The sequence below is a fragment of the Nelumbo lutea genome, chromosome 8 (genome assembly GCF_056320005.1).
Source record: "Nelumbo lutea isolate HS-2025 chromosome 8, American lotus-T2T, whole genome shotgun sequence".
Classification (NCBI taxonomy): Eukaryota; Viridiplantae; Streptophyta; class Magnoliopsida; order Proteales; family Nelumbonaceae; genus Nelumbo; species Nelumbo lutea.
The window spans coordinates 9,938,101-10,007,500 of NC_142691.1; the positions used below are offsets into that span (position 1 = coordinate 9,938,101).

General features: G+C 36.6%; 3 protein-coding genes and 1 pseudogene across 5 annotated transcripts in view; 3 read left to right on the forward strand and 1 right to left on the reverse strand.

The window, feature by feature from the left end:
- Positions 1-291: 291 nt before the first annotated feature.
- LOC148842626 (RNA-binding protein-like protein) lies at positions 292-5,798 on the forward strand. Its single transcript, XM_088958169.1, has 3 exons — positions 292-1,081; positions 4,137-4,440; positions 4,970-5,798. Exons 1-3 carry the CDS (start codon positions 892-894, stop codon positions 5,583-5,585), a joined length of 1,110 nt encoding a protein of 369 aa, XP_088814295.1. The 5' UTR covers positions 292-891; the 3' UTR covers positions 5,586-5,798.
- A 10,784-nt stretch (positions 5,799-16,582) lies between these two features.
- Positions 16,583-28,008, forward strand: LOC148842627 (protein tesmin/TSO1-like CXC 5). The gene is made up of 8 exons (XM_088956738.1): positions 16,583-17,338; positions 21,557-21,664; positions 22,616-22,793; positions 24,781-25,140; positions 25,424-25,524; positions 25,620-25,714; positions 26,931-27,353; positions 27,482-28,008. The coding sequence occupies exons 1-8, from the start codon at positions 16,998-17,000 to the stop codon at positions 27,802-27,804; spliced, it is 1,929 nt and encodes a 642-aa protein (XP_088812864.1). The 5' UTR covers positions 16,583-16,997; the 3' UTR covers positions 27,805-28,008.
- A 3,668-nt stretch (positions 28,009-31,676) lies between these two features.
- Positions 31,677-47,766, reverse strand: LOC148842628 (peroxisomal fatty acid beta-oxidation multifunctional protein AIM1-like; annotated as a pseudogene). The gene is made up of 22 exons (XR_016102875.1): positions 47,591-47,766; positions 47,251-47,385; positions 46,942-47,013; positions 46,061-46,123; positions 45,907-45,963; positions 45,681-45,748; positions 45,515-45,596; positions 45,374-45,430; positions 44,878-45,180; positions 44,540-44,626; positions 43,031-43,205; positions 42,730-42,850; positions 41,767-41,930; position 40,956; positions 36,873-37,126; positions 34,921-35,042; positions 34,635-34,834; positions 34,321-34,469; positions 33,151-33,296; positions 32,754-32,841; positions 32,600-32,638; positions 31,677-31,790 (listed from the first exon to the last, which is right to left on the reverse strand). The product of XR_016102875.1 is annotated as a peroxisomal fatty acid beta-oxidation multifunctional protein AIM1-like (transcript).
- An 18,841-nt stretch (positions 47,767-66,607) lies between these two features.
- LOC148842629 (alpha/beta-Hydrolases superfamily protein) overlaps positions 66,608-69,400 on the forward strand; it is a 6,746-nt gene continuing 3,953 nt past the window's right edge. The window contains exons 1-4 of one of the 2 annotated variants that reach the window (XM_088958968.1): positions 66,608-66,985; positions 67,071-67,311; positions 68,365-68,438; positions 68,582-68,662. In XM_088958968.1, the coding sequence (XP_088815094.1) occupies positions 67,071-67,311; positions 68,365-68,438; positions 68,582-68,662 (396 nt within the window). In that variant the 5' untranslated portion in view covers positions 66,608-66,985. Of the gene's footprint in view, positions 66,986-67,060; positions 67,312-68,364; positions 68,439-68,581; positions 68,663-69,400 lie in introns of both variants that reach the window. The other variant, XM_088958969.1, reaches the window with a different exon arrangement.

Genomic DNA, 69,400 nt, shown 5'->3' on the forward strand with positions numbered 1-69,400 from the left:
AAAAATATAAAATAATTATAAAAAAAATTATATAAATATTATTTACTATCATCATCATAAAAAATGGGAAAATTATTGATTAGTACCTTGTACTTTGGGGTTTGTGTCAAGTGAGCCCCCAAACTTCAAAACATGTCTTTGCAATACCTTGAACTTTCAAATTATGTCTAATAGGTCTCTACCGTTAGTTGATTGCTAGTCAACACCATTATTGCCATTGTAGTAGACCTATTTTCATCAAGAGACATTTTAACGAGATTCATGAAGTAGAGGAAGCCTCGAGCCTTGAGTAGTATAATTATTCTTCCGGTTCCAGTTGATCTTTGAATGGAGGAGTTTAAATAAAGAAGCAAGAGCTTCAACAATTGATCCGTGTTCTATTTTATAACCCATTCCCCTTTTCTTTTTTTTTTTTAATACTTTGACAAAATGGGTAAAATGATAAAATTATTATGGTATTAACCACACTCGACTAACATAGGACCTATTAGACACAATTTAAGGAGTTTACACAAGTATAGGGAAATTTTGTCATCAGTGTGTATAGCACACTGATGACAAAATTTCCCTATAAAAAAATTGCCTCCGCAAAGGCTCACTTTCTAATAAAACGAAACCGGTCGGTCGAGAATCGGATGCGAATCATGCGATTCATTTTCACTCTACCAGCGGGGAGTGGGGACCGGGGGAGTAACTAATGCTGGCCAAGGTGGGGATAAGAATAAGAGCCAATGTATGTTGACGCTTTGACGGTCGAGGATGGGGCGACTGCGAGTGATGGACTACGCGCCAAAATCAATCAGGCATCAAATAAATTTTCACCAGTTAGGGTTTCGCCTTGGTTTGTCCCAAAACCAAATCGAATTGAGGGGATAAGGAGGGAGAGAGGGAATGATGAGTTCACGAGAGAAGGATCAGTCGACGACAACGACGACGGGAGCGGGGACGACAACACATCAGCCTTACTTGAGTAGCCTCGTCGTCCGGCCTACCGAGAGCGGTGGAGGTAGCGATTACGAGCCTGGAGAAGTCCGCAGAGATCCTCCTTATTCTCGTTTGGATCGATTCCATGAAAGCTCAGGTCTTGTATCTGGCTGTTCTCCTTTTTTATTTCCCCTTCCGAGATTTCGTAACTTTTACTTATTTATTTTTGAATACGAAGATAGGGCTTTTCCCTGTATTGCTAGGTCTTATAAAAACCAACGGTTTTGTGTTCTTATTTCATCTCCAAGCCCTAGAAAATCATGCGGCCCAACCTTTTTATTTTTTAAATGGCTTCATGATTCTTGCATGCCGTTACATGTATAAATTCAGAGAACGCGCCGTCTTCTGGACGCGTAGATCAATCACTTCGGTCAGCTTAACAAATTCTGGCTGGGTTGAAGCACACTAAGTTTGCTGAGTTTCAGACAATGTTTTGGGTGTACTTTATTAATTGAATTAAAAATCTCATGTAATATGCTTGATGCAAATGGTGTTATACATTATCTCTATATGTTTGTTGCCATTTATTTTTATTTTTATTTTTGTGCATGTTATGACGATTGCCATTTTTCTTCTCGTTTTCCTTTGATGAGTAGCGTGAAAAATTTGTTAAGGTCAAGAAAACACAATGTTATTATTATGCACAAAAGACAAGGCCTATGACTATAAAGGACATGGTCTCGCTATAGGCCGGGAAAAAGCAATTCAAGAAGAAAAAACTACAACAGAGATGATCCACTACTCAGTAACAGCTCCCCAGAAATGTTCGCTACTCTAAATCCCTACCCTAGCCAAAACAACAGCAAGATGTTTGTCACTTGAAAGGTGGAGTTTTGACCCACCATTTTGGCTGTTAACCAAAACCTGAAATCCTTACACAGTTTAAGAAGAATGCATGTTGTTCTACGCTTCTACCTTTTTATGTTCCTTCCCATCTGTATGTTTCTTTCCACCTATGTGTATGAAAAGAACTCCCCCTAAGGCATAATATTTTGTTATGACTTCATATTTTCGTAACTTGACTGGTAATATCATCTATAGAAATGCTTGTTCTAATAAATTTATGCTGGTGTATTAGATAGTATTCGCAGGAACTGATTTATGCCTTGTACTTTATGCTGAGTATATGGGTCTAATACCTCTTATTTATGGAGGAAGAAATCAAATTGAGAATGAACTTTGCTGTTCTGTGTTACAGCTTTCAAAGTTGCTTGGTGCAAGAACTTTGGTATTGAGGAAAGAATTTTGGTTTGGGTGCGGGGCTGGGAATCTGGATTGGGAAAAATGTGTTTGATCATCGAGGAGAGACATGCTGTTGTTCATTTTCTGTGATGGCAATGTGTGTGTGATATGTTGAGCTTGTGGGATGCTGAAGTAATTTAAGTAACTGCATCTCTCCAACTTTGCTGCTCAAGCCATAGACAGGTGTTTTGATTTGATTTACTCTCGGTATTCCGACTATCTTGCAGGCTTCAAATCAAAGCTCAGTTATAATATGTACTACAAGGTGTTTATGCCATTACTTTAAGATGATAGGTGTTAATGTGTTTAGGGTTGGGAAGGCTTTGAAATCATTCATGCCATTATTAAATGGTTGTTAACAAGAGAAGGTGGTCTTTGGTAATGATTTTTGAGTTTTAAACAATAGTAGGATTAGGCGATTAGCACATCTCATGTTCACCTCAATAAGAATGGAGGTTTAGGAATGTTATAGTGTTGATGGAAATTATGAGGGAAGCTGGGTTTTGTAATTTCTGGTTGAAGCCTGTTGGTGATATTGAGAATTTGGTATCCGCTTTCTCCTTCAATTAATGGAAAGCCACATATTGATGTCATGTGCAATTTTAGGTCTTATGATCATTTTCTGAATTTGTCATGGTTTAAGTTATTCTATTTGATACTTAGTGGTCTGGTAAACATCTACATAATTTGTTCCATCTGGCTGATTAAATAAAAGTTTAAGGCAGGACAGATTTTTTTTGGAGGTGGCAGATTAGGTGGAAAAGCTTTGGTATTTGGGAACTTCTTATCCTTCTGCAGCTTCAATTACCTGATATATGGAAGGTTTAAATTGTTTGCAACACTGTGAAAGCTATCATTCTGAAATTGATTCAGAAGTTGTGGATAGAAATATGGAATTCCAAATGGAGTTTTTTTTTACTTGAAACATCCATACTGCAGGTTCTTTTTTCCCAGTCCAAAGGAATTTGTAGTCATAGACAGTCATAAGCAGCTATTATTTGGGAAATGTGATCATACCAACTATTCCTCTGCAAGTAGTTATTGGTATGCTGCTAATCTTGGACTGCTATTTACTTAAAACTCTTATTGGGTAGCTATTTTTGGGTTGCTCAGAGAACTGATAAGGTAACAAGATGGTTTCTGAAAAGAACTGGCTGCATTTAGGTGCTGGTTGTTGGCTATCACTTGTGGATACTTGCCATTTGATGGTTCGTTCTCATTTGAGTTTTCTCTGTTGCTTCCCCTGCTAGCAGGGTCCTTCTCGTGAATGAGATCTCCAAACAAATTACCATGTGGGTCTTTTTTTGGTATAGGTAGGTATTGTTTTTAGGTATATAGTATTCTTTTTATCTGCAATTGTCAGATTTGGATGAAATGCAGTTTCCCGGCTTGAGACCAAGGGATATGGTCAAAGTATTTGGTACTACAGATTCATGATATTGTTTGGTATGCAGATGCATAGGGCTTAAAACTCTATAATCATGTAATGGTTTACATGGATAGATGGATAAAGCTGTTTCACCTAGGTACACTGGATTCTTTTAAAAATGAGGATTGTGGCCTATTGTTTACTGTGGTGAGTACTGGTCATTATGGTGCGGTGTGATTATGAATTCAGTTATATTTACTCTTAATATTGGGCCAGTTGCTTCTGAAGTAGAGAACACTGGTGGGTATTTCTTGAGTTTTCTACAATCTACTGCACTAATATCTTGTTTTTGTTCTACTCGTGTCCCATATGGAGGGAGAGGCCATTAATGCAGGTTGCTGTTATTTGCAAACTTATTTGGTCATGGCTGTGTTCTGTGGGTCATGAAGCTTCAGCTCTCATAAACTCAATTGCAATCCGCCCGATCTTTTGATTGGATTGACACTTGACTTATATTGGACTTCACTGGCATCCTTTTCAGGATATGGCATGCGTGCAGGTTCCAGTTCTCCTATGCGCTATAGAAAGATCGAGCATCATTATTATTCTGATTTTGACCATTCAGGAGGCCCACAACGAGGTCGTGGATTTAGGGGTGGGAGGGGTCCTGGTAGATTTCGAGATTCTTCACCCCCTTATGGCCGAGGAAGGGGTGGTGGTAGGTCATCTGGAACAGGTTTTGATGGGCCAGGATATGGTCTTGGGCCGTTCAGAGGTGAAGGCATGAGCAGGAATAACCCAAATGTGTCTCCCAGAGAAGGAGATTGGATTTGTCCAGAGCCATCGTAAGTCCATTCATTTTAATTTTTGTAGTTTAGACATGAGCATGGTATCATCATCATCACCATCATATCATTATCATCTTATGAATCATAATAGGGGAATTGCCAACCTTTATTATCAATTGGTTCTGCTCAGAAAGGATGCTCAAGGATATTCCAACTTAGCAAGTTTCATGTATTGCACTATTTTTCTGCTTATGGATCAATTACATGGTTAATGCAAACCATCCATATTATTAATGGTACTCTGGGTTTGCTAGGGTGTGGTGTCTTTATCCTTGTCAGTCCCATAATCCAGTCTTCCAATAAAGGCAATAGTTCTTGTATTGGAGCAGTTTGGCAAAACTCACAAACTCTTTTCCTTTGGCTGCCGCAATGCTGCTTTGCAAAACTTAGTTGTGTGCTTTTTCATTTTTTAAATTTAGTGTCTTTGTTCGGATTTAGCTTCCCTTGTGGGGGCTGTGAATTGATGCATACTTCATTTTTTGTTTGTTTATTATCTTTCTTATCGCATCTTCTTTTCATGTGTCAGATGCGGGAACCTGAACTTTGCAAGGCGGGAATACTGCAACAACTGCAACAGGCTTCGTTTTGGGCCCGATGACAGTCCTCGTAGGGGCTATCCAGGTCCACCACCACCTCATGCTCCACCATCACGCTTTTCTGGCCCCCCAGTAGACCGCTCTCCGGGAAGGAGCTTGAATGGCTACAGATCTCCACCCCGTGGCTGGGGTAGAGATGGTCCTAGAATGTTTGGAGCTGGGTCACCCCACCATAGGCAGGAAGGAAGGTTCCCAGATCACCACATGCGGAGGGATAGGCTGGATTATCGTGAAGAGGAAGACTACCGGGAAAGAAACCGGTTTGATAGGCCAGTAGCTCCTGAGTGGATTGGCGATAGTCACCGTGGAAGGGACTTCATTCCAGAAAGGAGGAGGTATGACGAGAGAATTGAGCGACGCCAACTATCTCCCCCACCTCCACCACCTCCACATCGCGGGCGATGGGTACATGATTTGAGAGAGAGGAGCAGGTCCCCAATGAGGAGTCCGCCACTGCCGTCAAAGGATTATCGACGGGATGGATACATGGACAGGGGGCGGGATGATCGACGGGGGATGAGAGAACGGATGGGTGATGCTTATTAGTTCGGTGCAACAATCAAATGGATGACTTCGGCGGACGGTTAAGAACATTTAGATGAATCTGATGATAGGTGGAATCATTCTTTCTTTTCCAATTTATATCATTTATCTCAGATACCTCTGCTCTTCGTAGTTGGATTTAAAAGCGATCAAAAACCGACATTGCCTTTTTTTAACTTCTAGCTGTAAGTGGGAGACATCTGATTTTGCATTGTAGATCCAATGTTCTTGAGAGGTATATGTAGCTATTGGGGCGCTAATTATTTTCCGACCCTGGGTTCACAAGGGGAGGTCTGTTAGTGGCACCGGCACCTGCCACGGGTTGTACGTTTGGGTTTGGGAGTGTTGAAGCTTTTGTGGGTCGCTTTCGTCGAGCTGCTTTGTAGAACCTGCCAGAAAAAGCTTTATGGGGAAGTCACGTTTATTTTTTTTTGGGTCTTTTTGGCTTTGAGAATAGCTGCTTGGGGCCTTGGGTTCTTTTATTGGTCACCAAAGACCAAGGTCATCTTGTAAAGCCAAAAGCAGCTGCTTTAAAGCCATCCTACTATGTTGGTACTTTCAGAAAAAAAATTATTGTCTAGCATAAGGGGGTGTATTTTAGTGTGTGAGAAATTGGTGGGTGGGAATTGGTTTACACTAAACCTTGTGGAAAGGGATCAATTTACATCATATCACAATTCTTAATTATTTTGAATTGTGGACAGACCAAGTTTACGCTCACAACATCGTTATGTTGGTGTAGTGTGGGTTAATTCATGCCACACTTTTTGAGTCAATGTATCTCTTATATGTTTTATGAATGATCTATACAATTGATCATAAATGTTTAATTTTTACATTTTATATGATAAATATATTAAAAAGACATTAATAAATTAATATTAATAAAAAAATATTAATTTTAATAAAAATGATAGTAAAATAAATAAAAAATAAAAAAGTTAAATATTAAAAAGTATTATTTTATTGGTAAAATATTAAAAATTAATATTTAAATAAATAAAAAAGGATGGAGAAAGAGCACCATTGGGTTTGTGCTAGAACTAAAATAAAAAAAATATTTTATTGATAAAATATTAAAAAAATGATTATTTTAAAATGTAAAAATTAAAAAGAAAGAAAAGTATGTAGAAAATATGTATTGTATTAAAATAGTGTGGAAATGCTGTGAACCAACTACATCCATGAGATATATGTATGGCTTAGATTTTGGGTTGTGGACGGGGACGGTTCACGATATAGTGTGGATTGGTTCTGTCCACGACCAATCGAACGAGAAATTTATCTCATGGTGTGGACAGAAATTGTCTATTCACGAGATGAACACGTTACTAAGCTCCACCTAAGTTGTCTCAAATAGGCTCTTAACTACCAAAAGCACCATTGTGGACCATGGTAGGATTTCTTGAAATCAAAATTCTTGTAAATAGTAAAATAGCCATGATAATATTAAATGCAATAACGTAGCTATAAGAGGGCATTCTTTTTTTTTTTTATTTTGAGAGGGGGGAAAGTTGGTCAATGAGATTTTGGTTCTCATTGACCAAGAATCCCATGTTCTTTTTTTAGATTTATGTTTATTTTTTTGGATATCACTTACCCGTTCTTAGGTGGATAAATAACTTTCCCACCTAGGGGAAAAGTTGCCAATACTTGAATAAGACAAAAGTACCCTTTTTAATAATAATTTTTATGGCTAAAATGGTCATTATCCTATTTACATGAGAAATAAAAGAATATGGGTAAATGCACTTGCCCGGATAAACTTACCCAGGTAATTAACTACATTTACTTGGGTAAAACAAACGGGGCCGAATACAAACATGCTGGTAGATGTAAGTGCAAAGTTCGTTAAAGTTTTGTATTGATAAAAACAGATAAGGGCAACCTTTTGCCCTCGATGTCAATAAAAAGTAATAATTTTATAAAATAACTAAAGTAAGATAACTTTTTGGAGATAAATATCACAAAAGGGCATTCCCAGTGTTCATTGTCCTCCTCTTCCTCTGCTTGTATTCATGCCAGCAGTTTCAACAAGTAAACGATAGCCCGTGTTGGCTTCATTCCCTGCAAACCCAACACCTAGGCCGTCGTCTCCAGACGCCAGACCTGCATTTCTACCACTACCTCCTCTGTTGTCATCTCCAAACGCCAGACTGGTGTTGCTTGCGTTTCTACCATTGCCTCCTTTGTTACTATCACCCAGCTGCTACTGATTATCATCAGTATCGATCATCTTGCTTTCCTATCGATTAGACAACGTAGATAGAAAAAGGAACAAACAAACCTGCTATTTGGTCTTGTCCACCCCGGCCATGGCTGAATAGGCAATGTTTGAGACGGTATCCCTCATGACTAGCATGAATACAGGCAGAAGAAGAGGAAAACGATGAAGCCAACGCGGGCTGGCATCTGGAGAAGACAACCTAGGTGCTGGATTTGCAGGGAATGAAGCCAACGTGGCCTTCCGTTTACCCGTTGAAAGGCTGCCATGAATACAGGCAGTTCGAATGCCCTTTTTTTGATATTTTATAAAATTATTATTTTTTATTGATATTCAGGGCAAAAAGTTGTCTTCATCTGCTATTATCTTTTTTTGTAAAATAATTTTTAGTTATAATGAGTGCAAATACATTTTAGATTGGAATTTACACACGAGCAACCTGGTGGCCTTGAGCGTCCTCCCAAACAATCCGGGAGAGCTCAGCCGGGAAGAACTAGGAGGCAATTCAGCCTCATATACAATATCAAAAATTTTCAATAGGAAATCAACAACCCTATTACCCTCCCTTTAAATATGAACAAAAGATATGGAAGCAAACCCGAGAGAGATAAATCTAATTTGCTCAATCAAATCCCAGGCTTTCCAAGGAAAGGACATGCCCCAGTGAAAAAATCAACAGCTGGTTGAAAGTCATGTACTACATTTTTTTGGATGACTTTGCTCTCATTTTAAATGCAAATATGCCTTAAAATTTGTCAAAGCCCTCATTTTCGGTACATGAATGATAAATGCACTCTTACTAAACGCCCACGAAACTGATCACCAGAGTGCATATATGCATTTAACCAAGCCACTCAATGGGTGAGATAGGTAAAAGTTGAATAATCAGGATCCAGTCATTGATCCAATTAATAATTTTTGATAAATATCAGATGGGTAACATTGATCCAATTGATTGTTTTTCATAAATAGTTGGGGTTAGAGTTGACCCAAACCGAGATTGTGGCCAGATCACCGGTTTGACTAGCTGATGAAGGATGAGGTGGAAATAGTGGGATCTACCATCCTAGTTACTTGTAGATTTTAGACTGTTGGTTCACCGCTAAACAATAGATTTTAATCAAACAATTTTAAAGGTCGCAAGGTTCAAGGCCATTGTTGAATAAAAAAATTAGGATTCGGGTCATTGACATCCTTTCAAAGAACCCCAAAATACAGGTTTTCAATACAAGGTATGGTTTGGCATAGCGGTGTTCCCTTGCTTTAAAAAGCATTATCTAAGGATATTATCACCAATGGTTGAAAGTTATGTTTGGTAAGAGCCATCTATATTTATACATTAAGGCCCCGTTTGCTTTTTGGTAAATTATTTATCCAATTAAATGTATTTATTCATATTCTTTTATTTTTCCTGAGAAATATTTATCCAAATAAGTACATTTACCCATGATCTTTTATTTTTCAATTAAATAAGGTAATGACTATTTAAGCCATAAAAACCCATTATTAAAAGGGGCATTTTTGTCCCATTCAAATATTGACAACTTTCCCTTATGTGGGAAAGTTATTTATCCACCTAGGAGATGGGATGAGTATCGCTTTCCTGGGCAAGTGATACATACGAAAATAAACTTTCCCTGATCCCCACACAAGGTTGAAAAAAGAACATGGGATTATTGGTCAATGGAAACCAAAATCCCATTGACCAACTTTCCCCCCTCTCCAAATCAAAAAAAAAAAAAAAAGATCACCCCTAAAATGTAATGTATTAAGTTGGTACTTTTCTGTTTTCTGGTTATTTTTGAGAATCATTTATCTCTTTTTTGTTTTTTTTTTTCATTTTAAAATTGAACTAAATAAATCAAGTGGCTAATAACATTTAATACTTTTGTCTCCTATCATTAGCTCCCCCTCCTCTTTCTCATAAGCTCTTTTAATTATCTCTTCTTGTTAATTGTGCCATTAACTCTCTCCTTGTATAACTCCTTCCATTAATTCTCTTTCCTCTTCATTACTCCATTAAATTGAATAAATTCATTAGCTTTATCTATATTTATAACTTATATCCATTTCAATTTGATTACAATTTTATATACGTTATGTCAAATTTATCCTTCCTATTCATCAAAATTTCAAATAAAATCCAATTAATGAAAATTTTTAAGAACTACATTCCTCTTTCAATCTACTTCTCCACTAGATTTGGGGTTTTCTTCTTCCTCTGCTTCTATTATGGAATCCCAGGTTTAGCATAGAACAAACATAAAATCAGAGGGCCACCATTAATGACAAATGAGTAGCGACGACTCTATTTTTTCAAGGAGAGGAGCTTCTCCCAACCACCCCACCCCTTCCAAAAAAATTAAAAAAGAAAAAAGAAACAACCCAGAATTACGATACACTGAATTACGCCATTTTATTTCCCTCTTCTGGATCTTAAGGTGGCTGGTAATGCTAGATGCAAGGATGACCGACATCGTGACAACAATGGTTTTTACAATGGTCGGACCCTTACGATATGCTGAATTACGCCAATGGTACTCACTTCTGCTCGGAATTGTTACTCTTGCTTTTTGGAACTAATAATTTTCTTGAGTTGGGCAATGTACTTTTTGTAAATAGAACCAAAACCTCCTATTGGGTTATTGGTCATTATTATGATGGTTATTTGTAAGTGTAGGTGGTTTTGGTTGCAGGGGTCATTGCTGGCACGATGTCTATTGCGTTTGGCAATGTGCCTTTGTAAACAGAACCAAAACCCCCCTTCCCTAATTCGAGAGGATATGTTTTTGGACGAACCGTAGGAAGGGGAGTCTAATTGACAATCATCCAAATGGGGGTAGAAGTTTTTTTTGTTTTTTGTTTTTTTTTTTGAATTTTTGGAAAAAGTGTCAATCACGTGATGCCATATATGACGGAGTGTGACGTAAAGTTAATGGCAATGGAAGTTTTAGACAATTGTCAAAAAACTTAAGGGCACTTTAAAACAATATGTAAACAGTAAGGTTAGAATTAGTCAATTAGTTAAACCATAAGGGTAGTTTAAGAAATTTGCCCATATATTTATATTAAATTATAATTATCAATAAAACAACTATATTGAAATGGGGATATTCAATTATATATTATTAGATAATTTACTTCAATTTAAAAATAATTAATTATATAATTTATATTCTAGAACAAATATTATTTAATGCACACAACAAATAAAGCTAGTGTTTTAAAAGTCAACTTGGAGACTGATTAGTTTTTGCCTCTAGGTCATAGATCAACAATTCACGAAATGATTTATTTTTTGAATAGTAGGCTCACAAAGATCATGAAAGTTATCCCAAAAAATGATTACCTCAATCAGACAACTAAGCATAAAGTTAAGTCCTTTAAAAGTTTTAAATACATTGCATATTGTATTCCATGACCCAATGACTATATCAAAAAGGGTTAATGGCAGTTGAACGAGTTTTGATGAAATCAACGATTTTTTACAAAATAGACTAAATAGTAGGTTTTAGGAAACCTATAATTAGAAATAGGGCCAAGTGATGGTTTGAATGGTTTAATTGTCTGAGTCAATGACGATTTGAAAATATTGAATAAAACATCATAAAAATTATAATCCATTTATACTCCATTTGAAATAATAAAAAAATAATTTATTAAATTACTTAAACAAGATAAAAATAATTATTAATTTTTAATATTGATAACAAATTTTTTTATTAATATAATAAAAAGAAAATGGATTAATAAAAACTAATATCTATTTAAAATTAATATAAAACTAATACAAATTTATCTTATGATTACTAATTTTATAATTATTTTTTACTAATGAACTTAAAATTTCTATTAAAAAAATAAAATTTTAGTATAATTAAAAAAAGAAAAAGTGAATACAAATTTATTAACCTTAAGTGACTTTCCTCTTAATGAAACAACTTGATCTTCCCCTCCCCCACCACAAATAAAAATAATAATAATACTACTACAATGCCTAGACAAAAAATGCTTAAACCTCCACCATACAAAGCTTGTGTGTGAGGTAGTCTGTTAAGTAATAAATGGTACAAATATAATTACTAATTGCCCATTCTTTGTTTTGTAATTCTCATATTTTTATTTTTTACATGCCAAAAATGCCCATATGATATATCTTTTGACCCTGTTTGGTTCACGGGAATAGGGGTTTGGAATCAGAATTGGAATGGGCCATTTCGATTCCAACTGTTTGGTTGGGTGGAATAAGAATCATGTCCCCATTCTTGGTGGAATGGTACTATCCCATTCGAGGGAATGACCATTCATTCCCCCTCCCTTGAGAATGAAGTCCCATTCTAGTCGTTTCCAATTCCAATTCTGACTAAATCAAAGAGACTATGGGAATAGACCATTCCAATTCTGATTCTGATGAATTTTAATTATGATTCTGACTGCACCTTTTGTTTTATACTTTTCATATCTCATGTGTAAATCCTTTTACATGATAAATTCATTCTTTGTTTTGCACTTCTATGGCACAAGGGGTTTTAGACATAGATAGGAAATTCTAGAGGTTTGAGAAAATATCCCTTTTATAACTCAATTTGTTTTTTATGACCCTGATAATTAAGACTCCATTTGGGTAAGCTCTTGATTTTCAGCTTTGAGCCATAGAAAACAAATTGAACCTAAACGGGTTTTGAGCATGAGTAATAATCGGTTTTCAAAAACATTTATATAAAGGCAAAACACTTTTAAATCCTAAAGCACAAATTCCTTTAAAATGATAATTCTTTAAACTTATCCGAATACAATGTAATATCAACCTTATATACCAAAATAAAAAAAAGGGGAATCATTGTATAGTCACCACCAATAAAAATTGTGGTCTATCTCATGAAAGCGAAAATCGTGCAAACACCATGAAAACACAACGTTCACATGCAAATTTGAAATATCCCTCATATTTGTATATAAATTCATGGTGTAATAACATATACTTCCAAACCTCAACAGAGCCAGTTTAATCCATTCCTAATTCCATTTAGTTTAGTCAACTGCGAACTTAGGCATTAAGTAGTAATTTAGAGCAAATTATAAGAACAAGTGATTGTCAATATTTTGAAATGAACGAGGAGTGGTTATTGATGAGGGCGGATTTGGCCCTTCAATGACATTGTGACACCTGATACCTCATGACAAGTAGGTGCAGCCTCGTGACAAATAGACAGTTCGTCATAGGCGGTTTTCCACTTACAAGCAGTTCGCCACAGGTAGCTCGCCACTTACAGGCAGCTCGCCATCATGTAGCCTGGAAATTTAGACAATTCACCACCTCACATGCAGCTTGGCACCTGGTCAGCCCGGCACTTCACAGGTAGCTTGCCACTAGGCAACTCGCCATCATGCAACCTAGCACCTTACAGACAGTTCGACACTTCACAGGCAGCTCGCCATCATGTAGCCTGGCACCTTACAGATAGCTTGGCACTTCACAGGCAGCTCGCCATCACGCAGCCTAGCACCTTATAGATAGCTCGACCCCTCACAGGCAGCTTGACCACCGCATGACAACCCCGAGGGGCTCACCACCGTACCCCGCATTTTACGAGATTATGACTTGTAACGACTATATTAGCTCATCCACTCCCCGATTTAGTCGGAAATGGGCAACCTTATTGGTTGGTGGCTTTATCCCCACCTAACACGAAAACAAGTCCCATCACAACGGGAATCTAGAAACTGCTCCACCAAACCTACGAGGACTCTAGTATATAAAGGCCTCACCCCCCAGGGGTGAAGGGATAGGGAAATGGTGTGTAATCTTTGTTCTCTAGCTTTCTAATTCTCTGATATCATCTTCAAACTCTCTATTAAGTGTTGACTTAGCCATCGGAGTGTCCCCGCCGGGTAAGCCACCATCGGGTTCTCTGATTCAGTTCTTGCAGGCAACTAGTTCCCGCTGTCTACAAAGATGAGCAAATCATCTCCTGTAGGGAGCAGCCAAGTTGCATTACACTCAGGAGCTTCACTTCGGCCTCTAAGTCATTGACCACTTGGGAGCAGACGGGATGACGAGGTACTTAGCCAAAATAAATGATATGTGATCATAAACGGTTACATCAATCTCATTTCCGCCTTCAACCAATTTCCTGTACTTTCATGTTCAAATGTGAACAACTTATCCATATTTTTACACATTGGGATATATATTTTTCATGTGTGTCTGAATGCTGTGTTGTCTAGGTATTTTCATGATTCTTTGCTTCCAGAAATCCTGTCTCATTCATAGGGGTGCAACTTAATTAGGCGGATTGGGGTGGGTTGAAGCCTTGAAGATCAACCTAGGGCCAATCCTAAATATGCAAACCTCAGGTTTAGGTTTGGTTTAACCCGATGCTAGGCCCAACTTAGGTTTGATCGGGTTGGGTGGGTTGGTTGAATTTGAAAGAATTTATAAATACATTTTGTATATTTAAAATACATGTAACTTTCATTTACAAATGTACATATACATGTTTCATAGATATTTTATATTTACATAAATATAATTAGAAAAAAATATTTTTATATAAATATGATTCATGAATATATATTTTTATTCATATTGGCTTTGGTCGAGTTGGGCTACCTGAAGCCTCGGCCCAAGTTTAAGTCATGCTCGAGATTTTTGGCTCAAGCTCAGCCCGCAACCTAAAATTGTAGGCATATCCTGTGCAAAATCCGGATTTGGGTCAGGTTAGGCCCTCTCAAATGGCAGCAAATATGTTGCTCACGCAGCTGTGTGTCACTTTCTACATAGCCAATCACGAGGAACACATTGACATGCTAGTGTGCCGTATATTGGTTTATTCTCCTGATTGATTATGAGTTCACATCAGTCCCCCACTAGGAGGCACCCCACAAACGTTCCATAGCACATCCTAGCCATGAATTGAGAACAGTTATACATGGCTGAAATGTGCTGTGGGACATTGTGGGGCGCCTCCTTGTGGGGGGCTGATTTTAACTCTATTATGAGCCCATTTGGGAGGGCTTTTGTGTGGAGGCAAGGCACATTGATTCAACCATGGTAGTTGAGGACCTGTATTCCGGAATTGTTTCCTATTTCAACTGTGTTTCTTGCATCTAGAACATGATGATTGGTTTTCTAGACAAATTATCCGGAGTAGTCTCTTTTCTTTATCTCCCCTGAAGTTTTTGATTGTTGCTGAAATCATCATTGAAGTTTGGTAATCATAACCACCTCTCTTGAACTTTCTAACATGGTTGCAAGCAGAGTTCATTGTTAGAATCTTCTAAAAAAGGCATGAAAATGTTTAAAATACTCGTGTAGTTATTTTTGACAAAATTTTATTTTTCCAAAATTTCTCTTCGTCCCCGTTTGTTTTTCGGTAAGTTATTTATCCGGGTAAATGCAATTACTCAGGTAAGTTTTTCCTAGGAAACACTTAACCGGATAGGTGCATTTACCCATGTTTTTTTTGTTTCTCAAGTAAATAAGATAATGACCATATTAGTCATAAAAATCTATTATTAAAAGTGATATTTTTGTCCCATTCAAGTGTTAGCAACTTTACTCATAGGTGGGAAAGTTATTTACCCACTTAGGAGATGGGTATCTAGGAAAATAAACTTTCCTTGGTCCCTACATTAATTTGAAAAAATGAACATGGTATTCTTGGTCAATGGAACTAAAATCCCATTCACTAACTTTCCCCATCTCAAAATCCAAATAAATAACGCCCCCTTCATATGAATGACTAGTCCAAGCCCTTCTAATCTCTTTTCTGAAATTGATTTATTTTTCAAAATTTCCTTTCGAATCAAAAGTTCAAATGTAAAGATGCAATTTTAAATTCTCTATCTTTTTATTGTTCATAAAGTTTATATTATTATTATTTTTTTCAATAGCAAATGCACTGGACATTTTTTTCAATAGCAAATGCACCAGAAGAGAGGTGACTGCAATTAGCCATCAGGGGAGATTTTAGCAATGATTAAGAGCTTCAAAAGAGGTTTCAGCAATTTTCCCTTTTTATGTTATAAAGAAACTGGATTTCCTAAAAGCAAACAATTGTACAAATACATACACGGCATTGAGTCACAGATTCGGAACCATGCAATTATGGGAGATATTCCCAATATGAGGATGGATACTGTGCTCTCGCGATGGTATTTACACGAGTTTTGTTGAGACTTGTGAGGAGATCCGGTCGGGCTCGTTGTGATATTACCTCATTTGCCCGCTTTAATAGCTTTATAGCGTGGTTAATTCTGACCTTTTGTAATTTAAAGCATCCATGACCATGAACCGTGAGCAGCCGGCCTGGAACGCTACTTTGGTTCATCGACAATTTGTCTTTTAGTAGATTACAGAGTCATGATAACCTACTTTCGAATTGGGATTCAGATCTTTTCATCCACTAGCTCCCACGTGTCAATTTCACAATCTACGCCACGTGTCTACACTCAATAGGCCTCACCACCAATCCAAGTGCAATCGCCTCCAAAAGTGGCATTTTTTTTAGCGCCAATTTTAATTTTATCTTTTTTTGTTTTTCTGTGATAAAAATCAGAATCATAAAAGACGTAGAAATTCCATCTGCACTTTTTCCACTCGCTCCACTTTCCTTGAAAATTCATATCTTCCTTGATCCAACGTCTACCAACCCAGCATCCATTCCCCTATGAATTTTGGCCGTCAGATCAACCCCTCTAGCACATACCGTCAGATGGGGCCACAATCCTCATATCACCGTCCAATATTTACAAATTGAAATTTCAAAAGCTCGAGAGGGAGGAGAAGAAGGCTATTAGCTCCTCCCTTCTTCCCCTTCTCTTCTGTCTTCTCTCTCAATTTTATTCTCTCAAACATATTTTCTCAGCAAAAATCTTATCTCTTCTGCGTCTCCTTGCTTTTTGTCTCATCCCGTACGGATCGACTCGGCTGGATTTTAGTTACTCTGCGGCAATTTCCGGTCGGCATTTGCCTCGCCCGATACCAGGGCTTAATCTGTAGCTGCGTAACGGCACTGTTTCCCCTTTTTAATCTATTTCCCGGCGATCTTTCACAGGTTGCCCGATCCGAAAGTTCTCTAATTTGAGATGATCTTTGAGGGGTTATTTGGTGGTTGAAGAAAAATTCTTTGATTGAATTCGTCTTTGTGTTATTTTCAATCTCTATCTGTTTTTCAAATTTAAAGACGATGGAGCAAGGTAATAGCGGGGATTTCCCGCCGAAAAAGCTCCAGTCGGTTACAACAACGGGAACGACTACGGCGACCTCGGATTTCCCGCCGAAAAAGCTCGCGAGGCAGCTGGATTTCACGGCTTTCTGCAGTGCATCGACGGCTGTCGTCTTGCCGGAGCATTCACAGCCGCAGCCACAGCCACAATTACAGTTACATCCACATCCACAACCACAACCACATATACATCAACAGCCACAGCCGCAGTCGCAACCGAAAACACAGCAGCAGCCACAGCAACACTCACTGCCGCCGCCGCAGCCTCAACCTCCGCATCCTCGTCCTTCGTTGCCCGTGGTGTAAGTTTTATGCATTTTTTATTGTAATTTTTCTGCGGGAAGTTGCTATCTTGTTTAATTGTTTTTTTTTGAAGTTTAAACTTGTAAAAGTTTCAATTTGGAGGGCAATTTAACCAGCATTTTTGTTAATCTGTATTTCTACTGCTTTTGCTATTGTTGTTTTTCTTTTGATTCTTTTTATCTTTACAGTTACACTATTTTATTTGGAGTTACTGCAGAGCTATTTTTCTCGTCCTTTCTTTACTTTTCTAAATTTTTGATGAAGGGATCTTCGAACTCTCTCACTCTCCCTCTCTCTCTCTCTCTCTCTCTCTCTCTCAGTTTTTTTAATTACCGGACTATAGTCGGCACATCTTGTTACAACACAAAGCTACTATCAGATGGATTAGGAAATGCACCAAACATCAAATTATCCAGTGATGAAGAAACAGTGCAATGCGTTAGTCTGTTCTACATACGTTCCATGATTTTGTTTAGAACCTGGTTTTTGATCGTTGATAGACAAATTATCTTTTGAACTCACATTTTGTTTCTTTCTGAATTTTATAGGAAATAATGTAATTCGAACTTAGAATATACAAAATGATTACAGTTTTTCATGATATGAGTTTTTCACTATGCTATTTAAGTGGTACCTTACAGTTTAGATTGGTAAATTATTATTCTTCTAGGTCACTTATTGAATTATGATTTACATATATCTTGCATGATTTTCTTTACTAATATTTAAATGTAAATATTAACTATTTTGTCTTTTTTGTTTTTTGTTCCCAAACCTAGAGTACCTACTACTTAATTTTGGGTTGTATACTGCATTAACCATTTACTTCTTTCTTCTTAAAATAGAGATCCTACTAGTCAAGTTTAGAAGATAAGTGGAGTGTTATCAATGCGGTGAGGTGATTACTGGTTGTTTTGGCCTCTCTAATCAATGCAATGACTGGTCAAAGACTAGGTGCTTATTTGTTGACTAAAAAGATATGCTCCAAATTTAAGGTTTTGATGCAACCTCATAAATAAGTTACTATTATAGAACATTTAGTTTATAGTCTATTTTGCAGACATAAAAAAGGAATGCAACCTTGCTTGTTTGATGTGCCCCTTGTTTGTGGCAACTCCATAGCAGCATACTGCCATTAATCGGAAGAGAACATAAAAGAACTCCTCCACTTTCTTCTTTTATCTTATGCCTTGTTTCTACTTTATATACCATTAGCCAACCACATACCATAAAAAATAATTAAAGCAACAAAATGCATATAACAAAATAAAAGCATATAGTATACTATTTTGAATAAGTAGGGATAAACACAAACAAGTAAAGCTTTTAAATAACTGTGGTCAACTAGGTTACTAGTTGACCACTATATGCTTGATTATCCTTGGTGACTGCATCATAAATATCAATCAACTAGTTAGTCATGCAACTATTATGGCCCTCAACTGGTTAGTTTGTTGATGATTACTAGTCAACACTTTAATAACACTGATCTACTGGTTATTTGGTTCTTTGAATATTTTCTTTTTCCCATTTCATTGCTTTGCGGTGTATGATGTTTCCTACAAAGAAATTCCTGGAAGACATGGCATGCATAATTAGCAAAGATATTTAGGTATTTTTTTCTCTGATGGGCCCCATTTGGAATGTCAACAAACCTTTAAACCCACAAACTGAGAAGGCCTACTGTGGTATGAATAGGCGATCGTAAATAATACATGCCAACAATTGGGATACACGGCTCTTGATGGAATTCACCCTTGAGACCCCTTGAGACTTCCCTTGTGGACTCTAAGTGCTTGGAAACTCTTCTAATTTGGAGGTCGTACTGGATGAATAGGTGATCATAAATAAATTATGCCTACAACTGGGATACACAGCCCATGAGGGAATTCATCATTGAGACTTCACTTGTGGTCTCTAATTTCCTGGCAGCTCTTATAGTTTGGAGGTGATGCTGTGCTAGAAAGAATAACTATTATTCTTTTTGGCATTAACTGGATTTGGATTTTCAATCCTTGTACCTCTCTTGTGGATTGCAAGTCTGCAATTACATAGCAGCTTTTCTAAGCTATAACATTGAGGTGGTAGAAAGAAGAAATGTTGCCATGTTTTACATTAAGTGGATTTGGATTTGAGACCAGAAATTTTCCGTTCATATATCAAAATGAAGATTTACAAGAGTATTGAGGCATCAACAAAGAGTTCTTCTCAAGAAGATACTATAAGCACATATTTTAGATATTCACAATCTATTCTTTATCAAGATCAATCCTCATATCTTGGAATTTCTTAAGGATAAGAGTTCAGTCTAAAATGATTGAACTTGTGACAGAAGCCAATTAAGATGAGCTTTGTTTTAGCTTTAGAGGGCAATGTTATAAATACATGAGATGGTTACCACTTAGATAAGGTTTCAACATGGTACACCAAAAATTGAAATATCTAACATGGACATTGTACCTATTGGAGTTTTCTATTCTTCATATCTTGAACTTTGAAGCTAAGAGATCCTTCAGTTTTCTATTCATCATAACATGGACATTGTACCTATTAGAAGAAAGCTACAAGGGCTTCTTCAAGAGAGGCCAGGTTCTCTTCAAGAGTTATGGTCCAATATTCTGAATAGCGTAATCGTAATTTTTTTTCTATTTTTACAAATTTTTTAAAATTAAAATTAGATATTCTAAAATGCTAAATATATATAGGAAAACGATTCTACCCTATTTCTAATTCGTATATACCATATATGTACCTAAAAACAATATTATTTACCTTTTATACAATAGAAACCTAAGATGATATAATCAATTTTGACTTGAAAGTCAAATAATCCACATACTTTGTAAGATTTGTGAATCAAATCATAGGATTCAAACAAAAACTGCAAGTTTTTCTAGAAAAGGATTCAAACATAAGATTCAAATAGAAACACTTGGGATTTATGATTCAGATCATGAGTTAAGGTCTTCACCTGTTATGTCAATCAATCTTGTGTAGTATGAGAAAGGGTCCATCACACCAATATTTAAGTTAAGAACGTGAAAGTTAAGATGCACAAGTCAGTCAATTGATAAACAGTTGGACTATAGAAATATATTCAGATACAAGGACAAGATGTATGTCACATAATTATATATACATTTCTTTGTATAAGCAGTGGGATTTTTCAACTTTCTTAGGGTTGCTTGTCTAGCATATGTGAGTATAAGATACATACATATGTTTATAAGTGAAGGGCTCTTCCTACTTTTCATGGGCTTGGGCATCTAACATATATAGATCCTATTTTTGCCTAAAAATTTCTTTAGCTGCTCTTGGTACAATTAAAACTTGGTTTCATGGAAGTGCTGTAAAAGTGATTAAGAGAAAAAGACAAACTGCTAATCAATTGGGTTAGCTCTACCTTTTTCATTAGGCAGTTAAAATCTAGGAAAAAGGGAAACTACCCAGAACCATCTCTCTTCCCACAGAAATTCCTATGAATGTCAACATCTATTGAGAAACAAAAGAAGACATACAGTACCTACATACATCTTTCTCTAATTAACATAGTTACATATTGTGGATATCTTAAATTTGAAATTTAAATAGATGCTTGGTGCTGTTTTGATCTTTTCTTGGTTCTATTTTAATATACTATTAACTCTTTGAAACTTCAGTTCTTGGAAAGGCTCATAGTCTGCCTGCTTGCTTGTAGAAATATTTAGGGTTAAGCATATAGCACTTTTTTTTTTTTTTTTTTAATACTTGATATTAGTGCTGTATTGCATGGACTCTCTTTAATGGATGATTTGTTCATGTCAGACATTTTGGATTTTACATTCCATGGATTCTTGAGGGATATTTCTATGTGCATTTTCCTTTCTCTCCTTGCTTATTTAACATAAATGAATAGCTAATGTGAGCAGAGTGCCACTTTTTCTATACAAAGTTATTACCTTTGGAACTTTTTTAGGTATACAATTTTAGAACTAAGAAAAAATAAGGGCTATTTGAATTGTTTATATTTCTCTATAAATGTACCAGCAAGTTATTGTTTTTTTTTGTCTTTCTGAGTCAGATCCTTAGCCATGTATTGGCTTATGATTCTTGTGTCTGTTGTGTCCATGTAACACTGCTTGGTATATTAAGTAGGAATCCCTGGACAAGCTTACAATTATCTATTTTAAATATTTCATTTGGTCTCTAACTCTGACACTCTTATGCATTTTCTTTAGAAAGCCAGAATCCCCAAGGTCGCGCCTGAGGCCTGGCTTTGAAGTAAAAGATGGCACTCCAAAGAAACAAAAGCAATGCAATTGCAAACACTCACGTTGTTTGAAGTTGTAAGTATAACACCTCTTTGCATGCATTCTTAGCAGGGTAGAGGAAAGATGTATTTCCAAATCTGGAATTGATTCTGTAATTGTACATAATTTATAATACCTCAACAATTGGCCTCAAAAAACAACTATTGTATATATTTTCTGTTAGTTATGAACTTCCAGATTGCTTTTCTGCTTTACCTTTCTTTTGCAATGGAGAAATAGGTTATGTTTCTCTTTGTGATGGATGATGAAATTCAGAATTCTGGAGTTATTATGCAAGGAATGACTGCTTATCAACTGCTAAGTTTGCTGCAGTGATAAGTGGGCCTATCATTATGTGAATTCTGGATGCTTTTTAGAACTTGGAACCCCTATAGCCATGTTGGGTCTTTTAGGGGTGCATATTCTTTACCTTTTTCTTTATGTTGGATGGCTAGAGTAACAAGAAGTTCCACTTATTTCTGTGGTGGACAGTGTAATTCCCAACTCTTGAGCCTCCATTGAAGGAATAAAGCTACTTATCAATGGTCAAGTTGGCTGCATTGATAAGTGGGCCTGCATTATTATGTAAAATCTAGACACTTTTTAGAATATAGGATCCCTATAGCCATTCTTAATAGGTTTTCAGAACTGTAAAATACTTTGTCAGTATGTCAATATAAGTACTTGTATGTATGTATGTATGTACATATACGAATACATAATTACATATATAACCCAAAACAACTATAGGTTTTAGTAGAAGAAACACGCTAAACAGTAAGCATTCTACAAAATTTTATGGGAGTATCTATTATGTGATGTTCCTAACAATGAATTATACTACATTATTTTATTGGATTAAAGGTCCTTATTTTCCTAATCATGTTCATTTACTTGCAATGTTGAGTTGATCTGAACATTATGAAGCACACTGCTTTGCTAATTTATGTTATTGATATGAAGTTAAAAATGGCAATATGTGACCAGGTACTGTGAGTGCTTTGCTTCTGGAATTTACTGTGATGGGTGCAATTGTGCAAATTGTTATAATAATGTTGAGAATGAGGCTGCTAGACAGGAGGCTGTTGAAGTTACTTTAGAGCGAAATCCAAATGCATTCCGACCAAAGATTGCTAGCAGTCCACATGGAACTAGAGATAATAGGGTATGTAGCTTGACTCTCTTGAGCTTTAAAGTCAATTTATTTATTGACTACTTGGTTACATTTTAACTTCTTTCATGGTCAGAGTAAATGAAAAAAATTCAAACTAGTGAATACGTCTTCCATGGTTTAGTTACAAGACCCCATTTATGGTTTAGTTGCTTGATTTCTCTAGCAACCTTCAATATTATATCCGATACTGGTTTCTGCTCAATGATGAAGTAGAATATTACCTGTTTGCTTCTGCCAGCTAAAGTGTCAAGATATAATTCCAGGATTAATGCCTATTGCTATTATTACTGAAATGGGGTCTTGTAACAAAATTCTGCATTATGTCAATTGGTTTTTGATTGTTGGAAATTTGTGACTAGGTATTGTGAGCCTGTTTCTTGGGATATGGCGACTGAATATTCTTTTTGAGTTTCGTATCTCATTGTTTTTAGCATTCACATGCATGCTACTAGAAGTATTTTTGCTTCCTTTTATCTCATGCATTATATGCAACTTCATTTCCCACCCTCCATGAAGGGGTTTTACCTTGGTCAATACTATATGCTTGATATGATCCTTGTGATGTTGGGTGGTGTTCCATAGAAAAACTCCCAGCAGACTCTTGGTTGAAACACTCTGGTCAAACCTAATCAATCCCTAATATATCTTGAACTTAAGTCACTAGCAGTTTCTTATTTCTAGCATATCAGACTGCAGATAACTTCATTAGTTCAATTAATGGGTCTGCTAGGGATTTCTTACCTGAACCGTATATGTGTGTTTAAACATGTATTATGTGAATAAGATAATGTATAATTATATTCTATGTAATATATGTATATATATGTGTGTGTGTGTGTGTGTTATTTATGTTTAAATTTATATTTTATTTATAAAATGCTAAAAATTGGGCAAAAATAGCAGAGCAAGGTGCCATCGGCCTCTTGGAATGCATAAATCTCGAAAAGTTGCCCAAAATCGACATAAAGATTACCCCAATTGGACAACCAAGTTTAAATTTATGGCCTCTGGAAGTTTGTTGCACAAACAATGTGTAACTTGTGACCTGGTGGCTGGGTTGAATGGGTCAATGGTTGAACCATCCAGGTCCAATGGGTTTTAGGAAAACTGGACCCAGAATCATGACTGGGTGAAAATTTGACTGTCTGGGTCAACAGCGGGTTGAAAACACTGATCTATTTTTCTCTTATGGTTCAACTCCAGTCAGATCTCAGCCAAGCTTTGTTTGGCTGAGATCTTGGAAGCCCTCTCAGGGCTGAGAATAGCTTAGCAGCACGGATTCACTTGATTGCTCGTTGTTGTGATTCAGTTAGTACCACAAACTGGCTTAGCGAGGCTGCTATAGGTCTGTAGAGATTGGAGCATTATCTTGCAGAAGCAAAGGACCTGTCTAACTCCTGCACTTCCTTCAATTGGATACCGAGAGAGTTTAATTCTGTTGCAGATATCTTGGCAAAAAACAGGCATTTACAGATCCTTTTTGTATAGCAACAACTCTGTGCCCTGATTTTGTTTGGGCCCATTTGCTTTTGTAATTGCGGCTATAACTCTTTTTATCAATCAATTAGTATAACACCTTGTTATCTCTGCTAAAAAGAACAGATGTTTGTTTTGAAAAGTCATACATGATTACATTCAATGGAGCTAACATGATTTTGTTTGAAAATACATGCTGGGCTTTTGTTACAGTGTAATTTGTATGGTTGTGGTGTATTGCTGGGTATTGGGGTTTTTATGTCTGTTGTGAGATGATGTTTCTTTTTCTTGTCCGGTGAATACCAGAAAGGCATGATATTTAAAAAATTTATAACCAGTCAAACAGAATCATAAAAGTGGTAACCAATCAGTTGGTGTTCATCAAAATTCACAAGGGGTTTTGATTGGTCAAAGCCCTTCCAGTATCATACCTTTCTGGCATTATAGATTTACCCTTCTTATATATGTTTGTTGACATGCAATTTTACTGAAATAAATCTAGGAGGATACAGGGGAGGTTCCAATGGTGGGAAAGCACAACAAAGGATGCCATTGCAAGAAATCTGGATGCCTTAAGAAGTATTGTGAGTGCTTTCAGGCCAACATTCTCTGCTCTGAAAATTGTAAATGTTTGGATTGCAAAAACTTTGAAGGCAGTGAAGAGAGACGGGCTCTGTTTCATGGAGATCATGGAAATGCTATGGCCTACATCCAGCAGGCAGCCAATGCTGCCATTACTGGTGCTATAGGATCTTCTGGTTATGGATCACCTCCAACGTCCAAGAAGAGAAAAAATCCAGAACTTTTATTCTGCAACACAGCCAAGGACCTATCTGTTCACAGGCTTGCACAATTCCCTCAGGTACTTAAACAGATTTTTTGCATTTTATTTTTCTGTATTATTTGCATTGCAACCATCTGAAAACTAGCTGTGAATTGGAAGACTTGGACTTCTATTTGCGTTGGCATTGGTTATCAAAATAATACAGATTCTTTGCATTTTATTTTTCTCAGTTGCTAGTATGTCAGTTTTTTTGGTTTATTATTCTACACAACCACCTCTTGGTTTGCCCTTGGGCCTTGGTTTCCATGTTAAGAACTTATGACCACATTGATTAAGCATAATGCTTGCTTTTGTTTATCAGGGAAATCATCTAAAGGCTTCCACATCTTCTCCCCTGTCTTCTGTCCCTGTTCCTCGTGTTGTTAACCCTGCAACATTGGGCTCTTCAAAATCTGCATACAGGTAGGCTTTTTTCTTGTCATGACCTTTTACCAATTTATTGAAGCTTTCTTTCTGCTTTTGTTTACAATAATTAACTACTGTTGGTCATGTTGAAGGTCTCTGCTAGCAGACATTGTGCAACCAGAGGATGTGAAGGAGCTTTGTGCACTTTTAGTAGTAGTAGCAGGAGAAGCTTCTAAGACACTTTCAGGTATATGCTTATTGGAAAAAGGGTAAGAAGAGAAGTTGTATGAAAAAAAGTTACATTAGCTCTTAAGTTCAAAGCTAAATATTAAGTGTTGGGCTACTTGCCTGCCCAACTATGTCATCTGTCTATTTGTCCATCCAACAGCTATCTAATTCCAACTTATTAGTTTGTCTGGATCATAAGTAACTCTTATATTTTGGAACTATTAAAACTTATGCTTGTTTTTTCATATTAATATTTTGGTTTTTGAAATTCTGAACTGTTGAATGATTTGCAGATTATTTTCACATATCTAACTGAATACAGAAGAGAAAAGCTGAAGTTTTTCTTGCTTATAACATTCTTTTCCGCCAATCTTTGACGGTTTTTCCCCCTAAAAATAATTAGAATTTAGAATGCCTAAGATTTGTCCTTTTGGCCTTGAATATGTGCCTTTTGTACTCAACGGTTTCTCTTGAAGCTTATGTTATATATATGTGCACACACATTATAAAAGTTAGTCTATCCTTTTATCCTTGAATATGCTTCACTTTTCTCTTTGTACTCAACTGTTTCTCTCGAACCTTATGTTTATATATGCACACGCACATTATAAAAGTCTGTCTAAATAACACAGGAATCTTAAACATGGTTGGTTTGTTTGGAACCCAGAAGGGCTTCCCATGTTCCTCTTTCTACCTTGTAATTATGTTACAGGCTTTAGCCAGAAAGACATTGCCACTTGTGCAAAATAGATAATAGACCATCTTATAAGCTAAAAAGTTGAAAATTTTGAAGGTCTTAATTTATTCAAACTGCAATGCATGTGTTAGAACTTGGTGGGGTCATTTAAATAGATTCCCTTCTTGACTAAAACCTTTCACATTACTCTTTCTGAGTCCTATATTTGTCCTTAATGATATGTCCTATTTTTTTCCCTTGCTATTTGCTTCTCTACTGAAATCCGCATGTGATAATGACATACACTGTTTACTTGGTGGGGATACCGTGATGGTATTATTGATTGTCCTATAGACATTGATAACAAATCATGGGTAGTGCATGACAATAATGATTGTTGATTTTTTCCTCTGCTGAAATGTTTATGCATCATATTTGTGGGTATGCGGTATGCCTGGGTGTTGGTGTAGGTGGATTTGTTGGTATAGTTGTTGCAATGCAACATAATTTGATCAAATACTGGTCTGATTGTTTGAACATTATAATTTAATTTTTGCAGACAAGAGCAGTATAACAGAGAGGCAAGCAGAGAGAGAAGAGCAGCTGGACAGTTCCCTTGCTTCTTCAACTCAAGACAAGGACAGTCAGAAAGAACCTGAACCTCATAAAGCTGTGGCTGATGATCGCTCAAGTGGTACCCAAGCTGATAAAATGGGAACAGATGATTCTGGGTCAGATGGTGCAGACATGCAGAAAGGACGACCAATGTCCCCTGGGACGCTTGCACTGATGTGCGATGAGCAAGACTCAATGTTCATGACTGCTCCATCACCCAATGGGGCAATTTCCCATGGGCGCAACACACCTTTGTGGTCACCCTTTGGGCCGGGAATGACTGAGGTGTATGCAGAGCAGGAAAGGCTTATATTGACAGGGTTCCGGGATTATCTTCGAAGGCTCACTGCTTGTGCAAGTATTAAAGGTAAGGTTCTCTCTCTCTTGATGTTACAGTTGTCGATCTTGTAATCTTTGTAATCTTTCATTATTTTATAGTAAACTTGTATTAACTCTGTTATCTGAAAAAGGTGTTTTTTTCCTCTCATGTTACAGAAACAAATTGTTCTTCGTTGGCCAGAACAACCGAGGCTGGTTGTCCACAGGAATCTGTTGCCAATGGCACTGTGAAAATTCCTGTTTCAGCCAATCCTGACACCCAACAGTTGAGTGCAGCTACCGGTGTAAAAATTCTTGCCCCACCCAATGCTCAGACATTCCAGACAACAGGTCCTGTCAACTGCAATTCCAATAACACTGTGACAACACACCAGGCAATTAGTGCCGTCACCACTTCTAATAACGGTGTGCTGCCAAGGGATAGACAGCCCTCTGAAAATGGCGATGTAAAGCCAAAGATCGAAAAAGAGGATACGTAAAAAAGATGGGTAAGCAAGAGGACAGACTACAAAGAAGGGGGTGGCCCTAATCATGTTATTACATCTTTGTAATACTTGGCCAAGCCGCCAATATTCAATTCAGCTGCCACTGATTTTGAGCCTCATTGTTAGAACGCCGTGGTTGAAGAATCAATCACGATCAGGTCCTTTTTTTTTTCATTAATATATATTTATTTCTACATAGTTCTTTTTGCCTCATCTGCGGTGCATCTTGGTGCGTGGTAGCTTTTTCTTTTTTCTATTATTTATTTGTCCAATTTTGTTAAGCCAGAGGCTTATTTTACGGGGAGGTGATTTTACTTGACCCTCGTTGTGAAAGGTGGAATGTTTTCCTTGGCGGTGAATGTTTCCTTTGTGTGGGCAGTAGATCTCCAGATAAATAAAATCTTTACTGTGTTGATCACTTGATATTGAGGGTTAAGACTCTTACAGAACAAAAGCTCATTACGTTGTCTTTTTTTTTTCCCTATCAAATTATTTTGGGGTATTTTAGTAAATCTCTACCTGAATTGATAGATGTAAGTGAAATGTATATTTTTGAAAAAAAAAACTAATGCATGGGTTCAAGACAATGTTGGAACTTGGAACTTGGAAGGGATGTAACTGCAAGTTTTTTAAAACCACGGGGAGGGTTTTTGTTAAAACTTAAAAGTGAAACTTCAAGCAAGGTTTTTACATTTTACCCCTTTTATCTAAATTTTTTTAGTTTTTGCTGAAAACATTATGCTCATTACGTTGTGTTTGAGAATTGGGACCTACTTTCTCATATGGAATTCGGATTAACTCAACAGTGAACTCGATGGTTGTTCAGCGGATGGTTGCTCAGCAGGTTATAGAACCAGTGATAATGCGGTAATGCCCATGCCGGTGATGAAATATATGAAGACTATAGTGAAAATTTAAACAGAAAAGTATGGATAGGCCCAATATAGATTTTTGAATTCCACAGCAGAATTATAAATATTCAAAATCTAAAAAATTCTCACTCTATACATCAATGAGCACTTGTAAATTGGCATCAATTTTAAGTTGGCACCTACCACAATTGTACTTTGGGCCTAAAAATTCTGACACTGCACTGATCCATTATTCTCTCAAATTTAAATGGTTCTTGGTTCTATGTATTTTATTAGTATTGTGGAATTCTATCATTGGTTTTACTGACCATTGACGGCTACTGCATTCAGCTAATCATTTCTCGTGTAAGAAAATAGGAATAGGGTCTTATATATGTCTCATTTCTACCTTGAAGTAATTTTGGCATCTTCCCTGTCTACTATCCAACAAGTAATTTTGGAATACTGTCACATGATCTCACCGCCTCACTCAAGGGCTTAGCCTTGACGGTCACTCGGTCATTGAAAAAGTGAACTAGTGAAGCATACAATTTTTTTTATCTAATACTTGGCTCTGCAATTAGGTAAGACTTGGTATGTTTTGGTTTCGTTTACATTTTTACATTCAATGTTTAAGCTTTATTTACTTGTAAAATTGAGAAAGGTAATAATTATAATCATCACAATTAAATGCCATTAAAATAGACATCATATCAACAGTGAAAAAATATATAACCATTTGTTAAAGCTTTAAAAAATAACTTTTTCAAGCAGTAAACATGTACAAAAACTGAAGTCCACTTTTATTATTCTTGATGTGTACAATAGCATGAGAGAGAAACCGCTAAAGTGGCGCCCACCGAACCAAATACCCTCTTAGAGATTTTCAAGTCTTCAAAAAGCATTTTGTAATAAATTGGCAAAGAATTCCATCCATTCTTCTAATTATGCAAGGTTTTGTATATGTGGCTGTTTCCTTTCTTATATTTTTTCCATCCACTAACTTCATTTGATTTGTGGGAAGATTTGGGTGGGATGGGATGGAAAAATGTAAAAATTTATACTTTTATTGTTTGATTTTATATATGAGAAAATAATGAAAAAAAACACTGTTTCACCAACATGAAACACAACAGAAACTGGGAACTTGCCTCAAGTTTCGCAAGATCTTGAGGGTCCAAATTACAGTCCGTGAGGACATGGAGAACGATGGAGGGGTTAGCTGCCAAGGGGAATTCTCCTGGTGTGGATTCTCTGAAACAATGGTGTTGTTGTCGTTGAAATGTTGGTAAAGGAGGGAAACAAGAGCAGCTACAGGTGGGTCGAGAAGAAGAAGATGAAGATCTCAACTGTTGGAAATTTCCCAAACAGAATTCTATTTCGATCCTACTCTTTCTTCCAACAGAATTAAACCATCAGGTTCCTTGTTTTTGTTGTATATAGTGAACGCCTTAGGCACAAGTATCCACACTATCTGATCAATTAACTTCCATTCTCAAACCTAGATGTATAAAATCAAGAGCAAGGGTGTCACAGACAGTCTACAACAGCCAAAGAACGGGAAATGAAAAGAAAATGAAAATAAGGAAAAGTTAAAGAGAAAAGAATGAAATGAATCGATCAGCATCGCCATTAACATTGCAAAAATTAATCCAACTAAGCTGTAAAACATTTTCATTTTGAACAAATCATAATAAAACTCCGTCAGATGTTAGACTAACAAAACATCTAGCTAAAAGGAAAAGAAAGTCCAGAGCCAATTCACAAGCATGGAGCGGAGCGACGGAGAAATGAACTCGATCAGCGCTGCTTCTGGGTTCAAACAGGGAAGAAGAAGGACGAAAGGGAGTGGCTGAGAGGGAGGGAGTGCCGCCGCCACCGCTCTGGGTTCGAACGGGGAAGGGGAGTTTCTAGACGATGAACGGAAGAAGAAGAAAGAGAGAAGAAAGGAGAGAGGGAGGAAGGGAGTGGATGAGAGGGGGTGCTGCCGCCGCTGCTCTGCTTCTGGGTTTAAACGGGGAAGATGATAAACAGTGATTTTCTCAGATTCTTTGGCGTCACTGAGTTGTAATAATAATTTTTCAAAATTTTCCACCGCACGGTTTTGGTGCGATCGCAAAATCTAACATCCCACGTTTTTCTCATTCTATCTCTCTATTTTAATCAAAACAAATGAGAGAAAAAATAAAATTTTTCAAACATTTCCTTTTTCTCATACCCATCCTATAAATCAAACGGAGCCTAAGACTGTATTTAATTCGAAGAAAAACGTAGGAAAAAGAAAAGAAAAAGACAAAAAAACCAATATAAGATTTGTAAATATCTTCCTACCTTTTCTTTTCTTTCCCTATATTTTCCTTCAAACCAAACATAAGTTCTTAACACTGTAACACTATTTCTCATCAAAATAGAAAATACGATCCCAGTATCCCAACAAAAACACTACACGCCTCCCATCCATATCTCATCTCGTGGAGTTAATTTGTGTCAAGCCACCACTTGCTACTTGCTTCCCATCCTTTTACCGCCCCGTAAACCGTTATCGATATGCTATCTTAGAAGCCAGAAATGAGTGGAAATTAAAAAACCTTCTGATCTTTTCCGTTTAATTTTGTACGTTTAGCTTATAGAGCGTAAAACTTCTTAGCTTTTTATTGGAACATTTTACTGCAAATTCATTAATGTCTATAATAGCATTAGGAACTTGACTCTAGTTATTCGGGTTATTTTGTCTAGCCTGCCTTAATTTTTCCTTTGAGACGATTTCCATATGGATGTTGTGAGGTGAATTGGATACTGTGGGCAATATCTATTGGGGTCAAAAGCATCACAATACGCTTCACCACTTGAGACACTGCTCATCTCTTCCTCCTCTCCTCTCTATTAACCCACTTAAATCAGGCCACCTGTCCCTATCCATCTGTCAAACAAAGGTCAATCCTCCACTAACTATAATTTTTTTAAAACTAAATTATTTTTTGGGAAAATAGATCTTACCTACATTTAAATGGGTTAATAGACAGGGGAGAAGGAAGAGATGAACAGGAAATCCGGTTTGACCAAACTATGGACGTGCTACGTACATTTGAGGCTCCAGTAAGCTCCACTAAACGGAAGTCGCGATTGATGCTGCAGATAATCAGACAATAAGATCAATGGATTGCTTGAAACCGCCGAATGAATGCCCTTCCGATCTATTGAATGAAGAGAATAATTAGGTTGGCTATTTAATTTTAATATCTAGGCCTTAATATGCCCAAACACTTCAAAACCCATTATTTAATGGAATAAATTTGAGATCAATCTAAAACTTTAAAGCAAGTGTTTAAAAATAAACTGGAAATGCAATCACTTTGGCCACTGGTTCCCAGGTCGAATGGTTCAAATGTTTGGTCCAAACAATCAGTCTTAACGATTCAGCCATCTGGGTCAGTGGCTCATTAACTGATTCAACAGTTTATTTATTTATTTATTTTTTTGGGGAAATCTGGGCCAGGTAAAAAATGGAACCGGATAGGTGACTGCTTCCTGGGTCGAACGGGTCAACTGCCCGGCTCAACAATAGTTTTAATACCATGCTTTTAACTTTTTAAGTGGTGAGCTGGAGAGAGAGTTTGGCTGGTTTGCAGTCCTAATCCGAAATTCCTAATCCCCCGTCCCACTCTTCACAAACAATTGGTTGCCTTGCTTGCTTTACATGCACTTGACATGCTAGCCGCTAGGCACTCTCTATCAATGCAGTTCAGTTCACACAGAAAATAGCTAGTCTTTGAAATGTAACATTTGATAATAGCAACTAGCAAACAATTGGAATAATTCCCTATGCGTAGGTGTGATGTACTATTATCTTAACCTGGAATTGCATTGAGAGAACCATAGACAACCAATTTATTTTATCAAGCTGAGGAATAAACACCAAAAGATGGGACAAAATGTACCTGATGAGGGTTGTGGCACTAAATCTTCTTGCATTAACACTGTCATGATAACTATGTTTAGAAAGCACTTTAGGATGATTATTTAAACTAAATCTGTTTGAAGTGAAACTTCAACTATTGTCGTAATGAACGAAATCAATGTTTAGAAAAGCACCTAGCATGATTATGGGGAACATGGACCTGCATGAAGGTGTAATCTACAAACATGATCTTGGAGTTTGAGAGGTCGAAACAGGTGCACTCTGGAGGAAGAAGAGAGATATTAGCTGACTTTGCATATAATTATATGATATGATCAGAAAAGTTGGACATGAGTTTTTCAGGGTTAGAAAAGTGAACCTTCACGTTGACGCATACAAGAATCAATTCAAATGGGGGAAAAGTTTATACCAACATTGAACCTATTCTACAGTCAAATTATATAATGATGATGTTTTCCCCCTTTTTTTTTTCTTTTGAATGAGGGCTTGTTGCATGAGAAAGGGGTTACCATAATGACAAGTTCCATTGAAGAATCTCAATGAATCAAATAGAAATATGAAGGTTCTTACCAACAGGATGTCTTTGGTTGCTCTCTCTTCCAAAAACCTAGATGGCTTGAAGAAGTTAGACAGTCTACAGTATGCTTCTGACCACTTCTTAAGGCTTGCATATATACTCAGATCCAACTGAATCAGCCCAAAATACAATGCCACCACTGGCAGAGAAAAAAAATGAGCCATGTGTACCACATGTAATTTTCTTCTCTAGATCTTAATGTCATAAATCATGACATCACAAATCCAGAGAAAATAAAATGGAGTTTTTGTTGGACATATGCATGAAATTGATCATGCCATGCTCGATAGGACATGCCCGAAAAGCATTCTGTCATACTAGGAAAAGAAAATGAGAAATAATGCATCTGTAGCCAAGCTGAAATGGAACTCGTATTGGAGTTCCAGTTGTAGAAACAAGAACCAAGAAGAACAGGCATCATGAAGTAAATCAGTACCTCTACTGTTAATTTAATTATCATTACCAACTTAATGGTAAGCAAGGATATATGCAATACTGAATAGTCAAATCCTCTAAACTACTGGCAGCCTTGCAAGGTAAGATTGTGATGGGATGACCAAAAAAGATAATTGTCAAGCACTAGGGCAGTATTGACACACTATAAAGGGCATTAGATACTTGGTATGGAACTAGATTCAACATTTTGTTGGCTTCAAAAATCAGAGAATGGCCTGACAATTGGCTAAGAAAGGGGTGGACAGGGTCCAACTCTTTTGGGCTTTACTGTCATGTAAATAGTAATAATGAGTTAGGTGGATGATAGCCACCCTATGCCTAAGGATGCTAGGGATATTGTACATATCTCCTTTTTCTACTTTATTAAAGCTTAACAGTTATCAATCCAAAAAAAAAATCTTCTCAATGGACAATGAGGTCTTGGATGGTGATGATATAATACACAAAATTATGGGAAAATACTCACTTACTCTTAACTAAACTATCAAAGAAGAAAAGAGATAGGTTGTCCCCATAGAATTTGATGCCTAATCAAGCATTTGGGCATTTAACTTTAAGAGATAAAAGCAGAAATGGGGTTAATATGAGATGGTTCCTATCCGTTTTGTAAACAAGTTAGCCTTTTTTTATACCCCCACCATACGAAGGCAATGAGTGGTAGTCAACAAAGAAATAAATGAATAATGAACACAATAAAAATATCCCACCGATAAGAAGGGAAACCCATCCCAAGAACAGATGCAATGCCAAGATCTGATGCTCGAACAATCACTCCTTCATCCATAACATGACAAGCTTCATTTACCACTGGAAATAGAATCATCTCCACAATCTCTTGGTCACTGACATATATGGGCTACAAGTTATACCAACAAGCATGTCAGGTACACTTCAACAGTTCAATTACATGTAGAACTAAAGTGCTCACATAAGTCTGTGTGGCATGTTGGAACAAAGAAACCAAATTATTAATTAATGCAAATTGAATAATCTTCTGATTAACATAAAGAAAGTAGGGAACCTTTCCATTAGGCATAATGTTGGTAAGCCTTCTAGATTCCTCAACAATAGCTACCACAGCAGGATCAGGCTTTGGCTCCTTTCCATTAGGCATAATGTTGGTAAGCCTTCTAGATTCCTCAACAATAGCTACCACAGCAGGATCAGGCTTTGGCTTGCTTCCCTTTTCATATATGTAGTATCCTCTTCCATTAGTTTTACCTGAGATGTTGAAAATATTTAACTAACCCCAAAACTAAAAGGCATGAGAGGCATCAGTATCAGCAGAAAACATTGGGAGTCAGTACCATTTCGTCCACCTTTTACCAGAAGGTCCACCAATGGAGAACTGAATGTCCGCTCTGGGAAGGCAGTTCCAAGTACTTTACCTGCTGCTATGCCTACCCCATATCCTGCCAAGTCCTGAAGCCTGCCATGCAAACACAACCAAGTGGAGCATTCTATCATTCCTCTAGAACAACTGCCTACAAGAGCATGTAAACATGCATGAATTCAACAAGGACCTAAAACAAGCAAATGCAGGGTGCAGAGCACACAGATACCATCACAAAAATGCATTGGATGCAAAGCAAAGCCAAAATCAGTTAGGAATATGGTATGCAGTTATTAAGGCTATTAAATATTCTGTCTTGTACTCATTCTTACAACTATGCACCACTTAAGAAATTTGCTCCTCTCACTTTGTATCAGTTGAGCTCATTTTCTATTATGCTAATGTTATAATTCATGAGTTAGAGACCATGATTTCCAGTGTCAAAACTGGAAAAGAATTGACAGCAATACAAACCCCAATATCTAATTTCCCACATGTTTGTTAGTTCCAAAACTAGCAAGAAATGGTCAGCCATACAGGATCCTAATATGCCAAAATATTAGGGGCATTACCCAATTATGGTCCTGGACATCAGGGGTGTCAAGGAAGCTAGACTGGATATGGACTAGCCTTTTTTTTTGGGGGTGGGGGGGTGGGGGATGACTGCTTTCATGAATACCAACATATGCATGAGGTTGATTTAATGGCGTTTGAAGGTGCAATGTCTGAAGCTGAAGTAATAAATTAGGATTCATACAAATAAACACATGGAATGTATGTGAATACCTCAATGCATGTTCAATGCATCAATTGACAAGATAAGAGGGAAGAAGAAACAGCAGTGTAAGTGTAATCATTCTACTGACTATAGTTTTTTTTTTGATAAATGATTCTACTGACTATAGTTTGAGCCCAAGTAAAATTTAGCGGTGGCCACCCCTCCACTGCAAGTAAAGTTTGGGACTTAAAAAAACATATAGGTAGGATTACATGCATATAGAAAGCCAATAGAGACACTATAGTCAAAGTATTACATAAGCAACTTTTTTGACACCATTTTTATAATAAAGACTGCTAAAAATGATAAATGTGGGGACTTTGAAGGAAAATAACTGAAATAATACGGATACAGATTAAGTCAGATTTTTATTATTTTCGTTTTGCTCAGGGAGGCAGAGTGAATTGTGAAATGATAACGAGGGTTTCCTGTTTTCTCCTTGGAAAAGAAGTACCATTCAACCTTTTCCTTGTAAGATAAGAAGAAAATAGAAAATTCTTTGATCTACCCTCTTTCAAGCAGTGCTTTAAAAGCACAAAGTGCAAGAAAAGTTCAAGGTCCTTCTAGTGAATCACATGCCTTTTACAAGCAAGGTGTAAATTAAAAAAAACAATGATAAATAAAAATCGCAAACCTGAATTTCAATAGAAGTTAAGAAGTTAAATGATTTAAGCCTCATCATCATCGTCATCATTCACGTCTTATCCCAACTATATGGGGTTGGCTACATGAATCCCGTTTTGCCAATCTGTTCTATTTAAAGCCATATCTACTGTTAAATTATTAGTGCTTAAATCATTTCTTACTATTCTACACATGTCCTTTTTGGTCCACCCTGAGCTCTTCTAGCCCCTTCAATGTGCAAAAAATCACTTCAAGTCTGAGAGTGGTGATACATAGACAACATAGGGGTCAAGTTGATCTATGGTTGAAAGAGTTTTGCAGTTTTAAAGCTACCAAAATGCTTCTGATTCAAGATCTCCACTACGTATGCCCATAAAGGTGGGCAAAACTGCATCATGCAAGATGGCCAATCTACATTTTGATCAGTGGTCTCCAGTGTTCCATGGTAGAGGCAATGAGTATATATTGTACAAATATGGTGTATCTTATACATGTGAAGGATGATGTTCAGGACAAGAAATTACTGGAAAGGGCCCATTGGCATGCCAAAATTGCTGATCACTTTGTCAATCCTGAATATGTCCGCTCCTAAGTTTGCCAAAATGTGTGCACCTTGTCCATATGGGAAGAACGTACGATTGACCGCAAACCCAGTGCAGTTTCCAACCAAGGCAGGAACCTTTGTTATTGCCTTCCCAACTGTCAGGAGATCAAGGATTACTCGAGGAGAAGTCTTCTCTGTCCGAACAATTTCCAGGAGAGGCATTCTATGGGCAGACTGTTCATTAAATGGTGTATCAGAACTCAGAACTACATCACATGAACAAATGAAGAAAAAGGGCATTTTCAATAAATAATTAGAACAAGTCCTTAACAATATGGTTTCCATGGGCCTAAAAAGTTAGCAATAACTATTTAAGGAAAAACAACACAAATGGTCCCCATGCACCTCCTAAAAAGTCAGCAAGAATCTTTCTCTGTAAAAGTAAAATTGCAGTGTTTTTTCTTGTACAAAAAAAACTACTTATTTAGAGTTATGGTGCACGAGTCACCAAAATATGTGCTGATATGTAATGTAAAATTTCTCACTTAGAAGACATGAAATATATTAAAGAAATCAAGAAATTGCATAGCTCCAATGAAATTTCTGCAAATATATTGGGAACATTACCTTTTTTTGGGAAAAAGTAGTTGTATTGCTATTATCTCAACAACTTACATCAAATCCCATAGCGATCAACTATGGATGGGGGTATAATAAAAAAAAAAATATATATATATATATATATATATATATATAATGAAGATCATCTATACAAGGAATAAAAAATATTTTGGCTGTGCACCCCTCTAAACTCATTTTGGATCACAAGCAAATCAAAGATACTTTTGCCCTCCTCAAAACCATATTAATAGAAGTTCGTGCTTTCAAAGACTCTCATTTATTTCCTTCTAAAGCACCTGCACTACAGCCATAGGAACCAGCCTCCAAACCACCCCCGTTTCTACTCAATTTTGGTAAATGCTACCTATAAACAGCCAGAGATTCCAGGAAGCACCAAGCCACTCCAAAGACTTCTAAAAAAATAAAAACCACACCTGCCTACTGAAACTGCAGTGAAGAAATAAATGATTACTTGTCTCCTCCTCCATGCTACAAAGGGCACAGTTAGTATTCTGGATATTCATATCCTTCTACTCAACAGCTTGTCTCTAGTCAAACATTTCCCCAGCACAGCAGTCCAAACCAAAAAGGATACCTTGAATGGGGCCTTCATTTGCCACAAACCTTTCCAAGGAGAAGTCAGGCCTTCAGCCAAGTTTCTACTCCTTGTAAAACGTTGAGAGGGGTCCCAAACCCAGATTTTATGGTCAACCTGATCAGCACTTGGCTGGCAGCCATCAAGCCTTCCCAACAAATTTACCATCTCACCCAGTTCCTATTCATTCATCCCTCTTCTCAGATCCAAAGACCAACTCAATCCCTGCTGAGACTACACTATATTGTCACTAGCCATTAGCCAATGCTTCCTTGTTCCTCACTAGATCAAAGATAGGTACAGTTGAGAAAAATGCCACTCTCTGTTCCATGGATCACTCCAGAATTTGACTCCCCTCCCATTTCCCACTTTGAAGTGAACAGAATTCTTAAAAACCTCGCAGTCCATTTCTATCCCTCTCCAAAGGGCAAAACCATAATGGGTCTGAAAAGCTCCCAGTAAACTTTGACGTGATGCAATAGCTGATAGTTAGTGGCACTTTTCTCCCCCCCCCCCCCCCATCATGCTTTACAGGGAAAATTTAAGACAAAAGTCCCTCTACATGCTAAAAGTAATACCTTTCTTCCGATCATCCTTTAGGTTCTAAAATTAGAACTCTCAATATTCTATCTCTCTTGGTCGGATACTGTGGACCCTCTGGAGAAGAGACCTAAGGACCTGACTATGAAACCTTTCCTCTAATATCAAATTTTTAATTAAGTCTATAAAATAGAGTACATTATAAAAAAGTAGACACATAATAGGCATGTAAGGAACAACCATCATACAGTTCTATATGTAACCATTATACAACTTACAACAATGTTTCTTTCCATGTATATTATTTTTTTATAAGTTTCTTTTTATGTATATTATGACATAACATATTTAATTAAAAGGCCATTACCATGAGGGAGTGGACTAGAAACAGACCTAGCATTTGTCATATTTTTGCACAAAGTATACTCCAACCTGCATTTTCACACTTGTTGGCCCATGGTTTTGCTATTGCGCCAAGCTATGGCCCATATATAGCACACTTTAAATAAAAATAACAATATGATTAATTTGGACAATTCCTGAAGTTGATTATTTGTGTATTAAACATGAATTGTACCAATGTTACTCCCATTTGAACTGTCAACAAGGCCCTTCTTGGTAAATGGTGTTGGAGATTCAGCAAAGAGAGTAGCAGCCTCTGGAGAAGAATAATTGCAGATAAGTATGGGATCACAAATCTGGGGTGGGACTCGGGTCCTGGACTACTTCCTAGGGAATGTGCCTTGTGGAGTAACATTATCTCTATTCTTCCTGACTTCTTGAAGGGGACTAGATGCAAGGTTGGCAAGGGTAATCACTGTTCTGGCTTGCCAAATGCTGTGGGGACATTGCTTTGAGTGAGAGGTTCCCCTCTTTCTTTGATATTGCACAGGATAAAGATGCTGCAGTTGAAGATTGCTTTGAATCAGTGAATGGTGAAATTATTTGGGGCCCTACTTTCAGAAGAAATCTTAATGATTGGGAAAGTGGCCCTCTAATGGAGCTTCTAAGTCATATTCGTGGTTTCGAGCCCAATCCACAGTCAGATGATGAAAGAATATGATCTTGGGAGACCTCTGGTAAGTTCTCTTCTCAATCCTTCTACAACAACCTTATGGTTGGTGAGGCTGGAGGCTTCCGTTGGTCTGTATCTGTAATCTGGAAATCCTATGCACCCTCAAAAATTGCCTTCCTGGTTTGGACTGCAGCACTTGGTAGGTGCCTAACTACAGATAGGCTGCTGCTCAGAAGGGGGAAACAACTTCCTAGAATCTGTTCCCCTTTCTGCAATGAGGTCCCTGAATCCTCTAATGACATTTTCATCCATGCAGCTTTTCTCATCAGCTTTGGGAAATGGCTTTATCCTGCTTTAATGTTTATTCTTGCCTGCCTGTTTCAGTCCTTCAGCTTCTTCAAGGGTGGTCACTCAAGGGTTTGAATGTAAGGGGCAAGCTGCTTTGGAGGATTTTTCCAGCTGCTATCCTATGGGATCTATGGAAGGAAAGGAACAGCCAGATTTTTGACAATCATTATAGTGATATAGCTTCAGTCAAGAACAAAGTTTTAGGTTCACTGTGTTCTTGGTTAAGTGTACAAAGAGCTTTTAATGGTGTCCAGCTTTAAACTTTTCTGCAAGCTGGGCCTTTTTTTAACTGATCTCTCAGATCTTTTTGTAAATTCCCAATGTACAGGCTCTCATTGTACATGCACTGATGTATTTGGCTTTCTTTTTGCAATACAATACTTCTTCAAAAAAGAAATGTTACTCCCATATGAAGTGCTTCAATGTTTTCTTTGGACCTTTTATTGGGAAATGGTAAGCATGGATGAAGGTGGGCCTCAACCAGATATACCGAACAAAGAAGAAGAGGTTACATGATGTACTGTGTAACCCTCTGCATCTTCACACAATCTCTTTCAGGTGAGGGGAAACAGTAAGGAGGCCAACAACTCAGCTACCCTATTTCGACTATTTTTTATTACTGGATTCTTGACTGCATTTTTCTGATTTGCAATCACCTATCTTAACATGGTCTTATTTGGCTATGTTAAATACTACTAAAGCATATGCCAAAATTAGTGATTCACTCCTTTATGTCTCCCTAATTTCCTCATACTTGCCTTCTTTCTAGTAGTTTAGTTCTTCATCTGCAATCACCTATCTTAACATTTCATATTGTTATCCATGAAGAGCCACACTTTTTTTTCTGATAGTCTTCTGATTACTTTAATGCAGAACACTTTTTTGGCATTTCAAAGTATTCCACTTAAACCTCCATTTTGAAAGATCGAAATTTCTTCCTATACACTTTCTAGCTGTAAATAAATAAAAAGTTGAATTTAAAATAGGTAAAGCCCTAAATGAATTCAATAATGAGTTAGATCCATTCTAAGATAACATGTATCCCTGCTGCATCTACAGAAATAGTTAGAATGTCAAATCAGAAAGATGCCTAAGAATCATTCTACTTAACCTACATTTTTAGCAAATAACATGGTAATAGCTAGTGATAAAATTAATAGTAATGAGAAAAATCCACGACCATCCATTTTTTCAAGATAACCAGAAGATACTCTTAGGTTGTGTTTGGTTTGAAGGAAAAATAGGGAAAGGTAGGGAAATCTTTACAAACCTTGTATAGGTTTTCCTACTTTTCCCTACTTTTTCCTTCAAGCCAAACATAGCCTTAGATCTTAAGTTTTTTATTCTGAAAACTTTCAACTAGTTTCAATTACTTAAAAATTAAACTTTCCAGATTTTTAATTTTCAAAATGACCTTTTACTTCAGATGTCAAATAAAATGGCATATACAAGAAACAGCTATTTTCTCCAAGGTTTTTCTCAACGTGAAAAAAATTGAGACTTTTAATGCAAAGGAACACAACAGCTGCAGTGACCGGTGAGACAACCTTCTTGTTAGTTTTTTGTTCTTTATGAGTTCTTTTATTTTATTTTATTATTATTATTATTTTTTTTTGTGGGGGGGTGGGGGGGGGGGGGGGCGAGAATCATGCTCCCTAAATTTATGTTGCTTCACCACTGTGATTTGTCACATTATTAGTGACCTGGTGACCTTACCTTTATGCACACTAAAAGGAAGAAGAGGAATTCAAGGACCTGAAGAAATGTGCCCCAATGATACGATCTTGAGAACTGGTCTTTTCTCCAACTATATTTAGATCAATGGTAGATGTATTTGTTGCCAAAATACAGTGAGGAGGGCAGGCTTTCTTAATTTCACTAAATATTGATTGTTTCAGTGGATTGTTTTCAGTGGCAGCCTACACAGAGCAAACCTGCATAATCAGAATTATCCAACACAACCAATAATGATAACAGAAGTAACAATGGTAACAATGACAATAATAGCAACAACAACAACAACAATAAGTTAATAATTAATTTCAGGATTCATTTTATAAATAATCAGCTCCAAAAGGTGAAAAGAAGAGGAGAAGCGAAGATGTTTCTAGCATGTGTATAGAAGACCACCAACTGCAAAAATATGGAGTTCTTCAGTATATCTTGTGGATTTCTAAAGGCTGAAAAAAATATGGGATAAGTTAGTTAGAAAACATATGAAGGCTCACAATTTTCCAAAGGATATGATTCTTGATAACATGAAATGGTAAAACAGGATTTATGTAGTTAGACATATATGGTTGGGAGAGGGTTGAACTGATTTGAGTTGCGCAATGATAACAACAATAATCAGCGAAAAAAAATTGGTGCACAGTACTAGAAACTGAAAGCAGCTACAAGTTTATGAGGTTGAGTTTAAGACCATAACTTATTTGGTCAGATGTTCTGCTGAAAAATACAAGCATTAAAGCTGATTACATACATATTAAGAATATATAAAAGCACTCATAAAAAAGTAATTAATAAACAATAGGATTGTTCATGCAATTTTTGGGGAGAAAATTCACATTCTGGGCATACTGATATGAACAAAAGCAGGGGATCAGCATGATCCAAAATATTACAGAATTCATTGCTTAAGTCAATTTGATATCCAATACAAGTTCGAAAGCAGTTGGTTCATTTAATAGAAGAAAACCAAAAAAGTTCGTTACCTACCTCTATGACCATATCCACGTTTCAAATTCTGAATAGTCCAATACACCTTTAAGAATCAAGAGGGCCTTTCCTACCCTATCTTGTGTCAATTTTCCTTTCATTACTAGGCTTTGGAGATTTGCTGGAACATTGTGTGGTCATAAGTATCCAAAAGATAACATATTCAAAAGCAATATATCATGTGTATATAATTATGTCATATGGATGTCTCTCTACATGCACTTTACAAAAAAGTCAGATGTCTTTTCTAACATGTGAAGACTCACTACTAATGGAGACAATTTTCAGGAGTCTATCAAGCCTGCTATTGCTTTCATTCCCTTCTGCAAATATTCAGAATTGATTTCCTTAAGTAAAACGGATATGTTGCTCAAGATAAGAGATGTTGCTATTCCAGAACCCATCAATCCTCCGCCAATAACAGCAACTTTTTTTATGTGCCTTGGTTTAAGCCCGACATCAGTAACATTAGGTACCTGTAAAAGTACATTTGAGGCAATTCATTCAGAAAGATGGCATAGGCTTGGTTATTTACTTATTTAGTCATTGAAGCTCAATTGGTGCTTATTTAAAAATTGGTTCATTGAAGCTCAATGGCCATGGCCAAGAGGGACTCATATGGTAGTGAAGCAATACGTTACCATTCTTCACCAAAGTAAAGAACCATTGATGTATGAACTAGCTATTACTATAACACTAGAACTAATTTATATTACAGGAAAAATTACACAACCCATTATCTTGATATAGAAAATCAAATACAATATTGGGTTCTTCTAAATCATCTTGCACATCTTTGCAAGAAAATTGTCAATAGGGCTACTAAACTAAATTTCTAGCATACTATTCTTCCATTATTATTAGAGTATGTGCAAAATAGAGTTTTAAATTATCATTACAATCGTAAGTCATTCACTAACAGATAAATATCCATAGCCAGTAGATAACCATATGAACTACATCATGTGACAGTCTAGCGTTGTTAAAGCATTGCCTTAAGCAACTTTTTTTGCATGCCAAAATCTGTACCAGGTGCATCCATTGCCTGGCTGCTAGTTAGAATCAGCTGTGTATTGGTGCTATGGCAGCACTTTGATAGCTGGTCAATAAGCTTCAGAGCAGCTACTATATCAGAAATACTTTCAAATTTTTATCTAACATTTAAAATGAGGAGACTTATCGGGGTTTATACTCTAGGGTTTCCCTCTCCCTGGAGCTTAGACAAGGCTGGCACTACAAAATAATACAAAATTATCTATACATATTTCCCAAGTTTATGAACTACAATGGTTACGATTATCCATTCATTTGTTTAATCGAGATTAGGTTTGTATGGGAAATAGAATTGCTTGTCAGAAAACTGTTATTGCTTGTATAAACTTAAGATCTTTAGTAAAATGAAAATGTTAGACTATTGTTTTCTATACCAGACCTTTTCTTTACTGTCTGGGAGAGGAGATACATTGCATTACCTTTAGTTGTAGGCCTTTTTTCAAATACATGTGAAACCCACTGAATCACATTCACTGATAATATTATGCATTTGTTCCTTGGAACATAGTGGGGCCGCATCAGATCAATGACAGAAGGCTAATCACAAGAAACAGACAAATTAGCATATGGAGGAAGCTAGTATGAAAAAAACCAATATGGAAAAGGAGCAAAATGCAAGTAACCACATACTGAAACAACACAGGAACCCCACAGGCAAGAACTGGAAGACAAGGAAAGGTAAAATAAAGTATAAAGAAATTATCTAGCTTCATACAAATATGGGATTCAATACATGCCTCCGTATTGAGAGTTGTACCTTGGATGCAGCACGTCTAGCAAAGAAGACATGCACAAGTGCTTTTGACATACTTGACGATATCAACTCTTTTCATACTGTTGCCTCCTGCAATCAGCAGTCCTATGTCAGCAACATGTTCGACAAGTATTATTAGCAAGAGCACATCATTGAGACGGTCCAAGTAGTCAGGAACACAACAAATAGCACACTTTTCATGTGAAACTAATGCATGTGCTAGTGCTACTCTTCACATCTGCAAGTAATTGAAACTTAAGATGAATCCATGACCACACAAAATAAATATTTGGATAAAAGAAATATATTAAAATTGTATAACTCTCCATAAGCACAGATACCTTCAAAACACCACAATATCCTCCAAAAACAATTCCCTCCTCAATCACATCAAGGCATGCTTGATGTTGAGGCATATTTGGAGCAGTCTGTCTTGCATGTTTTCTTGCAACTTTCATTATCTCTTGTGCTTCAGACAAGGAGCAAAGTTTGTCAGTCCTGAGAAGAGAATTGATCCAGGGTCTACACCTTTCAGCAATGTCTAAAGCCCAGAGTTGAGATACTTTCAGCAACTCCTCAGAGGACACAACAACATCAATAAGGCCTAGCTTCTTTCCTTCTTCAGACATTATTGGCTTGGATGACTGCAAAAAGTTACTAGAATGATACAGTAATGATTGCAGAAATCATAATAACATGGATCGAGACCAAGTGCTTTATAAGTTGAATCCATGAAGTGATTTCAACCACCATTCAGTTTGGTCAGTACATGGATTATAAAGCAAGTATTTCTAATTCCTTCAGATTTCATATTATGTTGATAGACATCCTACTCACCATCATCATTTCAACAGCCCTTGGTAACCCCTACAAGCCTCGGAAGCCGTTGGGTGCCTTAAAAAATAACAATGAATTCATTAAAACTAACATGATCTTTAACCTCAAAGGGAATTTCACAAATGGATAAAAAACCAATACCTCCAAGCCCAGGAATAACTCCAAGTGACAACTCTAGCAAGCCAAATTGAGTTTGTGGTGTTGCAATACGTGCATGGCATCTCTACATAAGGTTAATCAAAGTGTGAAATCAAGTGAAAGCCTTGACAATAACAAAGGCCAGAGCATTTAGCAAAAAAATACAAACCATTGCCAATTCTAAGCCACCTCCAAGTGCAAGCCCTTGAACAGCAGCAATGGATGGCTTTTTGGCATCTAATGTTAGCAAGATGATGCAAGAAACATAGCCATGCACAAGGAGAAAATAGCTTGTTAGCATGGGAATTCCATTGACAATCAATAACAAAATCATGTTGTCAGGTTAACATCATGACACTAATGAAGTACCAAACAAGTGAGTCGGGTTCAGGTACCTTCAATTGTGTTATTTATAAGTTCAACTGATAAATCTGGTAGAAGTGAAATATCCCCTGCCACGCGAAAAAGCACACTAATAAGTTTTTAGTCATCATTCCATGATGAGATGTTCAGAACTTCAGATCAACTAGTAAAATTACGAGTCTATACCATTCTTGTGGATGGTCTCTAAAACTTTGATGTCAAAACCACCAGAAAACTTGCCACCCTCACCTACGAAGTAAGAATACCAGAAAACACGGTTAGCTACCACTATGTATAAATAATGACTGTTTGACAAGGAGTACAATTGTATCATTCGATGATTTGACTAAGTCTCACACTTAAGTCATCGGTCAACTGACTCAACTAGATTTTTCCAACCTCCATTCATGAGTCCCAATGTTAATTCACAGAAGATATTTCCATTTCTCTCCTACTCCAATTTCAATAGAGCTTTGAACTAATATTAGGGGTGTCCACGGTTCGGTTGACCGAACCATGGCACTTTTTTTGTAAACTGAACCGGTGGTACCGGTTTTTCCAATTCTCCAAACTGAAACCAAACTGGTACCACCGGTTAACTGGTCCGCCAGTTTTGGTTTTTTATATTTATAATATATATTATACAAATATATGCATAATATTATATAATAAATAATAAATGATATATAATATATTATAAATATTTGAAAATATATAATATCTATAATATATTTATAAATAGGTCATTATAAATATATTATAAGTATATATTTATATAAAATATACATAAAAATATATACCGGTCGGTTCGGTTAATGGTCGGTTTTTTTTAAGTTAATCAAAAACCGAACCGGTCCTTCATTTTTTCAAAAATCCTGAATCGAAATCGAACCGATCGGTTAACCGCATTTTGCAGTTCGGTTTTCTCGGTTCGGTTTGGCTTTTCGGTTTTTTATGACACCCCTAACTAATATGTATCTTCTTTGGTAGGTTAAATTCCCCTTCAACAGAACATGCGGACATAGAATTAAATAAACAAAAGTATAGCAGCAGAAGTTTCAGCTTACCAGTCAAAACAATTGCTTTAACGTCATCCCTTTCCATTGCTTCAGCGTACTTCTCCTTTAACGCTGTAATAACTGCATTCAAAACCACAAGACCTTTCATCCTTTCGGCAAATCAAATTATAACAGTTCATAAAATGATTAAAATTCAAAGCCAGAATATGTATATCGCGCGCTGAAAGCAAATGAAACTAAGAAAACTCCTGCTGAATGAGAAAATAAAAAACATGTCAAAACAAGCCAGATCGTCCAAATCCTACAAATGCATTTGAAATCGACCGAACAAGAGAAAAGGAGGGACGTATATCTCACTCGAAGGGGACAATGCGTTCACGGGAGGATTAAATGTCCTGATAATTGCAACTCCATTGCTGCCGACTTCGATCGTGACTCCCGCCTTCGTCATTGCAGAATCAAACCAAGGCTTCCGAAGAGCGACCCCTCGAGCTACAGAGAGCGGCCACTCGTTCAGATGACTTAATTGTTGAATGAATTTTGCCTTTTGGGCTTCACAAAAAAAAAAAGAAAAAAAAAGAAAAAAAAAAGAAAAAAAAGAGATGCACGTCCGTTTCTTTCGTTTTTGTCTTTATCACTTGTAATAATTTTTACATAACGCGCGGGAAAGAAGGGCAACAGGTGAATTGTACGTAACGGAGGCAAGAAGTACGAGAAATGTTACAGAGTCCTCGCACTAGCCAAGTCATTTGCAACTGCGTGGTTGACTGTCCGATCTAGTTGGCTTAGGATTTCATGTATATTTTGCAAAGAGACTTAGAGAGAGAGATGGATCGCTTGCAGCTTTAAATGGACGGAGAGAAGAGAGTTTGGGATCTTAAAAAACGGGGAAATTTTCCAATCAGGACCCTGTACTTTGGTTCTAGTCCACTTTGATTTCTGAAACTTAAAATGCGACAATTTAATACTCAAATTTTTAAAACATGATAATTCAGTAATTATCGTTAATTAGATCTGGTGGTTAAATGATATTTGAAAAAACATAAATGTTCTTTGAGTGTCATCTAATTTTCTTTATCAATCATTCAAATATTGACCAAAAAATTAATACTCTCACATCCTTACATCTTCTATTCAAGAATGCCCATACAAACATGACCCCAACTTTCTTGAATGGAACAAACAAGGATTTGAGATTGTTAAATTTTTATCAGCATTTAGATGGTTGATAAAGAAAATTAGATGACACTTGAAGGGAATTTGTCTTTTTTAAATGTCACTTAACGGCTAGTTAACAACTAGTTAACGATAGGTACTAGATTGTCATGTTTTGAAAGTTTGGGTATTGAATTGTCGCATTTTAAAGTTTGGGGACCAAAGTGGCATTAGGCCCAAAGTACATGGTACTATTTGAGAAATTTTCCTAAAAATTATAATGTTTTGATTTGACATGAAAACCAAACACAACCTTAGTGTCAACAATTAAAATGCTAAGAAATCATTAATTAGGTGATGTTTGGTGTGATGCCGTTTTCACGTAGGTGTCGTATAAGAGAAATTGGTGATTAAGAAAATGTGCTCTTGCTTGGTATAGTTTTTTTAGAAAAACGTTGCTTCAGACCATGCCTTGGAAATCAAGAAGTGTAGTCTGAAGCAATGACAAATTCAATGTTTTTTTGAGAAAACGACACATTATTGCCAACAATGCAATGATGTGGTATCAATGTGGCATCATCTTAGGTGTTGGATAATTTAAACCAATGCTAAAAACGGTTCTACAACATTGGTACCAAACAAAACAGTGATGTTTTCTTAAAAAACAACCTATTTGATAACATCAGTTCCAAACAAAATGTAAGCATTGTTTTCTCAACTCCACATGCCCAGCACCTATGAAAAAGCGGTGCAATGTTCCCAACACCGATGCTAAACACCTACTAATAGAATTAATGTTTTTTTATTTTTCAAAAAAGTATGGACAGGCCCATTGCAAATCTTAGAATTCCAATGCAGAACTATAAACATTCAAAATGTCAAATACCCCCACTCTATGCACCAATGCTCGCCTATGAATTGGCATTAATTTTGAGCCGGCACCTACCCCAATTCTACTTTGGACCTAAAAATTCTGACCCTAGGCTGAACCGTCATTCTCCCATTATTTTTTTTATTGTTTTATCATTCTCCCTTTATTTTTTATTTTTATTTATAGTGAGTTAAATTGTTATTATCTAAAACTTCACTTCATTTTTTTCCCCACATTTTTTTTTCTTTTTTAACTTACCATGACTTTTTTAGAACCTCGGGAGAATTTTTGGAATCTAACCTTCTCCTTAGATTACCATCAATGACCATTAAGTGAAGTGGTCCAGCTATGCCATTAATTATTTTTAGGGGGCGTTCTTCTTTTGGATTTTGAGAGGGGGGAAAGTTGGTCAATGGGATTTTGGTTCCCATTGAGCAAGAATCTCATTTTTTTTTTCAGATTTATGTAGGGACCAAGGAAAATTTATTTTCCTAGGTATCACTTACCCGGGTAAGTGATACTCATCTCCTAGGTGGGTAAATAACTTTCCCACTTAGGGGGAAAGTTGCCAACACTTGAATAAGACAAAAATGCCCCTTTTGATAATGAATTTTTATGGATAAAATGGTCATTGCCTTATTTATATGAGAAATAAAGGAAATGCATTTACCCAGGTAAGTGTTTCTCAGGAAAAACTTACCTAGGCTGCATTTACCCGGGTAAGTAATTTATCGAAAAGCGAACGAGGCCTTAAGGATAAAATATAAAATCCTCTCCTGAAATTTCTAACAATCATAAAAACCTCCCCTTTGGTTTTATTTTAATAAAAATCTCTCTTAAAATTTTTAAAAAATTTGACAAAAACTTCCCTTCCGTCATTGATCATACGGAAAGCATTAGATGATTAGATGATGTATCAGTTTTTTTTTTCCAAATACACATTCTACCCTTTTGTAATCAAAACCAAAATTGTCAATAGATCGTAGCCATTGCCAACAATTATTCCAAAAGACAACAAATCTCTGTTTTGCATCGCCGGCCAAGTAAACCGAAACCCATCACCCACTGACACAACAAAGAAATTGGCATTTACATTTCTAACTACCTTGGATCTCCCATTTGCCTTACTATGGGAGCGCTTCTTCCTTCCATATCAAACCCAACAACAAAATAATAGAACAAATCTCTTCGACATCTACATACATGCTGACCTGTCTTCTCACTATGACCAACCATTCTTTGATGTCTTCTCGGTGCACCTTCCCTTCCAAATCCTGTTGGATTTTAATCTCATTATAGATTAAATCCAATGGGTTTGATAGGTCAATTACATAAGAAGTTACACATGCACATTTGTTTTGGAAAATAATTTTTTCTCTTACAAAAACCAGTTTTGAACTTGTCCCACATTCGAAAATTACAAGTTTTGTTTTGAGTTTTTTAATAGGAGCTAATTTACACTCCTTAGATAAAGAGATGAGAGTATGGAGGCTTGCTACCGTGCAATGCATGCACGTGTGTGTGTGGCGCAATGAGGCACTTTAGAGGTGCACTTTGCTCGCGAAGGGCGGCTTTGGTTTTGGTGCAATGTTGACCATTGATTTGATCAACGATCATGATTCGATTGGGTGTGATCAAGAGGCATAATTCAAATTTAACAGTCATTAATTGTTAACTACCTTTTAAATAGTCACAATTTCAAACAAGCTTTTACATACACCTTCATGACTCTTCAGAAATTATTTAAGGAGCACAAATCAAGTTTTTACATACACACAACATTTTTGAAAATCACTTTCTCTCTCTCTCTCAATACAGTCTGCTACAGTTCACAGAAGGTTTCTTCAGAGACTCTTCAACTTTGCTGGTTGTAGATTCTCACCCAAGGCTCTGTTGTATCTTGGGAACGAATTTGCTTGTAATCCAACAACAAACTCAGTGAAACTGAGTGGGGGGAAATAATGTTCTAAAGACAGTGTCTTCATACGTGCCTCAGAACTTCTCCTCCGAGTTTCAGTGACCCCATTTCCCAACAAACCCACCCAACGATTTACCCATCTCTAGTCTTCACGGCTTGTTGCCTCATCGCTAATGTCCTTTTGGACGACCCTCCATGGCCTCCAATGCCATGTTCTCTCTCATCTCTCCCTCCTGCATCCCCCTCCATTCCTTTAGCTTCACATATAAAACCCTCATTGGATCTGATAAGAGCTTTATCGATATCCTTTACAATGAATCGAGTAGCTTCGATGAATACGTTGTGCATGAAACGAACGCGATGCTCGATCCTTGAAGTACCATTCGAAATTTTTTGTATAGGATCGCAGTTCTTCATCTTGACATGTCAGCACACTAGGCATGTGGTGAAAGACAAGCATCTCAAGTCCAAGTTCAAGTTGCCATGCGTACAATGGGACATGTGTTGCCTTGAGGAGAATTATTTCCCTACCTTACTCAGCGTGCAAGAACCACGTGCGTGCTAGATAGGAATGGCAATTTCCCCTGTAAAACCGGGGCCATGCCCCGCCCCGCCCCGAATGGGGCGGGTTTTCCCCGACCCTAAACAAGGATGGGACAGGGACGGGGACAATAATTTTTCCCCAAACTGGGTACGGGGTGGGGACGGGTTTTGTATATAATTCTCCGAACCCAAAGGTAAATTAGTAAAATATTCTTAGGTTTAATATTGATATTTATAATTTCTCCAATTTTTCCCTAAATTTTTAAAATTCTAGGATCCCATAATTTTATTTTGGAATTACCCCTAAAGTATTATAATTCAATTCTAAAATACCCCCAAATTCCTATATCCTATGTATAAATTGTCCATAAAATAGATAATTTTTTAGTAATTGCCTTGGAGCGGGGAAAATTCGGGAATTCCCCATCCCCAATGGGGAATGGATGCCTTGCCAACTGGGACAGGGCGGATACAGGGCAAGGTATCGTGACTTCGGTGTGGGAACGGGGAGGGGGTGCCTCGCCCCATTGCCATTCCTAGTGCCAAAAACTTTAACTCACGTGAGCTGGACGGGCCACCCTATTCAAGACCATTAGATGCTTCCCCAATTGTGTTCATTACTTAACACTTGAGGAGACCAAAAGCTACCAGGGGCATGGAAGAAGCAAAATGTTCGATACCATGATGTCCACAGAAACCTCCGTGCACTTACTGTGAAGATCTAGGAGTTGAAGAGGATGCGTAAGGGGAGGTGTACAATGTGGATTACTATGCATATTGATTGGGTTGAGGAGGGGATATTCATGATTTGAATTGGAGAAGGCATATTTTCTGCTCACCTTGCACCACAGACCGGATAGGACAATGAATTTTGTGGAATGGTGTGAGTTTGTAGACGATCATGATCTTGATTCAGTTGAAGATTAGGAGAGAATGACAATGGTTTTGTTGTATCGGATGCTACTGAAGGGTTATTCAAGCATAATGGATATAATCATGGACAAAGATGTAGTAAAGAGGCAGAGGAAAAAGGCTACAACTGCTACGCTTCAAGTTATAGATTCATAACCAAAATTAGAAGGGGAAGTGAGCAAGTCAAGTGTAGAGATTGAAGATAGGAAACGAGTAGCTTTGTCATATTACAATAAAGGTCGTAGCTATCGATGTCAGATAAGAAGGGTGCAAATGAGGCAAATGCATTATCACTTTACTAATGGTATGTTTTTTATTTGGTAATAAACATATTTCATTCAGGAAGAAAGGCCGAAGCTAGGGAACAAGCAACATAAACACAGGATACATAAAGAAAAACAAGCAATGCTACCACGTAGTGAAAACTAGAAAAGAAACAGAAGAAAAAAACACAGTTAAACACCAAACCAATCATCAGCAAGGGCACCAACAAACCAAAAAGGAGCAGCATCCAGCCACTGCTCTGGTCCCAGGAGACCTCTTTGAGCTGCAACATGGGCAGCTTTGTTTGTCGACTTCTTTACAAAGGAGAAGGAGACATAAGAAAAGCTAGCAACTCTCAAGCAATCTTGAACTATAGTAGAAATCTCTGCAAGACAATCAATCTCTTTCTTTTTGAGTCAACTAACTAGTGACTTGTTGTCACTTTCAATAATCACCTTCTTAAACTGCAATTCTCGAGCAAACAACAAACCATTTAGGACACCTAGAGCCTCTGATTGAAGGGCCGAGACAGCTGAAGCTTTGCCACACTTAGCCACCACAAAAAGACATCTTTGATCTCTGAAAACTAAACCAAAAGCTGTTGTATTGACTGCCAAAAAAGCTCCGGCCACATTTAATTTCAAAGAATTAGCTTGAGGAGGAGTCCAAAAAACAGAATTGACAGCCTCCCCATTAGAAGGGGGTTGTGTTTGTGATGAAGTAGCTTCCATCTTTAGAAGTTCTTGGAGCTGATTCAGGACCCTACCAATAACAGAGCTTGGGTTAGGTAAGGCATCTTTAAAAATAATATCATTTCTATGGAGCTAGATATTCCAACAAAGAAGAGCTAAAGTAGATTTTAGTTCTTGCTTCCTTTCTAAAATGATATTGCACATAGAGAAATAACCTATTAGCCACTCCTTAAGGCTGTGTTTGGTTTGAAGGAAAGAGTAGGGAAAGGCAAGGAAACCTATACAAGGTTTGTAAAGGTTTCCCTACTTTTCCCTTCATTTCCCTACTTTTTCCTTCAAATCAAACATAGCCTAAAAGATGAAACAGGAGGGAGGGATTGCATTCTAAATCCCAAACGGCTACCAAACCAACAGGCTTTTGCCAAGTCACACTCACAGAGAGCATGTATAACTGTTTCTTCTTCCTTTGAGCAGATAGGGCAGGTGGAAATAGTTTGAATTCTCTTCTTAACCAGATTCACTTTAACCACCATTGCATCAAGGCAAGCACGCCAAAGGAAATGTTTAATTTTTTGGGGCACTTTCAGATTCTAGATTTGGGACCAGAGTTGTTTGTCTCTCAAGCCTTGAGAAATTGTAGGTTTAGCTAGCTTATTTGCAACAAAATAGGCAGATTTTACTGGAAAAAAGCCTTTCTTATCAGCAACCCAAGTTAATTTGTCATCCCAATCGAAGATAGGGGGTCTGATTTCCAAGATTTTCTGGGAAATTGGAGGGATAAAGGTATTATTGATTAGGTCTATGTTCCATTCCTTGATGTTGGGAAATAACAAATCATAGACTTTTGAGATATTTGGATTATTTGGCTTAAGTCCTATGATTCTAAAGCCTGGGATTCCAAGGAATCCATGGGTCTTCCCAAACTGCAATATTTCTTCCTGAGCCTAGAGACTAACACGCTTCCTCGTTAATAAGCTCTCTTCCCACCAGAACACTTTTCCATCCCCATGAACCTAATTTGGGGAGATTATCATTTAGAAAAGATCAATTTCTAATATACTTTGCTCTTAAAACTTGAGCCCACAAACTATCCTCACCCTTGGCTAGCCTCCAAGCCAACTTAGCCAGCAAGGCCTTATTAAAAGTGACAGGGATGGGAAGGGAAACGTGTGGGACGTGGACAAACTATCCTCAACAAACATACCTTGTTATTGCATGTGTTGGTGTAAACAATGTCAAGCAATTGAAAACATCACATTGCAAAATTGACTGATTTTCTTAGTAAACAAATGCAAGAAACTAGTTATTTAGCATATCGTTCCTTGAGAAACAAACACGAGATGTAAATCTAAGAATAAAAAAATTTCTAGTCTCATCCTTTCTAGGCAACCAAACGTGCCATAAGGGATGTTCTATCTGGATTTGGGAATTTGCCATCATAGGTTGGATTTAATTGTCTAACTCGATGAAGTATGAGGCATTAGTCTAACATTTGGGGATGGAGTTTAGGCTCGACCCATCTTTGAGATGGTGGAGTTTAGGGATGGGGGATTGAAAAAGAATGAAGAGAAGTTTTTGTCGAGTTTCAAGATGTAAAATAATTTATAAAAGGGTAGAATGGGTATTTTAAAAAACCGACGCATCAGTTTAACGTTTTACATTAGGTTAATGATGGAATGGAGGTTTTTGTCAAGGTTTTTAAAAGTTCAGGGAGGTTTTTATGATTGTCAAAAAACTTGATGGGAGGTTTTTGTATTCTATCCTATTTTTAATGATCAAATTAACCCTTTTTCATGATTAAATAATTATTTGAAAAACAAAAAACATGTTAAAAAAAGAAAAAAATTCTTTTATCCTTTTCCAACCCAAAGGTACCTAGCCCATTTGGATAAAGAGATGAACCCCTAAATCTCATGGGTAGTTAAATTTAATCTCTTCCCACCCTAGATTTAGGTAGCGCATTGGCCATTAAATTTAATCTCTAGGCATCCACTTGAAAGCATTGTCTCATAGACCGCCTATGACAAAATAACCTTGATTTCATTGAGATGATGAGAGAATCTCTACAGCCCCTCCTGCTAGTTTGACATCAAGTTGATAACAACCTTTGAGTCTCCTTCCACCACCACCGAAGAAATATTAAGGGGCATCACAAACCTCAACCCCATGCCCCACCAGCAAAGATTGCACCTCAGCTTTAGTAGCTTTAGCCTTCCCAATGAGCCCATTGTAGGCCCAAACTAGATTTTCATATGAGTTAAGATTTCTACCATATCCATGTCTAACACTTGTGGCTAAGCCTACTTAGGCAACTATCATCAAATTGGAGAATGAACTCAACAAAGGGTCTAGGGGCCATAGGAGTAGAATGAACAACTACTTGACATGAAGACTTCAAGACCAACCTAGGGTTTCTTTCTAAATCTCTCATAGAGATGCCTTGAAAAAGACTTGTCACCTTTAGCTAGGAATTGATTTGGAAATCACCCTTCCTTTTAACTTTTCCATGGAGGAGCACTTGTCTTCAAAGATTCATTTGTTGCACTCCCCATCTTTCAGGCACAAAATATAGACCTGGGGAGCAACATAAAGATGCCCCTTCCTCTTCCTTAAATATCATATCATATGTATTGATGTTACCACAATAAGCCGCCCCCCTCACACACACACACACAAAAAAAAAAAAAAAAAAAAAAAGAAAAGACTTTAGAGGGATTGTATAGAACTGGATCTTCCTATGGGGGAAGGGAAATTAGTTGTCCCTGTCACTAACATATAGAAGAAGGATTTGGTAGAAAATTGCCCATCTGCAGAAGGCCACCAAATTCTCTTATCTCTAGCCAAAGGGAATGAGAAGATTGAGGAGAGGATAGAAGTGAAGAGATATTTTGAGATTCTACATCACATAAGGTTCTATGAAAATAAAAGTTTAAAGAAAGACCATGATCTCCTCTAAAAATGGCCGAAGAGATGGTGACTTATTTTATCTAGGGTTAGCCTAAATAAGAGGGGTTGTTGTCTCAGCCACATGTCAGACCAAAATTTAATTCGATTACCATTTCATAGTCTAAAATGCATGAAAGGGGAGAAAAACTCAAAGGGAGAAGTTATACCTTTCCAAGGACTACGGAAAGAAGAACGTGAAGAAATCCCACCCATTCATGTTCATTCCACACGTAATTTGATTTATTGAAGCTCAAAGAGAAGTTTGCTTCAAAGGAAATCTCTATAGCCACTTCTCCAAGAGGGCAATGTTTCTTTCCAATATGTAACCTAACCCTAACTCCCCTCTTGATTGGGCTTACAAACTTTCTTCCACTTTATTAGATGATCTTTCCTTCCACCTTCCCATCCCACAAAAAGTCGCTTTGTAGTTTCTTGATTTGATTCCTCACCCAAACAAGTATTTTAAAGACTGAACATGATAAAGATAGGCAGGTTTGAAAGGGTGGCCTTAATAAGAATGAGCTTGCCCCTTGTAGAGAGATAATTTATCTTTCAAGATTCCAACTTTCATTCACAACTTTCAATAACTAGAGCCCATAGGTTGTAGGATCTTGGCTTTCCTCCCAACAACAAGCCTAAATACTTTAAGGCTCCGTTTGCTTTGTGGGATGGGGATGAGAAAAAAGGGAATATTCCAAAAATATTCATTTTTTCTCTCATTTGTTTCAAGGGAAATGGGGGATGAGATGAGAAAAAAGTGGGATGCGAGATCCCAAAATTGTGCAATCGGGGTTGCACCAAAATAGTGTGACCTCAGTGGAAAAACTCGAGTTTCTTCATCCTCATCCTCTGACCCACCTTCACTTTCTCCTTCCCTTCTAGTAACCACCGCCGCTGCTACACAACCGCTACTGGTAACCACTGCCACCACCGTTATTGGATTTGCCCTTCTACCTTTTGCCACCACCACCTTCACTTTCTCCTTCCCTTCTGGTAACCACCGCCGTTGCTGGTAACCACTGCCACCACTGCTGCTAGTAATCTCCTTTGCCCTTCTACCTTCAACCACCACTACCGCTGCTGGTAATGTCCTTCCCTTCTACTTTTTTGTGCTTGCAAAAATAGATCATAGTACCTAAATCTGAGTTCACAAACACAGATTAAAGATGTTTCCGCCATGGTAGGGCCCAAATCAATGCAAACATAGATCGGAGGTTTTCTTCCATGGTAGAACTTAGATCTGGGTTCACAGATACGAGATTCCAGTTTCGCACGAGGGATTCTAGTTTCGAACGATCCTCACCAAGGCATTCACTAGCAATGAAGGGAAATCAAACGGTGGATTGATCTTTGTAGATTGAACCTCTAAGAACTCTGTGGATTGAACCTCTGAGAACCAAACAGAGCCTAAAGGTCAACTCTCTACTTTACAACACAGGATTCCTCTTAACTCCTCTAATAGGTCCAAAGAGATATTAATTCCTTTTGTGCTCCTCTTAGCTAAATTACATTTTAACCCTATAACAAACTCAAAATGCCTTAGAATCTTCTCATGTTTTTAAGATAATCATTGTTAGCATGCACCTATAGAAATATTATGGCATCATTTGTATATTGTAGTTGAGATACTTAGAATTCCTCTCTACCCACCTTAAAGTCTTGAATGAGATTGAGTCTGACATCCTTCTCCGAAAAGGCATCCAAAATGTATGCAATAATGGTGAAAAGAAAAGGGAAGAAGGGGCAGCCTCGTCTAATTACCCTTGAGGCTTTAGGCTCCGTTTGGTTTGTGGGATGGGGATAAGAAAAGGGAATATTCTAAAAATATTCATTTTTCTCTTATTTGTTTTGAGGGAAATAGGGGATGGGACGAGAAAAATGTGGGATGCGGGATCTCAAAATCGTGTAATTGGAACTGCACCAAAATAGTGTGACCCCGATGGAAAAACTTGAGAAAATATTTTGGGCCTTATTCTTTAACCTCTCGAAAAAACTCGAGAGGTTCTTCAACCTATACCTTATCCTAACGACATTAATGAAAATGGAAAACGGAATGACAAACGTCGTGGATGACGATCCTCACTATCTTCTTAGACCAGGCATCAACATCCGATGAATGCACTGTTCTTCAATGTACCTCGTTGGATTCTAGGCACGAGCTTTGTTTTTGTTTGTAGCCTGATGGAGCTTTTGAGTGTGGGAGAGCTGGTCTATGAGAGACATGATATAATAGGTATGATCCTGGTCAAGGGCCTTGGCTTCAAGCTCTCTTAGTTGGGAGCAGAGCCTCTTCTCTACCTCTTCCATGGATCTGAGTCTCTTTGAGTTTCTCAACAGCTCCTCCCTCATATTCTCCTTCCTTTTCAGGCTATTCTTCAGTTCCCTCTCTAGCTCTTCATTTCTCCTCCTGAACGCCTCTTCCACCTCCTTGAAGTAGTCTCCCTTGGCCTGCTATGGCGGTAGAGGAGCGACAACAACAGCTAGATTGGGGGCCATTTCCAGAGGATCTCCTTCGTAGAAATAGGGGAAATCAGTCGCTAGGCACAGTAAGGGTGGACTCCAACACCAACGAGGAATCTGTTGATTCTAGTTTTGTAGGAGGTAGGTTCTTCGAGACTTGTAGGGGTGGACTCCGTTTTGTGTTGGGTACTTTTCCTACTATTTTCCCATATAAAACCAAACAATGGAAAGTTAAATTTTTACACATTTTCCATCCCATCCCACCCAAATCTCCCATTTAAGGACTGAGAACTAAGCCAATTAGACACACCCTCACATCCATCTAATCCATCTTTCACCTAACCCTTTCAATTTCAAAATATTCCACAAGCAACCCCAACCCACTCTATGATAGGCCTTCTCGCTTGCAAACTACTCCCCCTTGACCACTCTTTTTTTGCTCTTCCACTACTTCATTGCTACCAAGGTGCTATTAACTATCTACCTTCCCCAATTAAAGCACTTTGGGTGTTTGCCACCACCTCACTGACTACAATTAAGTGGTTGGCAAGCACTTAGGCCACAGTGGATCTTTAATAGAGTAACAAGATGATTTCTAAGGTTGCATTTGGAAATGATGCAAATGGAGTGTAAATCCCGGTTCAGGGTAAATTTGCGCTCTGGTTCACTTTTGCCTATGTTTGGCAACATTACATTTATGCATTGACAAATGATAGAAAATGCATATTTACATTGATAATAAAATGTAAAGTACATCAATAAAAAAGAAGTAAATTTGCATTCAAGTGGGATTTTGATAATAAAGAGTCATATGCTTTATTGGAATTCGTGTTTGCATTCATAACAGCTAAAAGCCTGTTTGGTAAGAAGGTAAATTTGTAAGTGCAAAACTAATCCAGCTTTGCAATTTATATGAACCATTTTACACTCTACATATTTGCATTCACACTTATTTGCATCGTTTCTAAATGCAGTCTAAGGGTTTTAAAAATTCGGGGTAAATTTAAGAGAATTAGGGGAAAGTTAAGGGGAGTTTGGATGATCTCTTAAATTAATATGAATAGATAGAAGTGCTCATGAAAAACTGAAAAACTGAAGAGGTCCTATCAAATTGATTTCGATTCATTACTTTCAAAAAACGAAAGAAATCGGTTTGGTTTCAAATATGTGCCCATGGTTTCTTGACCAAACTATGAACACCCTAATAACTGAGACTGTAATGAGGTCATTAATCCAAACGGCTGGAATTGGATCAACAAAAGTTTGAAACACCCGTAAAAGTCAAATCTATTCAACTAAATACATTAAAGTTAATATACTTATGTCTGGAAATGTTACACCGCAATTCCAAATACCATCCCCATCCACCTGAGAAATAACCATTCTTTAAATAAGGACAATTTCTATGATGCCACAATGGGTATGATACTGAAACACCTTTCATTGGTACCCCGTGAATTTTGATGAATACCAAATGACTTTTTGCCAAATTTGCTAATTTTTTTTTTTTCATTTGTTAAGGTTGTCCATTTGTTTTTAAAACCAAATAGTGAGCCCATGCAATTAATGCATGACGCCTAGTAGAAATTTGGTAAGATAAAATATGTATATAGTATACCAATTAATAAAAGAAGATTTTGAGAATGGAAGGCTTTAAATAAAAAAATATCATGAAATATCACTCTATAATTGTTTTCAGTTTGTAAATAATTATGAGATATACAAAACGAAATAAATGATAAACAACTTTAGTTTGAAAATTGTGGTGATATCGAATTTACTATGGAGTCAAAATTAAAGGGGAAAAAAGAGTGAGAAGACTTAAAACCTGATGCATCCAACAAAAAGGGAAAAAACTGAACGACCTGTCCATCCCAACTAAAGACATTTGAACCTATCCTTTATCCCTAGTTGAGTGGGGTTTGGTTTTGAATTGGCAACTTGGACATTTGACTTCAGTTTGGGTTTAGCCCAAGGTTCATGCCTCGCGGTTGGGCTTGGGCTGGCCTCTAACCCAACAAAATCTATCAAATTTGCACTCCAATCTATTAGAAAGAATCCACAGGAATCCACAAAGATTTAAGAAGAGAAAAGAGAATGTTCGCACCGTGTGTTTTCTACGCTGCGTTTGGAATCAGTGTAAAAGTACACTGATAACGTTTTATACTGAACCAGAAAGTGACCGTTGTTTTTTTTTTTTTTTTAAATAGTGATGGGTGGAACGTAAAGGTTTATATTGATAAAATCGATGTAAAACTTAAGAGTTGATGAGGTTTTACATCAATTATCAACGTAAAACTACACTCTATACAAACGCACACAAAACTGAACTAGAGTTTAGTTTTATATCGATAATAATTACATCCTCTTTCCAAATGCATACAAAACCATACCGATGTAAATTTGCATCGGTTCTTGATTTACATCGCATCCAAATGCAACCTAACAAAAACTTTTCTGCCTCAAACCAATAGCAATCTGCCACATCAGCTTGCTTTCCTTTTCAAAATTAAAGTGATTTTTTAAAATGATGTGGCAGATTACTATTGGTTTGGGACAAAAAATTTTGTCCCCGGGGACAAAAGATGCAAGCTCCCAAAGGATTTAATGGGAGAAAACAGAAGTTACAAACATTGACTATAGAGACATCAGCATTATTGCCATCCATGCCTTATCCAGTTATCCCAAATCTCAACTATATGGGGTTGCCTACATGAATCTTGTTTTGCCAATTTATTCCATTTAAAACCAGTGCTTAAATTATTTTTTACTATTTGAATCCATGTCCTTTTTGGTTTACTCCGAAGCTTTTATAGCATTTAATAAATCACTTTTTTATGTGTAGTTAATGGTCTTCTATGCATTTATCCAAATCATCTTAGTCTAATTGATTATATTAAATAGTATTATAATAGATTATATTAAGGTCCCGTTCATTTTTCGGTAAGTTATTTACTCGGGTAAACGTAGTTACCTTACCTGGGTAAGTGCATTTACCCATGTTCTTTTATTTCTCATGTAAATAAGGCAATAACCATTTTAGCCATAAAAATCCATTATTAAAAAGGACATTTTTGTCCAATTCAAGTATTGGCAACTTTCCCCTATGTGGGAAAGTTATTTACCCACCTAGGAGATGGGTATCACTTACCTATCCCAAAAAATAAACTTTCCCTAATCCCCATATAAATTTAAAAAAAGAACATGGGATTCTTGGTCAATGGGAGCCAAAATCCCATGACCAACTTTCCCCCTCTCAAAATCCAAAAAAAAGAACACCCCCTAAAGAGATTTAAGAGGAGAAAAGAAAGGATTTAAAGGTAATTGTATCCAAAGCAACAAGATCTTTCATCATTTCAGCAAATAAAAAAACAGTTAATAATAAAATTAATGGTTCAATTTCAAAGCCAGAATATGTATATCACTGAAAGCAAATGAGATTAAGGCCCGTTCGCTTTTTGGTAAATTACTTACCTAGGTAGATGTAGTTACCTGGGTAACTTTTTCATGGGAAACACTTAACAGCGGTAAGTGCATTTACCCATGTTCTTTTATTTCTCATGTAAATAAGGCAATGGTCATTTTAGCCATAAAAATCCATTATTAAAAAGGGCATTTTTGTCCCATTCAAGTGTTGGCAACTTTCTTCCTAGGTGGAAAAGTTATTTATCCACCTAAGAGACTAGGAAAATAAATCTTCCCTTGTCCCCACATAAATCTGAAAAAAGAACATGGGATTCTAGTTCCCATTGACCAACTTTCTCCCCTCTCAAAATCTGAAAAAAAGAACACCCCCTAAAAAGTAAAAAGACCCCTGAATGAATAAATAAAACACATGTCAAAATGAGCCAGGTTGTCCAAATTCTACAAATGCAAGTGAAATGGAACGAATAAAAAGGATGCATAGCTTACTCATAGCTTCATAGAGGACGCTGTGTTAGTTCACACGGGTCTGATTCTAATCGTGACTTCTAGGTTCTACCTTGGCCATTGCTTCAGAATTGCATAATCAAATCAATGTTCATGAAGATCAATCACGCGAGTTTAGAGATAGGGGACACATTATTCTCTTTGGCTCAGTTTGGAAAAAGTATAAATACAAACATGTATAATGAAAAAATTTATGATACCAAAAAGACATAATATGAGACTGGAAGAGCTTTGACCAATCAAAGCATCCCGTGAATTTTAATTAATACCTTATGATTGGGCATCTTTTTTTATGATACCAGTTGATTGGTTATAAATTTTTCTTGTATCATGTCTTTTCGGTATCATAGTTGAACCTACAATATATATTTGATTTGATATATTCATCCCTTTGCAGCCCTACCCCAAATATTAAAGTATTCTTCATGTTTTCATCAATACTTATATATGCGTATAACAGGATTCAAAATGTGGAGCACTCATTTAAATTAAATCACCGGTGTGTAATCATATCAAATTAGATCATCACGTGGTGTGCCCATATCAAATTAAATCACCATATGATGTGCCCATATTAAATCAAGGTGATGATCAACTAATTTAGACATACAGTTCATTTGTAGGTTAGAAAATAATGGTTCAAATTTTATCAAGGCACACGCAAGAGAGTTCACATCAAACCCCACAGGACATGCCCCACAGACACCCCACAGCACATTCCGACTGTCTATTGAAAATATTTCCCAATAACAAATATAAAAGATATTTTCAATGTACGCTGAGATGTGCATGTAAGACTCTGATGTGATTTCCATACAAGATTGCCCAAAAATCAGACCCGCATTTGATTCAATATTGACACAATTATTAAATATACCCATCTTTGAAATCTGAATACAAATCCTTAATTAAATGAATCATTCAAATCCAAAACAGTCAAATTGGATCTTGGTATTTCAGTCTCCTCCTAGTTGCATTTTTTTTATAAGTGCCCCAGTTGCAATTCCTGTTGACAAAAACATGTGGTCATTTTGAGCGTTGACCATCTTGCCGTGCAAAGGATCCCTTGACTGCATACTTCTTCCTTAAAAGACAATGAAATTGATAATTGTGATTTTTTAGGCTAAAATTGGAAAGAGTAAATTACAGGGCAAATACATGCAAAATATATAAGGTTTTGTATTCCTTTGGGCTCCTTTCAATGCAAAGAGTAAAATAACATGTATAATGTATATCAAGAACAAGGATGCAAATTAGTGTATTTAGATTTTTGAGTTGCCTAGTTGGTTAATTATGTAGGCTCTGTTTGGAAAGCGTGACAAATATGCATAGTTCTTAAATATATACTCTCTTGTATTTGAACTGAATGTTTTTGTATTTGCCCTCTTCCCAAATGGAGCCCCAGGAATAGTTTATGTTCTGATTAGTGCATTTCGTTTTTATTCATAAAGAACAATGTGAGAAAAGCAATGATAGGACTAGAAATGAATTATTTGAAATAATAGTAGTGGTTCCAAAACCTATACAATATAATGCCCATAATTGCCTTAACTTTTACAAATCATAAAAGTTAAATTACAGTATTTGCATGTATTGGTGTAAGGCATTGTTATGTATGTCTGTAAGAGTAAGGTAATTTGCATTATCATGTTATATGGCCATTTATTTGAAAAATGGCATTAGTTGATCACTAAATATACATTTATTCCAAAATGTTATTTGGTAAGATTGTTTATTAAATAAATGTTTTCTTAATTTGTGTGAGCCAAACCAACCATTGGGGTAACATCATTTTTAATGTTTTTCCCAACACACAATTGTTTATTTATTGTTTAACTTATGTGGCGCCAAACTTTCAAACAACACTAAAATAAACATTTATCAACCACTTTCTCATTTTTCAAGATAAGTCTAGTACAAATGTTTATTGAAGCCTTATTTGGCATGTCTTTCCACATGAGTTATCAGTTGTTTAGAAGCCCGATAGCCCGTGTTTTTGTCTTTTCCTATTTGGTTGGAAAAATATCTAGTTGTCAAAAGATGCCACCCAAAAAATGCCCAAAACCTGTTTTGGGCTATTTTCGGGAAGCTCCAAATGGAATTTTTTGACTTTTTCTCATCGCATATTTGCATAAAAAGACGTGCCTTAACCAAACGGTCTTCAATCTGCTAAAACCTTAATACAAAAGCTCATATTGCCTTTTGGTTGTCAAGTCTATGTAAAGATCTTTCAAAAATAACTACGATACCAAACAACTTCTAGATAATCAAATTCAAATTTTTATGCCCTACACCAAAACCAAGACAAATATATGTTTTAAATAACACTAGTGCATGGGCACCATAAAGATATAAATTTACATAATATAATGGTCTACACCAAAACCAAACAAAATATCTATTTTAAATAACACTAGTGCAAGGGCACCTATTAGATTAATGTAAAAGAAAAAGTAAAGGGTAAATGTATGAATTTATAGCCTAAACCAAAAGCAAAGAAAGTATTTGTTTTAAATAACACTAGCACAAGTAAGGGCACCTGCTAGATCAATGTAAAAAAAGTAAAGGGTAAGGCTTCATTTGGATCTGGTGTAAAATGTCATCAGTGTAAAAGTTCATTGATGACGTTTTACCTTGAATTGTATAATAGGTAGCCATTATATTTTGAAAACCATGATAAAAAAGTGTAAAGTTTTACATCAAATTTATATTGATAATCGATGTAAAACCTTATGCTTGATGAGGTTTTACACAAGAATAAAAGTATCAACATCGGGTATCGTATTAGATACGGATACACTTTGGAAATGCATGGATACGAATGAAAAATATAGAAACAATTGAGTATGCTAGTGAAATGCATACAAATCACATAAATACATAATAATACTAAACCAAAAGTTGAATTATATATGAATAAGATATAAAGACATGAGAAATGCATACTTCAATAGGTTATATGAAGAGAAATATTAAATAAACAATACCCGGACTGTAGAACATTCAAACATTGTACAATAATTATCATTCTTTCAATTTTATAATTATAATTTTCAATTTTTATTAATTTTTAGGAATATTTATTAATTTAGTATTTTATTTAAATAACAACTAATTTTTAAACAGTAAATATGTTTTCATTTTTAACATATAATATTTTTATTTTACACATAATTGTAAAATAAAACAAATAAATCATTTAAAATAGATAAAACAAATTATATTTAATTTTCATTTTATTAAATAATTTGGGAAAATTAAATCTTAAATTATTCGTTTCAATTTTTATAATTATAATTTTCTGTTTTTTCATTAATTTTGTTGGGAAAATTAATTAATTTAGTTTTTTTATATAATAACTATGTTTTTATTTTTAACATGTAATTATGTGTAAGATAAAATATATAAATCATCTAAGGAAGATGAAATATATTATTTTTATGATTTTGTTTTTATTATTTTTTTTTGGAAAAATTAAATCTTAAATTATTCATTTCAGTTTTCTTAATACTATTTTTTAACTTGTATTAGAGATAAAAAAACAATCCAAAAGTAATTAATGTACAATTTTATCAAACTAGACACGAATATGCCTCCGTATCGGTGTTTATCGGATTGTATCCACTTGAGATACCTGATACAAAAGTATATCATACCGATACACACACTCGTAAGATACATATCCAACCATAACCATGATTATAGATACAAATACGATACACCCCATATCGAGAATATCATATCGATACCTTAATTTTTGGTTTTACATTGATTCACGATATAAAACTCCACTCCATCCAAATCCCAATAAATCTACAACGGAGTGGATTTTACATCGATTTTCATTTACACTCCTTCCAAATAACAATAAAACCGAGCCGGTCTAACACATGCATGCCACGTGATATAACATTAGTGAAAAAAAACAGACTAAGGTGATTTGATCATGTGTAAACAATACCTACCATCTACAACACCAATGCTATCTCGTTACAAGTGTTGAAAGTTTTGTTTTGTTTTGTTTTTTTTTTTTTTTTTTCTTTTTTCTGGTTGTCTTATATATTCTATCAAAAAACAAACACAGCCTTAAGCATTTAAGGCAAAATTCCAAATGAAAAGAAATAAAAAAAGCATGTTTGTTGAATTCAAGGGCTAACCAACCTCAGCAGCCGAGATTAATTTTTAATTAATTACCTATCTCTATGACTCTATCTGTACCTGAGTTCGTGAAAGCGTTGGCATGGAATCCTTCTACTGCCACATTTCTCTTACGTTATTTGTGTCTGAGACGAATTTTAGCTCCAGTTCCATAGATGAAAGTTACAAAATACTGAAAGAACGAAGAAAGCTCGTCTGCTTCTGGTCGTATAGTTGAAGGATCCGAGAAGCTTCGAAATTTGGGTAACATGCGCCATTTATAACACTCTCTGTGACTCTGTGTCTCTGTCCAGTTTATTAATATAATATATAATTAAGGATGCTGCAGATGCAAGCTCGAGCTTCGATTCGACATATGTGTGCTATAAAAGTCGCCTTTTTTTTGGTAGAAGCTATCAAAGTAGCCACGTGCTTCCGAAATTACCCGCCTGAAACGCTAGGGTGCTATAACTGTAATCACCGGTTCCGGATCAACGCCTTCTACCACTCGAAAATGGAAGCCGTCTCTGACGCTGCCAAGCTCCGATCGGATTTTCTTCATGTTCTGCGCAGCCGACGACCCAAAGAAGGTAGACATCCATCCATCCATATCTAATAATTCTTAGTTTCCGCAATTATAGATGGTATGGTTTCATTTTATTTGGCGGAGTTTAATTCTTTCTCTCTCAGTTGGATCCCAATTTTCAATTTGGTTTTAGTCATGAAGATGTCTATACGGAAGGTTAGGAAGTAATTGTGCTTACAGTCCTCTGCAAAAATGTTGGAATAGTTTAAGTAATGAATAACGAGGATATAGTGCACAATAGAGAATTCATGGATGCCTCTGCTTTTTCTGGACTTTAAACTGGCCTAGGACGGGTATATTCTATTAGGTGGTTCTGTGCTGACATGTGAAGATTGTTGAAAGGATCACTAATGGTGGGTTGCGTCAAGGAACCATTGACAAAACGAGAGAAAATAACCAGTCAGGCCATAGAAATAATGATCGCTTGTGCTGTATGTTGGTATGAAGGTCCAGTTGTGAAGTGCAGTGGGATTCCTTCCCTGGAGAATACAATAGTCAGGGAAGAGGAGAAATAAGAGATTGAAATTTTAAAATCAAGGGGAATGCGATTTGTTATGAATAGCTGTCTACATGGCAGCGTCACAAATTTGCATTTGGTATCACAGCACTAATGAAGAAGAACTGGTCCATAAATTTAATTTTATTGGCTCTAGTCACTTTCTGATAAATAAAAAACTCTAAATCTTTTCATAATATTGCCTTTTTTTTGCACACAATACAGAGATCTTTGCAAGAGAAGGGGAAAGAAAAGCAGGGCAATATAATCCCTATTGGTTGAAGGGAAACAAGATAACATTTACAGGGCTTTTGTGGATTTGGCCTTTGAATTATCCTGTTGAGATAGGTTATAGAAGTGGTAGATACTCGATTGGGCCTTTCATGGGAATTCTCTGTTTGCAACTCCCCCGCGCTCTTCTTGTTGTAGAAGACAATCCATATTAGCTACATTTCGTGTGGACAAAATCTAAACATCATTTATAACCTTGCTGATCTGAAAGTGCAGTAATATTTCATCTGTCTGATTCATTTGCTTTTTGGAACTTGTATGATCTTTCAGTTCCACTTTCAGTGGAGATTGCAAAACCTGTAGAGAATCCAATGTACCAAGATAACCCTCCAAGAAATAGTGAGGTAAGAATTGGCTTTTAAGATTGTCTTAGATTCGTTCACCCCCCCCCCCCCCCCCCACACACACACACAATTATATATATATCTATATATATCTATATATATATATATATATTGTTAATTCTGTGGCCTTTCGTTTGCTCCAGGCAATGGAATCTTGCCCTAAGGAGAGCATTGATAATCTCAAGGATTTACTGAAAGAGGAGAACCTTTACTTGATGACTGAGGTAACTTCTGATTCTGTTTCAATCATACATGAGTAGTTTGCAAAATAACAAGTTTTTTCTAGTTAGTATGAGGTTCATGTTCTTTTTTTCAACTTGATTGAGACATCCCTGATATGGAAACAAACAAAGATGACCTGAGTCATCTTTATGCAGGAGGGCAGGCAGAAGTTGAGGTTTTGGGAAAAATAAGAATCATGAACAACTCAGATTTATATTAGGAAATTGGTCATTCCATTTCCTATACAAATGGGTGAACCTCTTAATGAAGCTGGAATTTGACATTGTACTAGAGCACTTGGGCTATAATAAAGGCATTGATTATGTTGAGACATGGCTGAACAAAATCAGCCATGCTGCCCATGTTCCCACATACTTCTGGGATTAAGATTCTCCTGAACATGAGTAACGTGGATCAATTTGCTTGGGCATAGCCTGGCTATGAATTGGTTGTAACCAAAAAGAACTCCAAAGTATGACATCTTCTGTTTTGTTTCTGGTATGTATTATTTCACTGTAGATTTTAAAAATAAAATATGTTAAGATAAAATGAAAACTTGGCCACAGCAAGTTGAGGCTTCTACCATCAAGAGATCCTATAGAAAAGAAATAAAATCATGGAAACGAGGGCTTAACCAAAGCAAATCAACTTGTTAGTCAAACCATCTGTTTCTTAATTTTCTTTCATCTAGAGCCTTCTGCAAGAATTGCATGGCAAATTGGGCATCTATTGGTTGGATA

Coding starts and splice junctions, on each gene's coding strand:
- LOC148842626 (XM_088958169.1), top strand. CDS start 892: ATGATGAGTTCACGAGAGAAGGATCAGTCGACGACAACGACGACGGGA. Junction 1,082..4,136: donor TCGATTCCATGAAAGCTCAG/GTCTTGTATCTG, acceptor CATCCTTTTCAG/GATATGGCATGCGTGCAGGT. Junction 4,441..4,969: donor TGGATTTGTCCAGAGCCATC/GTAAGTCCATTC, acceptor TTCATGTGTCAG/ATGCGGGAACCTGAACTTTG.
- LOC148842627 (XM_088956738.1), top strand. CDS start 16,998: ATGGAGCAAGGTAATAGCGGGGATTTCCCGCCGAAAAAGCTCCAGTCG. Junction 22,794..24,780: donor ATGGAACTAGAGATAATAGG/GTATGTAGCTTG, acceptor AAATAAATCTAG/GAGGATACAGGGGAGGTTCC. Junction 27,354..27,481: donor TGCTTGTGCAAGTATTAAAG/GTAAGGTTCTCT, acceptor CTCATGTTACAG/AAACAAATTGTTCTTCGTTG.